The sequence below is a fragment of the Aegilops tauschii genome, chromosome 7 (genome assembly GCF_002575655.3).
Source record: "Aegilops tauschii subsp. strangulata cultivar AL8/78 chromosome 7, Aet v6.0, whole genome shotgun sequence".
NCBI classification, from domain to species: Eukaryota; Viridiplantae; Streptophyta; class Magnoliopsida; order Poales; family Poaceae; genus Aegilops; species Aegilops tauschii.
The window spans coordinates 76,834,093-76,906,181 of NC_053041.3; the positions used below are offsets into that span (position 1 = coordinate 76,834,093).

Consider the following 72,089-nt stretch of genomic DNA (forward strand, 5'->3'; position numbering starts at 1 on the left):
AAGTGGACGTGAAGGGATTGACAACCCCTTTATCGTGTTGGTTGCAAGGTTCTTATTTGTTTGTGTAGGTACGAGGGACTTGAGCGTGGCCTCCTACTGGATTGATTCCTTGGTTCTCAAAAACTGAGGGAAATACTTACGCTACTTTGCTGCATCACCCTTTCCTCTTCAAGGGAAAACCAACGTTGTGCTCAAGAGGTAGCAAGAAGGACTTCTGGCGCCGTTGCCGGGGAGTCTACGCACAAGTTAAGACATACCAAGTACCCATCACAAACTCTTATCCCTCGCATTACATTATTTGCCATTTGCCTCTCGTTTTCCTCTCCCCCACTTCACCCTTGCCGTTTTATTCGCCCTCTCTTCCGTTCGCCTCTTTTTCGCTTGCGTCGTCGTTATGGCTTGTCCTTTATCTACTCCTTTGTCTCCTGAGAATGAAGTTCTTAATTTTAAAAAAAGGGAGGGAGAAAATCTAAAAGATGCTTGGTATAGAATTTGCAATACTCAAAATAGATCTACTAGAAAGCAATCTATTTCCGTTCTTCTCCGCAACTTTTATGTAGGCATCACTCCTTGGTATAGACATATTCTTGATACCATTACCGGAGGGAATTTCTTGGGTAGCCATACTTTTGATTCGTATAATGCTATGATATATTTATTTGGCTCACCACCTCTTTTGGTTAATGGAACTATGTTAACTTTGGAACATGTGATGCAAAGGCTTGAAATTATTGAAAATAAAGTTGCCACTACGGAATTGATTGAGAATTTGTATAAAAAGATCCACAATCAAATTACCCAATATGGATCTAAGGTAGGAGTTACTTTGAAAAGTTTTAAAGAAAAGGAACCCATGGTTAATGAAAAAATAGACCAAGATTCCTCTAGAATCGATAAACTTGAGGGGATTATTACTAATCTAGGGTCCGCTTTTTTCCGTAAGTAATATTCCAAATTCTCCCACTACGAAAACTGCCAAATTTATGTATGTTCCTAAAAATAAGGGTGAATATTCTAGTAAGAATACTGCAGAGCTCAAATCAATAAGTGTTCACCCCAACTTTTTTGCTATCATTAAGGAACCTTTTGCTACAAATGAATTCCTTGATTTCTTGCCTAGGAGTTTGATTATTAATAAAAAGAAGGAAATTCCTAAGGGATACAAATGTTCTATTGAAGAATTGCCCACCAAAGATGGGAATACTTAGATCTATCCCTGTTTTTATGCCTAGCTAGGGGCGTTAAACGATAGCGCTTGTTGGGAGGCAACCCAATTTTATTTTTGTTTCTTTCTTTTTGGTTCTGTTTAGGAATAAATAATTCATCTAGCCTCTGGTTATATTCGTTTTTGTGTTTTAATTAGTGTTTGTGCCAAGTAAAACCGTTAGGAAAACCTATGGTAATAGTTATTTGACCTTGCTGTAAAAATCAGAAACTTTGCGCGCACGAGATTAGTTTTCATAATTCATAGAAACGTGATTTTCAGGTGATTCTTTTTGCAGTAGATCAATAAACAAATTATCTAGGACTTCCTAATTTGGTAGAATTTTTAGGTTCCAGAAGTTTGCGTTAGATATAGATTACTACAGACTGTTCTGTTTTTGACAGATTCTGTTTTTCGTGTGTTGTTTGCTTATTTTGATGAATCTATGGCTAGTAAAAGAGCTTATAAACCATAGAGAAGTCGGAACACAGTAGGTTTAACACCAATATAAATAAAGAATGAGTTCAATACAGTACCTTAAAGTGGTGGTTTGTTTTATTTCGCTAACGGAGCTTATGAGATTTTCTGTTGAGTTTTGTGTTGTGAAGTTTTCAAGTTTTGGGTAAAGATTTGATGGATTATGGAACAAAGAGTGGCAAGAGCCTAATCTTGGGGATGCCCAAGGCACCCCAAGGTAAAATTCAAGGACAACCAAAAGCCTAAGCTTGGGGATGCCCCGGAAGGCATCCCCTCTTTCGTCGTCGTCTATCGGTAACTTTACTTGGAGCTATATTTTTATTCACCACATGATATGTGTTTTGCTTGGAGCGTCTTGTATGATTTGAGTCTTTGCTTTTTAGTTTACCACAATCATCCTTTCTTTACACACCTTTTGAGAGAGACACACATGATTCGGAATTTATTAGAATACTCTATGTGCTTCACTTATATCTTTTGAGCTAGATAATTTTGCTCTAGTACTTCACTTATATCTTTTAGAGCACAGTGGTGGTTTTATTTTATAGAAATTATTGATCTCTCATGCTTCACTTAAATTATTTTGAGAGTCTTCTAGAACAGCATGGTATTTTGCTTTGGTTGAATTTAGTCCTAATATAATAGGCATCCAAGATAGGTATAATAAAAACTATCATAGAAAGTGCATTGAATACTATGAGAAGTTTGATACTTGATGATTGTTTTGAGATATGGAGATAGTGATATTAAATTTGTGATATTTGAGTAATTGTGAAATTAAGAAATACTTGTGTTGAAGTTTGCAAGTCCCGTAGCATGCACGTATGGTAACCGTTGTGTAACAAATTTGAAACATGAAGTGTTCTTTGAGTGTCATCCTTTGTGTGGAGGTCGGGGGCGCGCGATGGTTAACTCCTACCAACCTCCCCCCTAGGAGCATGCGTGTAGTGCTTGGTTTTGATGACTTGTAGATTTTTGCAATAAGTATGTGAGTTCTCTATGACTAATGTTGAGTCCATGGATTATACGCACTCTCACCCTTCCATCATTGCTAGCCTCTTCGGTACCGTGCATTGACCTTTCTCACCTTGAGAGTTGGTGCAAACTTCGCCGGTGCATCCAAACCCCGTGATATGATACACTCTATCACACATAAACCTCCTTATATCTTCCTCAAAACAGCCACCATACCTACCTATCATGGCATTTCCATAGCCATTCCGAGATATATTGCCATGCAACTTTCCACCATTCTGTTTATTATGACACGCTTCATCATTGTCATATTGCCATGCATGATCATGTAGTTGACATCGTATTTGTGGCAAGCCACCATGCATATTATTTCATACATGTCACTCTTGGTTCATTGCCCATCCCGGTACACCGCCGGAGGCATTCATTTAGAGTCATATTTTGTTCTAGTATCGAGTTGTAATCATTGAGTTGTAAATGAATAGAAGTGTGATGATCATCATTCATAGAGCATTGTCCCAAAAAAAGAGGAAAAAAAGAGAAAGGCAAAAAAAGGAAAGGCCCAAAAAAAGAGAAAAGAAATAAAAAGGGGACAATGCTACTATCTTTTTTTCTGCACTTGTGCTTCAAAGTAGCACCATGATCTTTATGATAGAGAGTCTCTTGTTTTGTCACTTTGATATACTAGTGGGAATTTTTCATTATAGAACTTGGCTTGTATATTCCAACAATGGGCTTCCTCAAATGCCCTAGGTCTTCGTGAGCAAGCAAGTTGGATGCACACCCACTTAGTTTCATTTGGTGAGCTTTCATACATTTATAGCTCTAGTGCATCCGTTGCATGGCAATCCCTACTCCTTGCGTTGACATCAATTGATGGGCATCTCCATAGCCCGTTGATTAGCCGTGTCAACATGAGACTTTCTCCTTTTTTGTCTTCTCCATGCAACCCCCATCATCATATTCTATTCCACCCATAGTGCTATGTCCATGGCTCACGCTCATGTATTGAAAGTTGAAAAAGTTTGAAAATTCTTAAGTATGAAACAATTGCTTGGCTGAAACCGAGGTTGTGCATGATTTGAATATTTTGTGTGACGAAGATGGGACATAGCCAAACTATATGATTTTGTAGGGATGAACTTACTTTGTCCATGTTATTTTGAAAATACATAATTGCTTAGTTAGTATGCTTGAAGTATTATTATTTTTATGTCAATATTAAACTTCTATCTTGAATCTTTCGGATCTGAACATTCATGCCACAATAAAGAAAGTTACATTGAGAAATATGCTAGGTAGCATTCCACATAAAAAATTCTGTTTTTATCATTTACCTACTAGAGGACGAGCAGGAATTAAGCTTGGGGATGCTTGATACGTCTCCAACGTATCTATAATTTTTGATTGTTCCATGCTATTATATTATCTGATTTGGATGTTTAATGGGCTTTATCATACACTTTTATATTATTATTGGGACTAACCTATTAACCGGAGGCCCGACCCAAATTGCTGTTTTTTTGTCTATTTCAGTGTTTCGCAGAAAAGGAATATCAAACGGAGTCCAAACGGAACGAAACCTCCGGGAACGTGATTTTTGGAACAAACGTGATCTAGAGGACTTGGCGTGGACGTCAAGCAATCAACGAGGAGGCCACAAGGCAGGGAGGCGCGCCCCCACCCTCGTGGGCCCCTCGTAGCTCCAATGACCTACTTCTTCCTCCTATATATACCTACGTACCCCAAAAACATCCAGGAGCACCACGAAACCCTATTTCCACTGCCGCAACCTTCTATACCCGTGCGATCCCATCTTGGGGCCTTTTTCGGCGCTCCCCCGGAGGAGGCATTGATCACGGAGGGCTTCCACATCAACACCATAGCCTCTCCGATGATGTGTGAGTAGTTTACCTCAGACCTTCGGGTCCATAGTTATTAGCTAGATGGCTTCTTCTCTCTCTTTGGATCTCAATACAAAGTTCTCCTCGATTCTCTTGGAGATCTATTCGATGTAATCTTCTTTTGCGGTGTGTGTGTCGAGATCCGATGAATTGTGGGTTTATGATCAAGATTATCTATGAATAATATTTGAATCTCCTCTGAATTCTTTTATGTATGATTGGTAATCTTTGCAAGTCTCTTCGAATTATCAGTTTGGTTTGGCCTACTAGATTGATCTTTCTTGCAATGGGAGAAGTGCTTAGCTTTGGGTTCAATCTTGTGGTGTTCGATCCCAGTGACAGAAGGGGAACCGATACGTATTGTATTGTTGCCATCGAGGATAAAAAGATGGGGTTTATATCATATTGCTTGAGTTTATCCCTCTACATCATGTCATCTTGCTTAAAGCGTTACTCTATTCTTATGAACTTAATACTCTAGATGCATGCTGGCTAGCGGTCGATGTGTGGAGTAATAGTAGTAGATGCAGGCAGGAGTCGGTCTACTTGTCGCGGACGTGATGCCTATATACATGATCATGCCTAGATATTCTCATAACTATGCTCAATTCTATCAATTGCTCGACAGTAATTTGTTCACCCACCGTAATACTTATGCTATCTTGAGAGTAGCCACTAGTGAAACCTATGGCCCCCGGGTCTATTTTACATCATATAAGTTTCCAATCTACTTTATTTTGCTTTCTTTACTTTTAGTCTTTATCATAAAAATACCAAAAATATTATCTTATCATCTCTATCAGATCTCACTTTTGCAAGTGGCCGTGAAGGGATTGACAACCCCTTTATCGCGTTGGTTGCAAGGTTCTTATTTGTTTGTGTAGGTACGAGGGACTTGAGCGTGGCCTCCTACTGGATTGATACCTTGGTTCTCAAAACCTGAGGGAAATACTTACGCTACTTTTCTGCATCACCCTTTCCTCTTCAAGGGAAAACCAACGCTGTGTTCAAGAGGTAGCAGCCTCCCCCTTGCTCCTTTATATACGGGGGCAGGGGGCACCCTAGGACACACAAGTTGATTGTTCCAAGTCGTGTGCGGTGCACCCTAGGTCATATCGTAGCGGTGCTTAGGCGAAGCCCTGCGTCGGTAGCATCATCATCTGTACCTGCTCCTTTATTGGAAAGTAGTTCATCACAGAAATTTGTTCCTGTGACTCCTACACCAATTAGTGAGGAAGCTAATGATGATGATCACGTAACTTCAGATCAAGTTACTACCGAACCTCGTAGGTAAACCAGAGTGAGATCCACACCAGAGTGGTATGGTAATCATGTTCTGGAGGTCATGTTACTTGACCATGACGAACCTACGAACTATGAGGAAGCGATGATGAGCCCAAATTCCGCGAAACGGCTTGAGGCCATGAAATCTGAGATGAGATCCATGTATGAGAACAAAGTATGGACTTTGATTGACTTGCCCGATGATCGCCGAGCCATTGAGATTAAATGGATCTTCAAGAGGAAGACGGACGCTGATAGTAGTGTTACTATCTACAAAGCTAGAATTGTCGCAAAAAGGTTTTCGACAAGTTCAAGGTGTTGACTACGATGAGAGTTTCTCACTCGTATCTATGCTTAAGTCCGAATCATGTTAGCAATTGCCGCATTTTATGAAATCTGGCAAATGGATAAACAAAACTGCATTCCTTAATGGATTTATTAAAGAAGAGTTGTATATGATGCAACCATAAGGTTTTGTCAATCCTAAAGGTGCTAACAAAATATGCAAGCTCTAGCGATCTATCTATGGACTGGTGCAAGCATCTCGGAGTTGGGATATATGCTTTGATAAGTTGATCAAAGGATATAGTTTTATACAGACTTGCAGTGAAGCCTGTATTTACAAGAAAGTGAGTGGGAGCACTACATCATTTCTGATAAGTATACGTGAATGACATATTGTTGATCGGAAATAATGTAGAATTATTCTGCAAAGCATAAAGGAGTGTTTGAAAGGAGTTTTTCAAAGAAAGACCTCGGTGAAGCTGCTTACATATTGAGCATCAAGATCTATAGAGATAGATCAAGACGCTTGATAAGTTTTTTCAATGAGTACATACCTTAACAAGATTTTTAAGTAGTTCAAAATGGAACAGTCAAAGAAAGAGTTCTTGCCTGTGTTACAAGGTGCGAAATTGAGTAAGACTCAAAGCCCGACCACGGCAGAAGATAGAAAGAGAATGAAAGTCATTCCCTATGCCATAGGTTCTACAAAGTATGCCATGCTGTGTACCAGATCTATTGTATACCCTACCATTGAGTTTGGTAAGGGAGTACAATAGTGATATAGGAGTAGATCACTGGACAGCGGTCAAAATTATCCTTAGTGGAATAAGGATATGTTTCTCGATTATGGAGGTGAAAAAAAAAGGTTCGTCGTAAAGGGTTACGTCGATGCAAGTTTTTTACACTGATCCAGATGACTCTAAGTCTCAATCTGGATACATATTGAAAGTGGGAGCTATTAGCTAGAGTAGCTCCATGCAGAGGATTGTAGACATAGAATTTGCAAAATACTTACGGATCTGAATGTGACAGACCCGTTGACTAAAATTATCTCACAAGCAAAACATGATCACACCTTAGTACTCTTTGGGTGTTAATCACATAGCGATGTGAACTAGATTACTGACTCTAGTAAACCCTTTGGGTGTTGGTCACATATGGATGTGAACTATAGGTGTTAACCACATAAAGATGTGAACTATTGATGTTAAATCACATGGCGATGTGAACTAGATTATTGACTCTAGTGCAAGTGGGAGACTGAAGGAAATATGCCCTAGAGGCAATAATAAAGTTATTATTTATTTCCTTATATCATGATAAATGTTTATTATTCATGCTAGAATTGTATTAACCGAAAACATGATACATGTGTGAATACATATACAAACATAGTGTCACTAGTATGCCTCTACTTGACTAGCTCGTTGATCAAAGATTGTTATGTTTCCTAGCCATAGACATGAGTTGTCATTTGACTAACGGGATCATATCATTAGGAGAATGATGTGATTGACTTGACCCATTCCGTTAGCTTAGCACACGATCGTTTAGTATTCTGCTATTGCTTTCTTCATGACTTATACATGTTCCTATGACTATGAGATTATGCAACTCCCGTTTACCGGAGGAACACTTTGTGTGCTACCAAACGTCACAACGTAACTGAGTGATTATAAAGGTGCTCTACAGGTGTCTCCGAAGGTACTTGTTGGGTTGGCGTATTTCGAGATTAGGATTTGTCACTCCGATTGTCGGAGAGGTATCTCTGGGCCCACTCGGTAATGCACATCACTATAAGCCTTGCAAGCATTGCAACTAATGAGTTAGTTGCGGGATGATGTATTACAGAACGAGTAAAGAGACTTGCCGGTAACGAGATTGAACTAGGTATTGAGATACCGACGATCGAATCTCGGGCAAGTAACATACCGATGACAAAGGGAACAACGTATGTTGTTATGCGGTTTGAGCGATAAAGATCTTCGTAGAATATGTGGGAGCCCATATGAGCATCCAGGTTCCGCTATTGGTTATTGACCGGAGACGTGTCTCGGTCATGTCTACATTGTTCTCGAACCCGTAGGGTCCGCACGCTTAAAGTTCGATGGCGGTTATATTATGAGTTTATGTGTTTTGATGTACCGAAGGTAGTTCGGTGTCCCGGATGAGATCGGATACATGACGAGGAGTCTCAAAATGGTCGAGACGTAATGATCGATATATTGGACGACTATATTCGGACATCGGAAAGGTTCCGAGTGATTCGGGTATTTTTCGGAGTACCGGAGAGTTACGGGAATTCGCCGGGGAGTATATGGGCTTTGCTTTAGGGGAAAGAGAGAGGAGAGGCTGGACGCCCCCCCCAAGGCCTAGTCCGAATTGGACTAGGGGGAGGGGCTGCGCCCCCTCCTTCCTTCTCTTCTCTCTCCGCTTTCCTTGACTCCTACTCCTACTACTTGGAAGGGGGGGAATCCTACTCCCGGTTGGAGTAGGACTCCCCTAGGGCGCGCCATAGAGAGGGCCGGCCCTCCCCCTCCTCCACTCCTTTATATACGGGGAGGGGGGCACCCCTTGGAGACACAACAATTGATCCCTTGGATCTCTTAGCCGTGTGCGGTGCCCCCCTCCACCATAATCCACCTCGGTCATATCGTTGCGGTGCTTAGGCGAAGCCCTGCGTCGGTAGAACATCATCATCATCACCATGCCGTCGTGCTGACGAAACTCTCCCTCAACACTCGGCTGGATCGGAGTTCGAGGGACGTCATCGGGCTGAACGTGTGCCGAACTCGGAGGTGCCGTGCGTTCGGTACTTGATCGGTCGGATCGTGAAGACGTGCGACTACATCAACCGCATTGTGCTAACGCTTCCGCTTTCGGTCTACGAGGGTACGTAGAAAACACTCTCCCCTCTCGTTGCTATGCATCACCATGATCTTGCGTGTGCGTAGGAATTTTTTTGAAATTACTACGTTCCCCAACAGCCTCTTCGAGGAGGTGACCTTGGACTTCGTGGCGGCCCTAGCAGAGGGCGAGGCCTCCTTCACCGGGTGGCCGTTGGCGTCGTCATCATCAGGCAAGGCTCGAAGGAGATCGGCCTTGCGCGGGGGGGAGGTCTCTCCGGTCTCCTCTGAGGTCGCTTCCAAGTCCTCCTCCTCCCCGCCAGAGTCATCGGAGGACAGCACCATCAGAGCTGTCGCCATCGGGGCCTCGGAGGGCGCCGGTGGCACAAGCCCGCGCCCATCGAAGACAGGCCAAGCGGCGGCAACCTTCGCCCCGTCTGTGCGGCGATACAGTGGGACAAGGATGTCCGGCGGATACCCCTGGTTGTCCCCAACCAGGAGCCGGAAAGCCGCAGTTAGGTCCTCCTCTGACAAGACATCCGGGCGCAGGCAAAGATTATCCTCCTCGTCTCCGAGCTTCCACAAGGGCCGTGAGCGCACCTGGAGTGGGGCCATGCGCTGCGCCAAGAATTCCTTGACGATCATGGCCCCCGTCTGCCTCGCCGCCCTTGGGTCGTCAGGCTTCAGGTCGGTGGTCATCTTCTCCAACACCTTCTCCGCCCACGGATCGCTGAGCCTAGCACGGAGCCACCCGTCGTGAGGCATGGGCATCTCCATCGGCAGCGCCAGCCAAGGATGAGAGCACTTGGCGTCCATCAGGACCCACTTGCTCCTGAAGCCCTCGGCCTTCTTCCCGGTCATCGAAGGGAAGATGGCGCGGATCTGAAGTCCTTGGGAGAGAGAGGCGAGAAAAGGGATCTGGAGCAAGACGAAGGCAAGAAATGAAGGCACCGCAGCACGCACCTGCCTTTTGTCAGGGGCAATTGCCGAGGCAACATGGGGAAGCGGAGATGCCCACGTCCAATCAGTCGCCACGCGTCAATTAAGGCCGCAGGCTATTGGGCCTGCGGCGCTCCGCACTTGCCCTTTGGCTTCACCTCGAAGCCAAGTCCGAGCGCGCCTTGGGCCCGGGGGCTACTGTCGGCGTTCTGGGAACGGGGGTCCCCAGACTTGCCTGCCTGCGGCCCAGGGCGTGGCTCGCCCAGCGGCCTGGTATGGCCCATCTTCATCAGCAAACACTCATGACCCTCGCGAGGGGCCGAGCCTCGCGAGGCGGACAACACAAGACCTCCTCAGGGGCAGCCTCGCTAGGCTGGCTCGTGAGGAGCGGAGATATCTATGTAAGGGGCACCTCGTGAGGAGCGCGTGACGTGAGCCTTGACGACCAAGGCCAGGCAGGCGCCAGCGGGCGCAGAGTACTAGTTTCCTCTTTGGTGCTAAAGAGGCAAGCTCAGGCGAGGAGTCCCGAGGCGTCAGGCAAAGGTTTCCATATCGGTGCAACAAGACCAAGACCAGCAGGACGGCAGGACGGAGCTCATCGTGGAGCCCAGGATGACGTCACCACCAGAGCCTTTGGCAGGCGAAGACTACTTTTGTCAGGATAGCTTGTACTAGCTGTCCCCCTTCAAACTTGGCCGTTGTGGGACTCCTTCCCGCCTAATATTTGGGAATAGGACCAGGGCCTCTATAAATAGGACTAGCCACCATCATAGCCGGGGACGGATCATTCGGACCACCCTAGCACCTACCAGCTAGCCGAGCCCAAGAACACCTCTCCTCCTGAGACTATTCTTCCCGTTGTACTTGTTCATCCCCAGCCTACAAGGCAATCCACCACACCACACTCGAGTAGGGTATTACACCACAACGGTGGCCCGAACCAGTATAAACCCTCGTGTCATGTGTTCTTCGAGTTCGTCGAGTTAGGCCGTGGATCGTTGAGCGAGCGAGCTAGTGAGGGAGAGAGATCTTCGTGCGCACCCCAGTGTTCGAACCTCAAGGGTTTGCCGGAACCTGTAATCCGACAGCTTCAGTTTATACACAATAAAAGCAAAAATAAGAAGTGTGTGTTGATGGTTCATATGCAGTTTCTTTCAAAAGAAATATACCTTCTTACCTCGAATGACAACCGTTGGTTCACACCTTGGATCACCATGTATTTTTCCCTGAAGGAAAAGACCAGTTGGTGAAAGAGTTCCAGATTCGTCAGTCTTTCATGATGGCAGCAATCTCACCAGGCTTGAACTGCAGAATCCAGTAGCATAAAACAAGGGAAAATCTCAGGCAGAGCAAGGATAATAAATAGTAATAATAAACACATCATGCACATAAAATTTTGAACTTATGGCACTCTCGAGGCACAGTACATTAGGATTTGATAGTAAAATTGACTACCTTCTTAAACAACAAGATAGTTGTACCAGCACCATGCAATGATACGATACGGCATGATATAACAACCAGTCAGTGCAACCAGTCCAAGTGAACTTGAGGTTACCTGAGGCACAAGTATGCAGGAGTACAACGCCACACACTGCTGCACGTCCTCTCCAGGTAAACCACGCCGATGTCGTAGTTCTTCCATACGCCGGCGGTGAGTAAGGATGTGTGCCCGGTGTGCAGGTGGGCGATAATTACTTTTGATGGTTCAGTACATACCATATGGTCAATAAACAATGCAAAGAAATTACATTTATATTATTAGTTTACAAAAAAAGCATTGTCTTCATCTTCATGATTATACAAACACAAACATATAGATTGGTGCAAATTAAATCCAAACAAGAGAATCAGTGTGTCATGCCTAATTTACAGTACATATTTGTGAGGGTAAACAAGAACTTGTCTCCCCTAATTAATTCTAACTCAAGCTCTTTTTATGACTTCTCAGGTGCAAAATTGGGAAAACATTTTATGATTGTTTCTACACCAATGTAATAGCTTTGAAGATTTCCTACACCAAGCTTGGTCCCATGGAATTCCATACAGACTGTTTAGATGAAGCAAGAGCAACCATGTCCCGTAAAATAAAGATATATCAGCTTCACAAAGGTACTCCTGAATATATGTGAATTAAACATGCACATCTCTCTATGGTTCTACCTTATACATCTTCTAGATATTAGTTTTCTTGATATCAATTCTTTCACACAGAGTTACAAATAAGGAGGCTTCCTTCAACTGCTAGTAGATGTCTCCTTCAAAGCTATTTATATCGCCCTTTCAAAATATGGATGGACTTTGAAGGTGACTATATATCTGACAAAGCAGTGCTATTTACAGGCCATACTGACAGCGTATTCAATAGTTTTCCAAGTTATATAGAAAAGGTGGGCGCCAAAAAACATAATTTCAAAATTGCAAGTTATTTGTATGACATAAAACAGAAGGAGATACCACTCAAGTCACATGAACTTTGGATAACATTGCAGTTAAGCAATGATAACTTGCAATGGATTAGTAACCTCGAAATGTTAGAACTGAATCTTAAACACGTGTAACAAAAATGCCATCGTACTCAAGAATTTAAAGAGAAAGAAATGTTTGCACTTACATTCCTCTGCTTATGTGTTGTGTTGTTTTGTTAGTCCACCGCAGATGGAATACATTTGGTGTTTCGACATATTTCCTGGTAATATGGACAAAAGAAAGATATTACAAATACCAATCATATGCCAGTCAAATGCTGAACAATTACAACTATGAAATACAAAAATATCAGAAGTGATGGAAGATGGTTTCAAAAACACCAATGACATGCACTCTTGGATACCACCAAGACATTGGAATGCATATTCAATTCACATAATCCGTTCTTCTGCTTCCATAATTGAGTTGTTGGCACAGGGCCGATGGAGCCTTGACTCTCCTAGTGGTTTCTGCATGTACAATATACACAACATAGCTGGCTAAATGAGTTGATAGATCGGATCCCGACAAGACTGGCACATACTTAACATTGGCCGCCCCTGCCTTGATTCAATCACATGCTGGCAAGGTTGCACACATAGAGGAAGACTCGATGGATTCTTGCCAGCTAGAAACGAACACAAGCAAGCACGCAGGTGATGCTGATTTGTTCACCAAAGATGTGTGCCGCCTGACGCAGCGGCGAGAGGAGACATAGAAACAAGATGTAATCTGAAAGGCAAGCGAAGAACCATCGGTGAAGAGATCGCCCGGCTACTCGCAACCGGCTTCATCATGGAAGTGTTTCACCCCGAGTGGCTAGCCAACCCAGTCCTTGTCCTGAAGAAAAATGACACCTAGCGCATGTGTATCGACTACACCAGCCTCAACAAGGCGTGCCCCAAGGATCCGTTCGCCCTGCCAGGAAAGATCAAGTGATCGATTCCACGGTTGGCTGCGAGCCGCTGTCCTTTCTGAACGCTTACTCCAGCTACCACCAAATCAAGCTGGACCCGGACGATGCCCTCAAGACATCCTTCATCACGCCGTTCGGATCGTACTACAACATCACAATGTCGTTCGGCTTGAAGAATGTAGGCGCCACGTTCCAGCGCTGCATGCAGAAGTGCCTGCTGCAGCAACTCGGCCACAACATCCATGTCTACATTGATGACATCGTGGTGAAGACCAAGCAGCACCTCACTCTCCTAGCTGACCTCAAGGAAACTATCACCAATCTACGCCGGTACCAGATCAAGCTCATCCCAAAGAAATGCGTACTTGGCGTGCCAGCTGGCCAGCTACTCGGTTTCCTCATCCCGAAGCGCGGCATTGAGGCAAACCCGGAGAAAATCAAGGCCATCGAGCGCATGCGCAAGCTGACCCGGCTGCGGGATGTCCAGAAGTTCATCGGCCGCTTGGCCTCTCTCAGCCGGTTTCTCAGCCGCCTGGGCGAGAGGCCCTTGCCCCTGTATCAGCCGATGAAGAAGACGTCGTCGTTTGAGTGGAATGACCAGGCGGACGAGGCTTTCCGCAACCTCAAGCGCATGCTCTCCACCGCGCCCGTTCTGGCCGCGCCGGCTGACAAGGAGGCGCTCCTGCTCTACAATGCCGGCACCTCGTGGGCGGTCAGCACGACGCTGGTCGTCGAGCGGACGGAAGAGGGCAAGATCCAGTCAGTTCAGCGTCTGGTGTACTATCTAAGTGAGGTGCTCTCTGCCTTCAAGCAGAACTACCCCTACTACCAGAAGATGTGTTACGGCGTGTACCTCACCGCCAAGAAGCTAAAGAAGTATTTCCAAGAGCACGCAATCACCCTGGTGAGCACGGCCCCCATCAACGAGATCATGGGCTGCTGGGATGCCTCCGGCCAGGTAGCCAAGTGGGCCATCGAGTCCCAGGCGCTGGCCGACTTCCTCGTTGACTGGATAGAGACCCAGTACCTGCCTCTGCCGCCCGATTTGATGCACTAGCACATGCACTGCGACGGCTCCAAGATGCACTCCGGCCTGGGAGCCGGCATTGTGATGTCCTCCCCCAAGGGCGACTGGCGCCGATACGCGTTGCAAATACACTTCGCCGCCTCCAACAACGTTGCCGAGTACGAAGCGCTTGTGCACGGCCTCCGGCTGGCCAAAGAGATTGGCATCCGACGCATCCTCTACTATCGCGACTCGGATTTGGTGGTGCAGCAAGCATCCGGCGAGTGGGACGCCCGCGAGGCCAACATGGCCAGCTACCGCTTCCTGGTCCAGCAGCTCGCCGACGGGTTCGACGGATGCGAGTTCCTCCACGTCCCCCGCACGGACAACGAGGTCGCCGACACGCTGGCCAAGATAGGCTCTACCCGGCATGCGATCCCACCCGGCATCTCTCTCGAGCACCTGCGAAAGCTGTCCATCAAGCCGTCTCCAGACTCTTAGTCCATCTTCGTCCCAGACGACCCCGCTGCACCCCCGCCCGACCCTAGAGACACCGGCCCAAGCGCGGGGACTGCCGCCCCGGCCTCGCCAGCCCCCATGCCCAGCCCAGCCCCGGGGGTTGCCGGCTCCGGCCCGGAGTCAGCAGCCCCCGGGCCGGAGCCTGTCGGCTCAGGCCCGGGGACTGCCGCCCCGAATCCCGTCCAAGTGGTCGTCTTCACAGTGGTGACGACACCATCATGGTCGTCTTCTTGCCTTCCTAGAGAGCTGAGTGCTCCCCATGGACGAAACCGAGGCCCGGCAAGTGCAACGCAGGGCATCTACCTAAAACATCATCAACCACAAGCTCGTCAAGCGCAGCGCAACATGTATGTTTCAGCGCTGCGTCGAGCAGGACAAGGGGATAGAGATTCTCCTCGACATCACCAGGGCGAGTGCGGGCACCACGCCACCTTGAGGTCCTTGGAGACCAAGGCTTTCCGCCACGGCTTCTACTGGCCCACGGCACTAAAGGATGCCGAGTCACTGGTCCTCAAGTGTGAGGGCTGCCAACGCTTCAGCAAGTGCAGCCACCAGCCGGCTATGGCCCTCCATGTTTGGTTCTACGGTAGGGTGCGTCGACTACAAATTAAAATTTTCCTGCGCGCAGAACAACCAGGAACATGCTACGGGAGATTGATCACAGATCGTTACCACTAGACGCGCAGTGTCGTGCAGCGGAAGAAGAGTTGGGGCAGCGCGTCTCCGTGGATCGTCTCCTCCTTGTCCGATCTCCCTCGAACAGCCAGTTGTTGGTTCCCACGTACTGGTTCGCCGGAGTGGCGCAAGTGCACCGCCTCTAACGGTATCCACGCGTGTAGGAGGAACACCGTGCGGTGGACTACTAGGTCCGATCACACAGTCGACGGCGAGTGGAGGTGGCTATTCGCAACACATGCAAACCCTAGTGACAACTCCGAAGCGATCAACCAGATAAGTGTGCCGCACCTCCACTATATGAAGGCATCCGTCGCGGGCTCAACACTTCGGCCTCGCACGGATCCTAAAGCCCATAAGTCTACTCGGTCGCAATCCGAATACAGTTCGGATCACATCCGAGCAGTGTCCTCTGATCCGTCCTCGTAGGTTCCTTCCATTAAGCGTGTGACCCGTTAGGTTCAAGCCGGCTTGGTCGCAGTTTGGATCACCTCTGAACTGCACGGTTGGTAGCGGCCTCTAGCAAGGCATGCCGACCACCAAGCAGACAATGAAGCCGGTTGGCGAACCTGTCACTAGTACAACAAGCTGCTAAGCAAACGGTTTTTAACCCCTTTCCGCGACGGCCTTTGGAACCGTTGCCAAGTGAGTGTGGGCGATAGGGGGGTCCTTCCCACACGACCCAGAAACCGTCGGGGATATGCCCTCCTGGCACACACGCTCGGCAAAATGAGGTCGTGTGCGACCGGCGAGCACTCAAATACAGAAATACGTACAGTAGTGCTCAAAAAAATACAATTATACAAGCGAAATCATTTCCGGTCATAAGTACATCCCACACAGTCAGCCAGTGCTAAACGTTTTCGTTCGTATATACATCCCACACACTCGCTCCAAGAAAAATGTTTCTGTTCGCAAGTACATCACAAACAATTTTCCCGGTTAAATCGTTTGTGATAGCGTTTCCATTGCACACGGTATTAACAATTTTATCGTTTGCGTTATTGAATTCATCACACACGATGCCTAGAAAAAACTGTGTGTCAAGGGTTGTCCATCACACACAGTTTTTATGTGGTAAACGTTTGCGCCAGGTGGCCTAACGCAAACAGTTTTCAAGAGGATGTCGTGTGTGATTGTTCATTGGGCCAATTCCATTTTTTCCCCTAACTTTGTCCCGAGCTCATCTTTACCCCTAAAAAAATCAGTGCTCAACTATGCCCCTCTTCCGTTAGATGGCATTATGAAAATACCCCTCCACATTGTTTCCGTCGGGTCAAAGGCCTTTGACCATCTCCGAACCGTTTTCTGTACATTTTCACCCTCAGTCTGTTTGTCACTTAAGGGTGGGACCTGTAACTTGTTTAGAAAAAGCAATCATGTCCCTACAACTTTTAAAACAAAAGCAATCAGGTCCTTGTATTATTTTAGTCAAAGCAATCGGGTCCTTGCAATTTTTTGGAAAAAATCAATCGGGTCCTTGTGGCCAAGGCGGTGCCGGCCATGGTGGTGGCTGGCCGCTCACGGGAGTGAGCAGCAGTGGCGACGGGAACGAGCAGCAGCCGCGCCGGCTGCGCTTGGGCGCGAGTACCGGAGCCAGCCGCGAGCAGTAGCAGCCGCGCCGGCTGCGCATGGGTGAGAGCGGCGGCGTGGGCGCGAGCAGCGGAGCCGGCCGCGAGCAGTAGCAGCCGCGCCGGTCGTGCGTGGGCGTGAGCAGCGACGCCGGGGGCAACAGCAGCGGGGACGAGAACGAGCAGCAGCAGGCGCACCGGCAGCGTGTCGGTGCAAGCAGCGGTGCCGGCGACCAGGCGGCCATGCTCCAGGTGATCTGGTGAATAGTAAATGGTGAACAGTAAATTCAAAAAAAATAGCAAAAAAATTCAAAAAAATCTGAAATTTTGTGGGATCGGAGATACTCAAGGGAGCAAGGCGCGTGCAAATTTTGTCACAGTTTGGACATTCCAGCAGCCCATGTCAAACGAAAAACTTTAAAATGTACGCTGTGAGCAGTGAATTCAAAAAAAATAGCAAGAAAATTCAAAAAAATATGAAATTTTTTGCATCAAAGAGGCTGGGGTGCGCAAGGTGCGTGCAATTTTTTTTGCGTTTCGACACTGTAGGAGCTCGTGGAGAAGAAAAACAAAATTTGGCGCACAAAAAAACTTTGAAAATGCGCTATTTTGTTTTTTTTTTGCTAGAGCACCTCGCATGTCATTTGATCACAAAAATTTGCAAGCGCCTTGCGCACCCAAGCCTCTTTGATGCCAAAAAATCATATTTTTTTAAATTTTCTTGCTATTTTTTTGAATTTACTGTTCACAGCATATAAATTTAAATTTGTTCCTTTCCCACGAGTTCCTGGAATGTCCAAACAACGCGAAAATTTGCACACACCTTGTGCCCTTAAGTATCTTCGATCCCACAAACTTTCAGATTTTTTTGATTTTTTTTGCTATTTTTTTCGAATTTACTGTTCCCCATGTTACTATTCATCAGACGGTCAAACCCCTTTGACCGGACGGCAAGGGCATTTCTGTAAGGTGACTTGACGGAAGAGGGGTATTTTTGAGCATACCTGAAAATTAGGGGCAAATGCCAGGTGGTGGCTCAAGTTAAGGGGATAAATGGAATTGTCCCTTCCTAGAAACTGTGTGCGTTATTTAATGCATCACACATAGTTTTTTCTCAATAACCGTTTGCAATACGAAAACCCAATTAGCAGGCTAATTATCCGATTATTCATAATCCATTTACTAATCTGATTGACATTTCATATTAAGCACACAATATATTTCATTTTCATAATTGAAATACATCAGAGTACAACATCATATAGCTTCAGCACTCAGCTACCCCATTACACAACTACACCAGGACCAAGTTTCATATGCAACATGTATAACCTTTCGAAATTAGCATCATAGACGGTACATAGACAGATGTATCTCAAGTGGAAAACTGCTGAAGCAGAAGGCGAATATTGAGCCTTCATTGATGTTGAAGGTCTTTGTAACTTTAGGCCAGTGCCTGTGGATGATTGACCGTCCATGCTTCGTCCTCTTCAGGAACACTTCAATATTGAACCGTGGGTGTTGTATGAATACCTTCCTCGGCTCCTGACCATACAGGTGGTTTGAGAGGTAATCATCAGTGAACTGCTTTGGAAAGGCCTGAAAACAAGGATGTGCATAAATATCTTCTCTATATTGGAAATGGGGCAAAGGAATAAAAAAGGCAAGGTATAATAGTTAGTACTATCCTGTAGTGAACTCATGTCTTCTTCATTGTGCAGACAAAGATCTTGTTGTTTTTTGTCGCTAATTTCTGTATCCTAACAATCTTTCTGAGTTTCTTGACTTGAATGATATTCATGGACAACTCATTTCCCCATATGCAAAAAGGGTCGACATAGATCCCATGGACAACTCATTTCTGAGCTACATTGACATGCTCCAGTGCATATAAACTGGTTGAAAAATCAAATATGTGTCCTTGGTTGCATGCTTAGGTCCCATGCAAGAAATGGGAATGAATTTCAAACACCCTGCCACCGTCACTCGGCCGCAAACATTGAGATACATGGCTTTTAAATTCTAGTAAATACAACACTCGGCTGAAATTCATGAAACTTGGCATGCTATCATGGAGCGGCATCAACATGTCGTGGTAAAAAATTTGTCCCATTTGGGGCAGGTTTGGGTATATGCTTCTCACAAACCAGAGCTTCTCACAACAAGCGTGATGGTTTCGGTAGGGAACGTGCCACCTTTGGGGACGAAACTATATCCGTTGCCTGTTATTGCTTTCAAAATTTTCCGAATGTCAACATAGAACAAAAGGAGTGTTGTGTTCAATTTTGGAATTTTTCAGGGTTCGTTTGGATATTTTTATACATTAACTGGGTTTCCCAGGCATTTTAAGCGCATAATGCAAATTTGAACTACATGCAGATGCTCCAGTGCATATTAACTGGTTGAAAAAACAAATATGTGTCCTTGGTTGCATGCTTAGGTCCCATGCAAGAAATGGGAATGAATTTCAAGCACCCTGCTACTGGCACGCGGCCGCAAACATTGAGATACCTGGTTTTTAAATTCTAGTAAGTCCAAAACTCGTCTGAAATTCATGAAACTTGGCATGCTATCATGGAGCGGCATCAACATGCCATTGTAAAAAAATTGTCCCATTTGGGGCAGGTATGGGTATAAGCTTCTCACAAACCAGATCTTCTGACAACAAGCGTGATGGTTTCGGTAGGGAACGTACCACCTTTGGGGACGACACGATATCCGTTGCCTCTTATTGCTTTCGAAAATTTCCGAGTGTCAACATAGAACAACAGGAGTGTTGTGTTCAATTTTGGAATTTTTCGGGGTTCGTTTGGACATTTTTTATACATTAACTCGGTTTCCCAGGCATTTTATACACATAATTCAAATTTGAACTACATGCACATGCTCCAGTGCATATAAACTGGTTGAAAAATCAAATATGTGTTCTTGGTTGCATACTTAGGTCCCATGCAAGAAATGTTAATGAATTTCAAACACCCTACCACCGTCACGCGTCCGCAAACATTGAGATACATGGCTTTTAAATTCTAGTAAATCCAAAACTCGTCTGAAATTCATGAAACTTGGCATGCTATCATGGAGCGGCATCAACATGCCGTGGTAAAAAATTTGTCCCATTTGGGGCAGGTTTGGGTATAAGCTTCTCACAAATCAGAGCTTCTCACAACAAGCGTGATGGTTTTGGTAGGGAACGTGCCACCTTTGGGGACGAAACGATATCTGTTGCCTCTTATTGCTTTCGAAAATTTTCGAGTGTCGACATAGATCAACAGGAGTGCTGTGTTCAATTTTGGAATTTTTCATGGTTCGTTTGGACATTTTTATAAATTAACTGGGTTTCCCAGGCTTTTATGCACATAATTCAAATTTGAGCTACATTGACATGCTCCAGTGCATATAAACTGGTTGAAAAATCAAATATGTGTCCTTGGTTGCATGCTTAGGTCCCATGCAAGAAATGGGAATGAATTTCAAACACCCTGCCACCGTCACTCGGCCGCAAACATTGAGATACATGGCTTTTAAATTCTAGTAAATACAACACTCGGCTGAAATTCATGAAACTTGGCATGCTATCATGGAGCGGCATCAACATGCCGTGGTAAATTTTTTGTCCCATTTGGGGCAGGTTTGGGTATAAGCTTCTCACAAACCAGAGCTTCTCACAACAAGCGTGATGGTTTTGGTAGGGAATGTGCCACCTTTGGGGACGAAATGATATCCGTTGCCTCTTATTGCTTTCAAAAATTTTCGAGTGTCGACATAGAACAACAGTAGTGTTGTGTTTAATTTTGTAATTTTTCGGGGTTTGTTTGGACATTTTTATACCTTAACTGGGTTTCCCAGGCATTTCATGTGCATAATTCAAATATGAACTACATGCACAAGCTCCAGCGCATATAAACTGGTTGAAAAATCAATTATGTGTCCTTTGGGGCATGCTTAGGTCCGATGCAAGAAATGGGAATCAATTTCAAACACCAGGGCACTGTTGATTGCCGGCAAAACGTTGAGATACTTTGTTTTTAAATTCTAGTAAATCTAAAACTCGTCAGAAATTCATCGCAAACGTTTCAGTTAGAACACCCGTATGCAAACCGACAGCTTCCCCAGGAAGCCAAGGGAAAATGTGCCGAGCAGGATTTGTGCAGCTCTTGATCGCAAACGTTTTAGATAGAACACATGTATGCAAAGTGAGAGCTATGGTCTTCCCCCTTAAGTCGAGGGAAAATCCACAGCACAGGATTTGTGCATCCCTTCAACGCAAACGGTTGTTTTGGATGACCCGTGTGCAACGATGTACAAACAATTTGGTTAGATTTGCATCTGTCATATTGGGTATGTTGCCATTTGTCAAACTGGAAAGATTTACATTTGTTGATCTAGTAACGCTGCCATTTGTCAATCTTTCTAACACTGCGATTTGTCAAAATATGCAGCTAGAAATCACTAGCACTATCTAATTTTTGCAACTAAAATTCAGTAATTAAGCATAGATTTCATTCATAGATTAAGCAGTCGTTCTTAATTTATACAAACAGTTCAACTCGACGGCTGAACCGACCAAACTTCTCCCCAACTGTTGCCAACCACATACTGAAATAGCTAGTTCAATTATATATACTAGCTAATTTTAAATACGTTATACAGTTCGACCACACATCTATAGTCAGATGAACTGAACAAAATAGCTCCTAAATACTACTGCTACCACGGAGGGGCTTTGTGCTACTTCCGGCAGCCTCTCCTCTGCCGAGCGTGCTTAGTAAGAGGCAGAGAAGGAGGAGGAGCCTACCGACGAGCTGGACAAATGCAATACGGTGCCTGTCGCTGCTGCACGTTCAGCGACGCTCGCCAGCTCGAACGCCCACTGCGGCTCCAGACGATCCCTCTCGAAGCGGCCGGACTGCTCGTAGAGCTCCTGATTCCTCGCCTCTGCGTCGGCGTGTGCTGCGGCCACGGCTGCGGTAAGGCTCTTTGTGTGCTCGACGAGGCGCTCCTCCTTCTCCCGCAGGAACTCGATGTAGCATGCAAGATCGCTGACGCACGTGCGGGCCTCCACCTCCGCCTCCCGCCTTCGGGCCGCGGCAGCGGAGCGGGTGATAATCCCGGCGGTCGACGGTCGGCTGGCGGCCACGGCGGCCGACGATGGGGTGGCGGCCACGACCACCACCTCCCGCCTTCGGGCCGCGGTGGGGGAGCGCGTGATGGCCATGGTGGCCGGCAGTGGGGTGGCTGCCACGACGGCTACCTCCCGCCTTCGAGCCGCTGCGGCGGAGCGGGAGATGGCCCTGGCTTTCGAAGGTGGTGTGGCGGCAACGGCGGCCGGCAACAGCTGCCGACGGGTAGCGGCGGCGGAGCGTGTGGTGGGTGTTCCGCGCACACGCAACAGGGACGCTACGCGCACTACACTACGCCGGGGACTGCGTCGCCGCTGCGGTGTAGCCTCCCAGCTGGAGCTGTCCTCTGATGACGGCGGAGTGGCTGAGCGACGACGACGGACCGGTGCCATTGGCGATTGTGGGAGAAGCAGACGAGATAAGATACAGGGAGGGAGAGGAAAATGCGACGCAGGACTCGCCGGCCGTGAGGGTTTTTTATAGCAGGCCGGTAAGCATTGGGATTTTGGGCGATTTCACCGAGTCGGGCGGGAAGCTTGCGCGGGAATCTGCGAGGTTGCGCGCGAACGGGCATCCGGCTCAACCTGGCCTCCGTCGCGCATACCCAGTCCAACGGCCAGGTCGAGCGGGCAAACGGTCTGATCCTGGCCGGCATCAACCCGCGACTCGTCGAGCCTCTCGTGCGCTCACCCGACAGTTGGCTCGACGAGTTGTCAGCTGTCCTTTGGAGTCTCGGGACCACGCCCAACCGGTCGACCGGGTTCACCCCGTTCTTCCTCGTCTACGGAGCCGAAGCTGTCATCCGCAACGACATCGAGTTTGACTCGCCTCGGGTGAGCATGTATACAGAAGTTGAGGCCAAAGAAGCTCGCGAAGATGGCGTTGACCTGCTCGAGGAGGCGCGCCTTCTGGCCCTCAACGGATCGGCCATTTACCAGCAAAGTTTGCGCCACTACCACAGCAAGAAGATCAATCCCTCCTTGTTCCGCGAGGGTGACCTCATGCTCCGGCTCGTTCAGCGAATAGTCGGCCAGAAGCTGGCCTCCCCTTGAGAGGGCCCCTTCATCATCAGCAAAGCCCTCTGCGACAGAAACGCGTACTACCTCATCGACACGCAGAAGCCGAACAAGCGGAAGAGAGACACAGCCGGCAAGGAGACGAGCCGGCCCTGGAACGCGGAGCTCCTCCGCCCGTTTTACAGTTAGCCCTATGCATGTATGTATCGCTACCTTTTGTGTTAAATGAAAGTAGCAGGTCCCCCGAACGACACTTGGGGGCTACCTTTTCTCTATCAAATACCGTGTCCCGCACACCCTTATGGTTTTCCCCCATCCCTCCGGGTCGGCGCGTCCGGCTCAGGGGCTCGGGGGCTAGCCGGCTCGACCGCGCCCCGCCATCCCCCTTAGTCTAATTTCGGCGTATCCGAGTCGCCACGGCCCTACTCTTCGCCCCAAGCCACAGCCCGGCTTCGGCTGTCCGGCTGGCAAGAGCGCAAGGCCAAATGCGCCGGCATGCGGAGGTTTGCTAAGTGAAAGCGGTCGGATCGGTCTACCCGGCAATTGCCGCACGACCAGCTGCGCGGTGGCCGGCTTCGCTGCCCATCGCCAGCCGGCCCAGTGGGTGTTTCGCTCGCGCTCAACGTCTGGAAAAAAAACTAAGTACTGCGTGTTTCTTCCCAAGGCCGAACTCCTTGTCACAACCCAGTACCCGGCTGTTCGACCAGCGGGAGAGAGGCCCAAAGAGGGAGCAAACAAGAAAAGGTCTAAAGACGGGCAGCAAAAGCATGAACGGCCGCGAAATATTTACATAACAAAAAGCCCACGGCCGGAGTTCATTACATTCCCCTACACCCCAGTGGATGGACCTGCTACTTAACAAAATTCAAAGAAAACGGCAGGTCGGCCTCAAGCGGTGGCCGCGTCAGGTTGTGCGCTTGCCGGCTCCTCTGCACCAGCAACGGTCGCCGCGCCGGCCGCCGGGTCCACCGAGATACCGGTGTTGCCCAGCGCGGCCTCGTCGTCCGCGTAGGCGTCCGTTTCGTCGGAGCTGCCGGCCGGGTCGTCGAGCTTCAGGCCGAAGTCGTCGGGCGGAAGCTCTTCGCCATCCTCCGTCCGCTCCGCGTTGAACTCATCATGCGCGGCGAACGAGGCGAGGTAGCTGGCTCGTCCGGCGATCCGGCGCGCCCGCGCCTCCAAGTCGGCTTCCGCGCCGCCTGCTGGGCCGCCAGTTGGTCCAGGTCCAGGGCCGGGTACCAAGACATGGAGAAGCGAAGAGCTAAGTCCGCGCCGGCACGAGCCGCGGAGACTCGCCACGCGTGGAGCCGAGGCACGCCGGCCTCCAGCCAGCGCGCCAGACGCGTAACGCTATCGGGAGCCACCGCCTCCGGCCAGAGGGCGGCCGTCATGCCCAACCCGGCCGCAAACAGCCTCCGCATCTGCTTGTCGAGGGCCTTCAGACGGGCTTCGGCGGCGAGCATGAGGTTCAGTTGATCTCCAAACAGTAAGGTTCAGTTGATCTCCAAACAGTAAAGTGTATCTATATCTCTAACAGGAAAAAGAATAATTATTAATTCCTTGCTGATCTCCAAACAGTAAGGTTCAGTTGCTTGCTGTTATTTGCACTTTATTCGAATAAGTATGCAGACAAAGCATTCATTCACAAGAAAAACATGCCTGTTCTAAGCTAATCAGGAATACGATCTTAAGTATATTCTCAGTGCAGAGATGTGCATGCATATACTCAGTTAGCAACCACATAAACATACTACAGGTAACAGGTGGCCATCTCAGATGAGACATAGATTGCTAACTCTTGTGAGCAAATCACACCAGTAACAGTTAACTTCGGCGGTAACTGCAAGAAGACGTGCCTTGTTGGCCTGTAACTTAAAACATGAAAAACTCACTGTACCTTTCTCTCTCTGATTGGAAATTACAGAACTAAACATGGTAATTAGTTCCCTGCTTGCTGCTCTGCTGCAGTATGGTTCGGTTATTACTAGACTTTGCACTTTATTCAGACAAACATGCAAGCAAGATATAGGGTGACACTACAGCAGCTCTAGCTTCAGGATAGGTGTCCACTGTATTTTCGAAGATGGACATTCAACAAGTATGTATAAGCTAGCAGGTAGTGTCCTTTGGAAAAGTAATTCCTTGCACCAATCTGTGTGTACAGCTAATCATACATCTCTACAGGACCTATGCTGACTGTCGAGTAACGTGATTATATTAGGAAACAAGGTTAGACTAGGAAATATTCTGGCTTGCCTTGTACTCCAAATAAATTATGTACTCTTATATATATGCCCACGAGGCTCAAGCAATACATCAAACTATTCCACCAATCTCTCTCCCTTCTAACATGGTATCAGCCTAATCACGATCCAAACCCTAGCAGCCGCCGCTTCCGCACCCGCGCGCCGCCCCCGGGAGGGTCGGCCTCCAGGACCGCCGCCGGGGGCCACGCCGCCCGTACCTAGGGTTCGTCCGCCGGCCGTGTTGGCCGGCTGCCCTAGAGAGTCTTTTTCCTGAGCCCTTGCTCCGGGTTTTTTCGCTCTCTAGCCGGTCGTTTTGATCGGCGTTTTTCTTTTTGGTTTTCTGATCTATTCTTGATCGGTTTGCGTCGCCCGCCGCCGCCGTCGACACCCCGCGCCTCTACTCCGACACCGGCGCGCCCGGCTGGCTACTTCATCGACCGGGCGGCCTCGCGCGTCGTCCGCGCGTCTGCCCGGCGGTCGCCCCGACTCGGCGGCCTCGCGCGTCGTACGTGCATCTGCCCGCCGGTCGCCCCGACCCGGCGGCCTCACGTCATGCGGCGGCCCTTCACCGCCGATCTACGTCGACCGTCACCGCCCTGCTCCGACCGGGACTCCTGCATCACCCCGATCCGGCGGCCTCGCACCATCCGGCGGCCAATCATAGCCGCCCTGCCGCCCGCCGTTGCCGGCTTCATCTCGGACTCCGCCGCCACCGCGCCTCCATCGAGCAGCGTCCCCGACCTCGCGCGCGATCGGATTGATCACCCGCCCACCGCCGCGATCCGCCTCATCTACGCCGTGCGACTGACCTGGCCCGTCGGTTCCGCGCGCCTCCGCAGGCCCCGTGAAGACCGTCCCGAGTTCAGCGCGCCCCTCTACCGATCGAGCAACGGGCTGCCGCTGCGTCGCCCTGTCGGGCCGCAGCGCCGCCGCCCCGTGGTTCTTCTCCCGGCTGCACTGACCCGCGTCACCGCTGCGTCGCCCCTTCGGGCCGTAGTGCCGCGGCCCGCGGTCCACCGCCGCCCCGAGGCCGTCCGCTTCAGGTCGTCCCCGTGGCAGCACCGACCCTCGCGCCGCTGCTGTGTCGCCCCATCAGGCCGCAGCAAGCGTGGCACGCGGTCCACGCCACCGTCTCGAGGCCGTCCCCGCGGTTGCACCGACCCGCGCTCCTCCGCCGCGTCGCCCCTTCGGGCTGTCGCGCTGCGGCCCGCGGTCCCTGCCGCCGCCCCGAGGTCTTCCCGCCGTCGCCCCGACCTGCCCGCCGCCGCTACGTCGCCCCTACCTACCCGCCGCCGCTACGTCGCCCCTTTGGGCCGTAGCGCGGCGGCCCGCGGTCCACTTCGCCGTCCCCGCGCGTCGACTTCCCGTGGTATGCGCCCCGCCGCCTCCCTTGGCGCGGGAACGCCACCGTCCGCGCCGGTCTTCGTCATGCTGTCGGGTTCTTCGCCTACTTCGAGCACCGCCGCCGCGCTCCTAACCTAGCCGCCGCCGCTCTTCTTTGGCTGCGGCCGCCGCTACCCACGTAGCCGCTGCCGCCGCCCGTCCACCTCCTTCGTCTTCGTCCAGCACCAGCCCGTCGCCAGCGTCGCCGTCATCTACCCCGACCACTTCGTCTACTCCGACAACCGCGGGCGAAATCGGCCTTGCGCCGATTGGCGCCACAACCGTCGTCGAGTCCTTCTCTGCTGGCCTCTCGAATTCTTCGACATGGCGTACAGCTCGTGCTGGTCCCAGTCTACGCATGCCCGGTGCTGGCAACACCGCCGCATGCCTTCATCCACGACGTGTCCCCGGACCTGGCAAGCCTGCTGCGGCGCTTCGTCAACTTCGTCTTCGTCCGTCTACGCATGCCCGGTGCTGGCAACACCGACGCGTGCCTTCGTTTATGATGTGTCCCCGGGGTTGGCACCCCGGCGCGACGCGTCGCCAACAACGTCTTCTTCCCGGCGCACCACTACTTCGACACTTCTGCGCCTATGACTAACTCGGTGCCCTCTTGCGCCCGCGGCTCCACGACGATTTCCTCGACACCGACCACCCCGACTCGACATCGACCACGGCATTCTTCGCACGGCTACCTCGACCACGGCTCCACCACCCACGCTCTCGGCTACATCGACAAACGGCACAAAGGGCTACCGCCTGCTTGAGCAACCTCGCCGGTTTCCACTCCAGCCACAACTCCGCGATGCGTCAACCGTTACGACTGTGGGGGTGGGGGGTGTCCATCGGCTTGCCTTCGGATTCTTCTCCAGTCTCACCGTCTGCGTCGCTACCGTTGTGACTGCGGGGGGATGTCGAGTAACGTGATTGTATTAGGAAACATAGGTTAGACTAGAAAATATTCTGGCTTGCCTTGTACTCCAAGTAGATCATGTACTCCTATATATATATGCCCACGAGGCTCAAGCAATACATCAAACTATTCCACCAAATCTCTCTCCCTTCTAACACTGACCATAAAAGATGGATTACTGTGGATTTCTAGCTGCATGATCAAGGCTCTGAACCTGATTCTATTTGCATGATAAGGATTAAGGAGGTGTCGCTACATGCATATTATTATGCATATAAAAACTAAACATTGGTTCTTCTCCTGTAAAAGAGATACCATTCTCTTGTTAAGATAGAAACATGCTACTACCTGATGTCTTTGATGCATCCCTTGCTTATTTCTGAAACTACAACCCAACAAGCAGTTTATATGGGCGTACTTTCTGTACTTGTTGACCTACAGCAAAACAAGCAATCTAGTATGAATCATCAGCCTGGCAAAGGGAAAGAACACAAAGGATGACCTACAGGAAAACAATAGGGTTCAAGTCAACTTGAGGACCCCTTTCCCCATTCTAAACCTGTTCCTTTCTGAACCAAGCATCAGCCACACATAGCAGCTTATGCTCCCTCCGACCCGCAGCATGCCTCTGCGCACAGGTTTTGGTAGTTAGCATTCTATATCCATTCAATGCCAAAACAGAGTCTCGACGACCAACAAAAATATTTCGACATGCCGCAACCGATCCGCAGATCCTGCCACTCCATTCAAACCGAGAGCATGTTCAGTAAAAACCCAATCCATGTGGGCAAATGTCACCAGCAGGATCAACAAGACACGAGGGAAACACGTTGGATCCATCTATACAATGCCATCCTTTCCTCCCCAACTTTATATCTCAGATAGATACAAATACTATGTGTTTGCTTTGTATCCCGTGTACAAGCAAATACAAATACTATGATAGGCAGCCCTTAAACGACAAAAGCAAGCTGCTTTTCACAGGAGAAATATAAAAGCCAATCACATCTCTTTACATTGAATAGTCTGAAACTCATTCATGCATTCGCTATAAACTTACCAAGCTACCGTAAATGAATTCATAATCGGCCAGAGAACAGCAAACACATGTGCTCAAGTCGTATCTCAGGCAGAGGTTGCGGATTTGAAGGCCCTCCAATCTGGCCTTCTATATCTGATTACTGGAGGGAGGAAATATTCAGGGATTTACTCTGTTCAGCTTCAGCAATTCTGCATGCATAGAATTTCTGCTAGCAGTAGACGGCAAAAGAAAATCTCGATACAATAAAATACAGATAGTACTGTCTTTTCTTCGGATTCAGAAATAGATTAGTACATCTGAGATAGCATAGATTACTGTATATCTTCAAGCGTATCACTTTTTCAAAAGCTGATTTATCTTTTATCTCTTGGAAAGCTGCAGCAAGTAAATAATCGACATTGGACAGTCTCTTCTAAATATTTGTGTTCGATGTGTATGACCAATACTCCTTGACCAGCTCCCGGAACAGAGATCCTTCAGTTTCCATGAGCTTTGTAGGTTTCTCAAACTCCACTACTTTCCCTGGAAGTATTCATATATGGTTCATTAGTATGCGGAAGATACACAATACATGCTTCAAGTATACTCCATATTAGTTGCTTCAGATCAATAAAACGGCGACTTCTATAATCAGTTCAGTATATTAAGTTAGCAATAAGACAAACATACCATCGCTCATTGCAAGTACCATATCGCAGTCCATAACTGTTGGTATACGGTGTGCAACTGTAATAACGGTGCAATGTTTGAATTCTGTCCGGATTGTTTTCTGAAGGACAGCATCTGTGGCATTGTCTATAGAGGCTGTTGCTTCATCAAGAACTAAGATGCAGCATCTTCTCAAAAGTGCACGTCCCAGACAGAAGAGCTGCCTTTGACCCATACTCCAGTTCGACCCATCTTCCACAACTATTAGGACAGGATCTTGATAAGTACTATGAATGAGATAGTTCCAAACATCTTGCTAGCAAAAGGATATAGCTAATATGTCTAGGACTACTAACATTTTGGCATATTTATTGTCACATGTATTTTCACACCAATTTTCAATTTCTGAAATAATTAATTAGGGCAGAGTTCTCTGTTTAGCCAATTTATTACTTTAAAAAGTGAACCACATAAACAAAAAAATAGATGAAGTGAAGTTTCCTACCATGTGAATCCAATCCCTGTTCCTTCTCCCGGACAGCTTCAATAAGTTGACATTTGTCAAGAACCTGCAGCATAATTAACAAATAGAGTAACTACTTTAGTGACGATAATCCATCTCTGCACCCGAGCTCATCTGCAATGGCGCTGACGAAAAAAATCAAAACAAATACAAGAAAATTTCAAAAAATTCCAATTTTTTTTGTGGCAGACAATTTCATGGGTGAGGTCGATCCGCCCCGATTTTCATATCATTTGGAGATCTGAGGAGCTCTAAAAAAAAGACAAATTGGGGGTCGGTAAAAATGTTTACTGTTTATATACTGTTTTGGCCTGATTTGTCTTTTTTTCTAAGAGCTGCTCAGATGTCCAAATGACTTGAAATTTGGAGCGGGCCTCACGCATCAAATTGTCTACCGCACAAAAAAAATTGTTTTTTCGAATATTTTATGAACTTTTTACGAATTTTTTCTAACCGGGTGCAGATGAGCCTAGGCACCGAAACGCCCTACTCCTTTAGTGATTCCTTTTGAAATGTACATATGACATAAACTCAGAAAGGGGGGCACTAAACCTTTTTTTTCGATAAAGGGCTGTTCATTGAATTGAAATATCGAGTTGATACAACCGCATCAAAGATCACCCGGCCTAGCTTAGCTTCAAAACGTGTGGCCATCACCTTTTTTGGTGCCTATTTTTTCAATCAGTGAAGAGTTGTCTATTCCTCCTAGGCCATCTAGTTTTTCTATGAGAAAGACTACTTGTCATTTCAGATTCCTCTAATTCAATTAATCTGCCCAATTTTGTTAATGTCCTCAACTTTCTGAAACTGTGAGGTATATATCGAAGTAAGTGATCATGATTAAACACCAAGTAAGTGATCTGAATTGCGACATTACATCAGGTTCTTTTGGTGTGATACCTTGTCAGCATAATATTATCTGATCATTGGGAAAGATGACAAAAAGGCACATCATTAGATGTGTAGAATCTTACCTCCCATATTTGTTCATCTGAGAACTGCCCAAGAGGATCTAGATTGTATCTTATTGTACCCTGAAAAAGTGTTGGATCTTGTGGAATGATACCCAAACGCGACCGCAGGTCATGCAAGCCTATCGTACTGATGTCCACAGAGTCTATAATTATTTTCCCTTCGGCAGGTTCAACAAGACGAAACAATGCACCAATTAATGTTGTCTTGCCGCTTCCTGTTCGACCAACTATACCAATCTTATCTCCACCTTCAAACTTGCAAGTGATTCCATGTAGTACAAGGGGAGCATCTATCCTATACCTGATCTGTTGAATGAAAATCAATCGCATACATTTCTTAGAAGTGTTAATAGGATTATTTTGCCTTGTAAGGTGTATGTGTAAACATTTCTATCTGATTACCTTCAAATCCCTAATTTCCACAATGCCATTTTGGGGCCAATCTGGTAACGGTCGATTTTCTTCAACAACTTCTGCTGCTTCACTTTGTATGTCCATGTACTGGTTCACCCGTTCGACCGAGATTATTTGATTTGCAAGGTTGCATTGGAATTGAATAGAGAAAACGAACGAAATATTTAGGGAAAGACCATAGGACAAAGCCATTCCGACAAAACCTGTGCGGGTACAAAAGCAAGGGAGTAACTCTACTATTTGTGATGTTAATATTCATAAACTTTAGAACTGTATAGTACCAAATACTTCATTTAGTTAACTTTGGCACGTGTAATTAGGACTTGAATATATAAAATCATCTGAACAAGTGGTGATTTGAGAAATGTATGGTGTTTTATATTCACCGTATTCTGCCCAGCAGAATGCAGCAAATAACTTTTATTCAAACAATAAACATGATTACCTCAATTGGTAAACACAAGGCATTACAGAAAGCATTCAGTAAAAGAATTGCAACTTTGACTACTACCTTCGTCCTGAATTACTTGTAGCAGAAATGGATGTATCTTGTCTAGATACATCTATTTCTACGACAAGTAATTCAGGACGGAGGGAGTATTATATAAGAAAGTATTTGGACTGTTAGGTCAAAATACTATCATTAGATTCTTCATCAACATTATTTGGATATTATTTTCATACTGTAACTCTCTTCTAGTTTTCTACAACCATATAAACTTATAAAATGTACCATTCAAATGATTTTGTCGGACAACCATGTCATGTTAACACATGACCTATAAGGTGGAGGAGTATCAAGTAAGTTCTCATAACAAAAGTGTGTCAGAAATAAAGCAGAAGCCAAACGTAACTTTGTCCAAATATTTGAAGCAACGTGGCGTTCATATAATTGCTTACCAGGGCTAAATGTTCCTTGAGGAAGAAGGGCCATGACAAAGGCAGAAAAAGAAAGAACTGCGGCACTCATTATCTCCAGACGTTGAATCAACCATTCAGTTGCTGCAAAATTATAGAAATATGGGCTAGCATTCTTGTCGACAAGATCCAAATTTTTAGCAAAGAAACGATCTTCTTCCTGAAAGGCCCTTATTGTTATAGCCCCTGAAATAGATTCACCTAAGTGATTTGCCAGAGCAGACTTGGTAGTACCATTGATCCGCATCAATTCCTTGGCCGACGCTAGATAGTACCTCTGCATGACCAAACATAACAGGTTTCAGTTAATGAGAACAATGAATGCAAAACTATCACGGATACACAGACATGAAGCTTAGCCACAAAAAAACAAAATCATACCAATTACCTGCAACCAAATTGCCAAAACTATCATTGGCACGGATACAAACAGAACTTGCCATGTAATAACAACCAATACACCTAGATTGCTATATGCATTAAAGATGGCACCAAGGCTAAACACAAATGAAAATGGAACATCAAGGTCAACGAGGCTCAAATCTGAAGAGACCTGCATTAGAAAAAAAAGGGAACGAGTTAATCTATCATGAGAAAAATCTTAGTGTAAGACGTAACTGAAACTTGTTTTACCATTCGTTTAAGAACTCTTACCCGGCTAAAAACCCTTCCTAGAGGGGTAGAATCAAAAAAGGACATTGGTGCACGGAACAATGAATTGAGTAGCTGGGAAAATAAGGATCTTGATGACTGGATCCCAAGAACAACGACTAGTAAAAATCTTGATAGCAAGAAGAATATCGTGCAAACTCCGATAATAATGTACACATAAACTAACTTCAGCGTGCTAACATGAGGATTTTGGACATTAGCAGCCATCCATGAGTTCTGTGATATTTGCCCAGCTATGAAAATTATGTGAAAAAACATACACAAAGAGAAATAGAGGAAGCCTTTGTGTTGGCGCAGGTAAATCATATAAGGCTTGAAACCTGCATCCCCTGTTTCTCTTTCCTCTTTCTTGATCAGTTGGTTTTCCTGTGATGGCTTCACAGACTCTGTATTTCTGCTTCCATGAATATCATCTGTCACCTTTTTTGACACTTCCTTAGAGCTTTGCGGAGGTATGTTTTTATTAAGATCCGCAGCACCAATAGTATCCTTATGGGAATTTACAAGGCCTATAAATTTTTCACAATCTGTCAATAGATCTTGATAAGGTGCAGACCGAATAATCTCTCCATCTGACATTAACTGCCAAAAATCATCACTAGTTTTAGATGACATCAAAAAATATGTAAAATAATTACAGATCAAAATACATCAGAGACACAAATATCATCAGATGGTGACATTTTCGAAGGGGGGACAGTTACCAAAATGGAGTCAAATACGGGTAAAAAATCCACTTGGTGCGTCACCAACAGGACAGTCTTGTCTGATAGAGCACTCATGACATATTCCTGTTACAAAGAGCTTTGTAAAAATGTCATAATCAAAAAGTAATACTACATGCATATGCTGATATGATCCTTACATTGAAGAGACTTGTGGCTGTATGTGCATCAACAGCACTGAAAGGGTCATCAAGAAGATAGATATCTGCATTTTGGTATAGTGCACGAGCAAGCTGGACTCGCTGCTTCTGACCACCACTAAGATGTACTCCTCTCTCCCCAATTTGAGTACAATCTCCATATGGCAACATTTCAATGTCCTTGACCAACGAGCACCTCATGAGTGTGTTGTGGTATCTTTCCCCGTCCATCGACGATCCAAAGAGAATATTGTCTTGCACAGTCCCAGATTGGATCCATGCATTCTGAGAAACATATGCTATTTTCCCGTAGACTTGGATCTAAAAATTTTATGCAAAGATCAGGAATTTTCTATAAAGTTTTTATGAAAAATGAATTGAATAACGTAGTTCATGTGAACAAATATTGTCAAGCATAATTTTCATACACAAATTCGCAAACTGAACAGATGAATAACGTAGTTCATGTCTTTTAATCATGTCTAAATTCTTAATATGGCAGCTATTGCATTAACAGATGATGTTAGTAAAAAATCATACCATGCCTTCAGTTTTGGGGACCTCTCCGAGTACAGCAGCCAAAAGCGTCGATTTTCCCGATCCTACCTCTCCACAAATCGCAATCTTTTCTCCACCTTTCACTACCAGATTTATATTCTTTAGAGTTGGGTTTGATGTATTCTCATCCCACGAGAAGCTACACGAATTCATTGCTATAGGTACAGGGTAATCAATGCCAACGTAGGATTTTTTCCTAACCTGTCCGTTTAGCTCAGGTGCATCAAGGAAGTTCGATATCCGAGTGAACGCAACCTTAGCTTGTATCACAAAGCCAATAGCATCTGGTATTAACCTTACTGGCTCTTGCACAAGACTTAGAGCTGCCACAAAAGTGAAGACATTGCTAGCATCAAGAGGGATTTTCAGAAGATAGCATGTCAGAAAGGTCGCTGCCGAAGCCCAAGTCGGTAAAGACCAGAACAGGAAAGCGTTGTATGCCCTCCTAAACTGGAATGCTGACAACCACTTGTACTCAACCTCTCTCAACCCCTCAATGACCTTCTTGAAGTGAGCTTCCCATGCATAAAGTTTCAACACCTTCATATGAACAAATGACTCACACATGGCCTTCAATCTCACATCTTGTGCTTCCATAAGTTTACTCTTAAATTTGTGTTGCAGTCTGGCAAATGGAACGTTACACAGTACGATCATAATGATGATAACCAAAGATGAAATCATTGCAGCACCCACTGCATAGTATAGAATAGCCAGAGCAATGCAAAGCTGAACACTTGTTGACCATGTTTGATGGAAACAGTATGGGAATTCCCCAATCTGGTACGCATCGACCGTCACATAGTTCATAATATTTCCAGAAGAGTGCTTCATTTTTGCTGCATTTGATAGCTTCTGTTGTTTCTTATAAATAGCTGCTGACAGGAATGACCTCACCTGCAATCCTAATCTCCGAGTGCGGAAATACCACTGTCTCTGTGACAATGATTCGCAACATTTGCAGATGAACATTAACCCAGCAAGCACACAGCCTTCGTATTTAAAGGTCCCTTTCCCAAGTGACACATTGATGAATTCCTTGAGAATTATTGGGCCTGTTGATACGGCAAGAACCTTGAGCAAAGCAAAGAAACCCGAGACTAGGATCGCACGCTTGTGACAAGAAACAATAGTCCATAAGAAAGATGGCGCGGCATGTGACTGCGACTGCTTCTTGCCGTTCAGCTCCTCCATGAACATCAAGTACTGGTTATGTGCTCGATCTGTGGCGCCTAGAAGTGGCATGTCTTTGTCTTCAAGGGGTTTCTTGTAGCCCACCTTTATTAGAGGATTCAGCCACCAAAATGACATCTTGCTGAAAAACCCAGCTTTAGCAAAGGGAGTCACCTGACGCTCAGAATCAGCTACCTCGTCGTCTGAAAAAAAACAGCTTTAGCAAAGGTAGCAGAAGTGATGCGGCTAGCTATGTAACATGAGGAAGTTGAGAGAATTTACTTGCGAGGGAACCCATCTGCGCACGCAACCTCTATTGCTTCCAAATGGATCAGATCCTGTTGCATCACTGCGCCAATCATGAACATGAAACTAGTTAGGACAAAGAACAGATACTCTTTTTCTTTATGAAGGAGCAGACAAAGAACAGATACTACAAATATTGGTACTGGAGCAACATCAGAGAGTCCAAACTACATGAAATTATCCAGAAATTTGAATGCTTGCTAGGAGTACAAAAATCACAGTGCCGCATAAAAATAAAGGAAATCAATAACTGAAGACGGAAACTGTACTCGTCAGTGATCATCAACTACCTTGTTAATCCAGGGGAGAAGAAGCAACTGCAAGAACTTTGTTTTTTGGGTCTAGAAAAGATCAACGGAGAAAGCAACAAAGATGCCAGTGCTGAGCTCTCTAGGCTGCTGCGAGCTGGTGATTAGTAGCGTCCTCCTCCTCCTCATACAAGGTCCGTCAACGATCCATCCAAGGTCTTTTTCTTACTATAAGAACAGCAATGTTAACGTGCCATATTTTCCGGAATCTCAGTCGTATGCTGAGAATCAGATCTTATTTAACCGATTCCGGTGGTAGCCACCAGCCTTATAATAATATAGACCGAGTGGCTCCATATTTTCGACTAGAGACGACTAGCAAGATGTTGCTTACCGAATTTAGTTGTCTTCTAGCAGTTATATAAATGCTCACTAGTAGACTTGTTAACTGTGGGTCTTGAATATATTGTGCAAACGGAATCCCTCCAGTGCCACATTTTGTAGATCAAAAGGATTTTCGCCCTGTTTCATTTCGTAGAAGCCGAGCAACATCCAAGTCCACTCTTACATGCCTTTGACAGGAAACTATCAGATCTATCAAAGCAAAACCAGCTAAAGAAGCACCCTTCAACTTCGAAGAAATAGCAAATCCTGCAGCCGAGGTGACACACAGCAAGCAGAGATAAATCTGAGCATAACAATGCGCCTCGCTGCCGTGATCACCGGCGTCCCCGGCCCCAGCTGAAGTGTAGTTTCTTCGTTCCTTCATCGTCACCCGAGCTGCGAAGCTTCCACTATCTTTGCTCCCATAAGGAGCAGGCACTTGTCAAGGATCTGCAAGTTCGGTTTGGGACACTCATGCAGTGGTCCTGCGTTTGAGTAATCTCAACAGTCGCTGACACATCACCTGTAAACCAGACCATGATAACCGCTCGGAAAAATATTTCATTACGCAAACAACGTATCAGCAGTAGTCATATTCAAAGCAGCATTCTTGGTAATACTGAGCCAAAATCTAGCCACCTATTCAAAATTAGCAAATTCAGAGCATTGACAATTTCTTTCCACACCACCTGCTCCACATGACAACTAACAAATAGAGGTTGGAAGGTCTCTTTCTCACAACACAACAAGCAAGATTCGTCATCAATTTGCTGTTTTTTGTATCAGGGTATATCACGGGTCAGGAGTTGTTATGGGATAAAAGCGACAACAATACATGTATCCTATAGATTCGAAACAGCCGGGGACAAAAACTGACATAACTCCCCCAAATTTATTAACCACACAAAGGGAGGAAGCATTGTACACGCCAGAACGGGCAAATAGCTCCCATGCGACGTCGTTGGTGTGAATTGTCTCTCATGCGACGTCGTTGGTTGTAATAGCTCTCATGCGACATCTGCGTTGGAAAAAATAGCTCCCATGCGACACTGCTGCCTAATCCAAAGACACATGTTTAAAACTCGAATCAGGTGAGCGGGACCCACAGCGTGGGACCCACTAACTTATCCAACTCAGCATTGGTCAGGTGAGCGGGACCCACAGCATGGGACCCACTAACTTATCCAGGTCAGCATTGGTACAAGAGGACACTGAGCCGTGCCCCGAGCCGTGCAGCACCCGAGCCCATCCACCCCCCCCCCCCCCCCCCCCCCCGTTGTTGTTCTTCTTCTCCGGCGACGACGCGCAGCAACGCCATTCCGGGCCGCGACCTAGCGATGTCGAGCTCCGCTTCAGCCTCCCGCCGCTCATGGCCGCGCTATGGCGCAGTGCCCATGACAAGGTGCCCTGCATGCCCACGTATCGCACCCCTGAAGCGGCTAGTCACAACCACCGACAAGAATGGCAACCTTGGGCGGGAATTCGTGAAATGCGAGAGCAAACCAGAGCAGGGAAAGGTGAGATTTTACTTCTCAATATGCCAATTTTGGTTTTTGTCTCCCAATTTCATATTTGCCCTTTTTCATCGGATTTGGGATTTAGGGTTCATCTTTCCGATTTCAGAAATTGAAGCAATGCACCCATTTTGAGTGGCTAGATGAGTACATAGAGCGGATTCAACTGGAGGGTGCATCAGGGGAGCTCGATTTACCGTTGGAGGCGGAGAAGTTGGGCAAGTTTGGATCGGGCGCGTCTAGATCTGGGGCCCCTGGATCCGCCCATTCCATTGGTGCTACTGTGGGGGATGCAGGAGTGACGGCAGAGCTGAAGAAGCTGAACAAGCAGATGAAGAAACTCATCGAGTTGCAGAAGCAGGGCAATTTGATGGGGCGGCTGATGGCCAGACTTTTTTATGTCTGTGTAATTGCTCTCGCATTTGTTTATGTGATGATAATTAGTCGTAAGTGAATAGATTGGGTATCATTTGTAATCGTAATGATATGGATATTTGAATAAAAGTGTTGCACTGTACGAATTCGGCATGTCTTCTCCACTCTGTTTCGGCCCCTTTTTTCAGTTCTTCAGTTCGTCGTCAGTTTCAGTTTCAGTGGTAGAGGGAGAAAAGAAAAAAAAAGGTCCGTCCACAGTTGCCCGAAAAGGCCAGGCCCATATAGAAGTTAGGCAGGACCGAATAGAACATATCCAGGCCCATTGATAATTGAAGTGTAGCTAGTGCAAAAAAAAGTGCACACGGTCATTGACATCGATATATCTTTTCGGCTTTAGGTTATTTCACAAATTTTAAATTTTCTGCAGTCACCTTTTTTGAGACAACTCATCTGATAATTATTTGAGCTATTTTTATGCATAAGCTATCATGTCCGATGGTAGGGTCCCGTGTTGTTTCGGCTAAAACAAAAGGTTGGTTCTAGTTAGCAGTTTAACTTGCAGTCTTTGTGAACCAAAAAAGTTGCAACTGTTTGGTTCTAGTTTATTTCAACCAAGCATCATTTTTAATTTTTTTTTTGATTTGTGCTATGGTGTTTTCAAAGTTTTTACTCGTGTGTTTCAACCGAAAAAGGTTGTGCCCCTCTCAAAAAAAGAAGACATCTAGTGTGCCCCTAGTAGCATCTCCTTACAACATAGAGGGGCATCCCCTTACAACATATAGTGCATAAAACATAAAAGGAAGATAATTAACATAGAGGGCCACATAAATAAAATGCAATGGAGAAACTTTAGGCCCGAAAAAACATTAATAGATAGCACAATAGAGGGGCATCGGGTACCATAGTAGCATAGATAGATAGAACATATAGAGGGGCATCACCTTACAACATGTAGTTCATAAAACATGAAAGGAAATTAATTAAAACTAGATAGATAGAAGACACGGGCACACACGCCCGAACCAACACAAACACAAGCTAGTTAGATAGAAAGACTCGCACTCGAACAACTCCTTGGCCCCTCCTCCTTAGCCGGCGCCCCTCACTCGTCGTTCTCCGGCATCTGGTAGGGGAGGGTGTGCATGCCGTTGGGGTGAGGGAAGATGTGGTGGAAGTTGGTGAAGATGTTGTAGGTCGTGAACGCGATAAACTCGCATCCACACCAGAACACCTCGCCGAGGAGGTGGTGAGCGTCGTAGGGGTTGGTGAAGGTGACGTAGAGGCCGATGACGAAGCCGTTGGCGTTGCCATCATACTGGTCGTGGAGGTGGAACATGGGCGGAGTGCCCGGAGGGAGGTGGCAGTAGCCAGCTTGGAGGAAGAAGCGAGCCAGCTCTCTAGGGCCCCTCCACCTTGAGATGGCCCACATCCTCAGGCTATTCTCGACGATGACTCCGGCCGGGTACTCCCTCTCCGGCACGGTGCGCGGACGACGGTAGGTAGGGCCGTTGAACTGCATGGTGGCTCGAGTGGTGGATTTGGCTCGAAAAGAAGAAGCGGAGGAGGCTTGAGAGATGAGTGTGAGAGGGATGAGGAAATGGTGCCCTTTTATAGCCGCGTTGCAGCCGTGATCAATGTGTACACGGTGCCTTCTCGATCATTTTCTCTTCTCCGTTCGTACTGGCATAAGTAATTGCGGGCATTAATTCAAAAACGGCGGGCAGAGCATCCAAAGAGGCACGGGCGGCACAGGCGAGATGCATCGTTTCGTGCACTTGCATCGGCGGTGACGCCACGTGGGAAACAAGCCCGTTCATCCGCGCGTGACACTGAAAAAGGAGCTGCACCACCGACGCGTTCGTCTCAGGTTCAAACATGCATTTGTTAAAATGGCTTAGATGCGACGTACCTATACGTTGCGCCCCTGCCGCTGCCCGATTTACTGCGTCGATGCGTGCATGCAAGCCCGCATGCAAATGGCTAGGCTGTGTCACAGCGTTCACGAGCACAGAATAGTTAGGCTGCGACGTTGCATGGCATGCATGGGACACGAATGGCCCACATGTCATTGACCCTCTCGCATGCAGCCCATCCCCCCTCTCCACGGCCGTGCGTTCACGAGCACAGAATAGCTAGGCTGTGACGTTGCATGGCATGCATGGGACAGGGATGGCCCACATGTCATTGACCCTCTCGCATGCAGCCCATCCCCCCCTCTCGACGGCCGTGCGCACGCACGCCAGGCTCTGCCGGGCCCGATCCGCTCGGCCCAACGGTCACTGAGATGCTCCCCCGCTCAACCTTATCTGTTCGAACAGAGAGAAAAAACGGTGGCCAATCAGATTGGAGAATCAGGGCTCCCACGGATCGCCCCCGCGGAATCCTTCTAGAAGGCCTATCTGATGGCCGCAGTTTGGTGTTAGGGTTAGATCGACGGTGGACGTTTGGCGCTAGGGTTACGGGGTTTTGGAGGCAGTCAACGGGGTTTTGAAAGGTTTGACCGAACATTCAAATGTGTATAACTAATTCAAAAAAATCTAAAAAATGAAAAACCTGCGCATATAGTCTTGTTATGTTACATAGTTATGATATAAAATGATAAACTTGATTTAATGATCTTTGCATGAAAAAACCTTCACAAATTGGACTATCTCGACAGAGGTTGCATAGAGTTCAAAGGAGTGAGAAGAGGGTTTGAGGTTTTGAAAATGCAAAAAATCAAAAACCTCACCTTAGCTTCATTTTGGAGTGACTAAGGAGGATCTGAAGTTATTTTTGCATTTAAAATTTTTAAACTTGTTTTATTGCTGACTTTGTATTAAAGGGTGTTTTTTCAAAAATAAATTAATAATATGAATACTTATTCAAAAAAAAGGTGAGCCTTTGTATTGATCCTATATAGGTATAATATAAGCTAAGAAAATCTTTTTTTGTGATTTTGAGAAGGTCGAAAAAAACTTGCTTAGAAATGGGGTCGTTTTCCCTTACTTTGGAGCCTGTTTGGACAACATTTTCAGTAACTATGAGTTGGACTTCACAAAAAGGGTTGGATTTATGAACTAAAGTGCATAGTAGTACATAAAACAATGCAACATCACAGAACAAACAAATGAACTCCAAAAATATTGGAGATAGGTTCAAATTTGAATGTCGGTTAAAATTTGAATTTTATTTCAAGTCAAATCAACATCATAGAACATAAGTTTTCACATGAAAGAACATAAGTTTTCACATCAAATGACAACAAACATAAGTTTTCACATCAAATTTGAATGATTTCGACTCTATTTCTTTTGCTTCTTTCTACCATTCGATTTCTTCTCCTTTTTCCACCGTTTGGTTCCACGGCGCATAGTTTGTTGATGCTGATGGTTTTGTTGCCAACTCCACTAGGCCCCCTCAACTTTTGCCCCTCACCATGTCCCACTTCTTCAGTTTGCACTTCTGCAGCTTGAGTAGATGGCACACATTGTTCATCTACTTCAGTTTGCAACTCAACACTTGGCAGCACAACCTCCAAACATGGCAACACAGCTGTCAAAGCAGATTTGCATGGCAGCACAACAGTTGCTTCATCTGCAACAGTTTCAGATTGCCCTAGCGCCTGCAAAACAGATTCAGTATGCATCACATCGTCCAAAACAGAAACACTTAGCTCATGTTCAGCAGTAACAGTTTCAATTTGCTCCATATCTTTGTCACCAAACATTATCTGCTTAGTGCTCTTCCTTCTAAAGCCATTGAGTCTTGCTTTTTTCACTGGCCAGCACTGTTCAACAACAAGAGGTGGGGCTTTTTCTGCACGCTTCCTCCTAAAAAGTAAAGCATTTCACTTGGTTAGATACTAGAACAAGTAGCAAAATCAAAAACTTGCAAAAACAGTAACATAAACATACTTTGGCCTCTGAGGAGTGTAGATGCATTTGGATGAACCAACTCTGTGCCCAAGTACCTCACACAACTTGCACCTATTTTTGTTACCTTTTTGAGCCCTTTTGGGCTTATCATTCTTTTCCTTTTCCTTTTTCCCCTTCTTACTACAACCACCTTTCTCAAACCAAGCTTTGAATCTGCTCTGTTTTGGCCTCCCAGCCTTTCTTCTAGTGACAGGGAGACACAAGGTAAATTCTATTTCCACCTCAGGCCACTGAGATTGGTCAGTCAGTGCAGGAATTGGACTTGCATATGCAGCTTTGAATTTTTGTACTGAATAATACTCATGCAAATATGGGTGCATATTTAACCTGGGTTTAGATGCCAAAAAAAGTATGGAATGCTCACATGGTTTTCCAGTGTGTTGCCACTCTTGGCAAGTGCACTCATGCAACTCAGTATTTACCACATGCCTCTTGCCACTCTTTGTATCGCTAACTTCAGCACCCCACAAGGAAGATTTCTCAACAGATAGATGTGAAAGATTTCTACTCCTGTTGACCACCTGTTGTAACACTGCTGGAAGCTTGTCCCCTTCCAAAATATTAGCAATTTTTCCTCTCAACTCCCACAAACGCATGATCATGATCCTTATTTGGTCCACCATGTCATGCACAGGCAAGTCTTTCAAATCCTTCACTTTGTTGTTAAACTGCCAAGTTGTTATTGATATGATCACATTTTATGGCAGTATTAAAACCTGATCTATACCACAACAGAGAATGGTGTGTGTTCAACCATGAAGCAAATTCATTATCACTACATGATGCCAATATCTTACCAAGGTGATAGGAATGTGTCTGTCTGGTGTAGGATCTTGCTGCTGGCCACATGCGCCCAAATTCATCTCCTCTGAATTTTTTTATCAGATTCATCCACATATGTCCAAAGCACTCCCTCTGCTCAGCATGGGGGAAAATATTTTTTACTGCATTTTCCAACCCTTTACATGCATCTGTGTGGATGGCCAAAGGAGAAACTGGCCCTATGCATCTTTTCAGTTGCATCATGAACCATATCCATGATGCCTCTGTCTTTGATTGAAACATTCCTATTGCAATTGGGAACATCCAGTTGTGTCCATCTAGAGCATTGCATGCAGCCAACTGACCATTCCACTTTCCAGTCAAAAAAGATGAGTCTATGCTCAAATATGGACGACAACCTGCTTTGAATCCATCTATGCAAGGCTTCAAACACATAAAAAACTTGCTGAAAAAAACCTTGCCATCCTCTGTTACCTCTGTATCTATCTCCACCACACTTCCAGGTGACCTCTTCTCCACCTCTGCTTTAAAACTATACAACATCCTAAATGTATTTGCCCAGTCACCATACAGTGATTTCATGGCCCTTTGTTTTGCTTTCCACACTGTGGTATATTGCAGCTGGATGGGGTACAGCTTCTCCAAGTCAACTTTAAGCCTCTTTGCAGTAGTGTTTGGAGTCTTGGCTAAAATAGGAGTAATCTTCTCTGTAACCCAAAGCTGTGATGTCATCTTTGAAACTCTCTGTGAAGTGGTCATACATGTATGATGGTGTGGTATTTGATTTACCCTTACTGTACTTCCATCAGGTTGTAGTCTGGCAGACAAGTACCATTTGCAAGGATTGCCACCACCATCATAACCTTTGCACCGAGCATAAAATTTCTTTCGATCAGTCCACATAGTCTTGGCATCAAATTCTTTTTTCACTGCATAGGTCCTGAAAGACATCCTAAACTCCTTCATGCTTGGCCACAACTTTCCCACCTCAATAACTGGGTTCTCTTTGTCATACAAACAAACCAACTCATTATCATCTGCATCATCCACATCATCTGCAGCCTCTCTCATCAGCTCTTCTTCATCCTCATTTGCATTTCTAGGGCATGTGTTACCATCAGCAGGCAAAGAACTGTCATCCTTCTCCTTATCTTTGTCATCAACTTGAATGCCAAACATTTCGGCCATATCAATGTCAGATATTGGTGTAATGACCAAATCTGTTTTTTCATTCAACTCTACTACATTCCAGTCAACAACAATCTTCCTAGCACCATGGGTTCCCTCCTCTCCATCTACATCAATCCCTGTATCTTCAGCTACTACAGTCGGTTCAGTCAACAATGCCAACATCTTTTTTTGTGAAACCCACTCATTATCTTCCACCTGTGCAGCCATCTTTGATGGCACATAACCAACTCTGGAATGAGTTTGCAGATCAATTAGCTCAGCATAAAATGTTACTTGTTTGCTTGCCCACCCTTCTTGCTGATCAATTTCAGCAACCATGGATTCTCCATCTTCAATTCTCACATATTCACCATTATAGTTATCGAAACGTTGCAGAGATACCTCTTGTTCTGGACCCCAAACAATACTCTCCCCAATTCTCTCCACCAAATTGCCCACGGCCTTCTCCTTCATGCTCTCCAATTCCTGGGGATCAACATCTGCAAATTCGACATCCAACCTCACGGTGGTATCTCTACCAATGTCTTGGACACTGCCATCACTGAGCTTGGCTTTACAGGGAAAAAATTCCACTATAATTGCGAATGTGGTGGCAGAACCTGAACCTCCCCTGTTTTGTCAATGGCAGGCAGCGGCAGCAGTGTAAGCGACAGTCACTACCAAATCGAGTTTGATAACAACTAAAATAGAAAAGAGGGCGACATTACCGATTTGAAGCACTGTCTCCTCGCTCCATCTGATTCAGCCCCCGCGCTCCTATCCAATCGAGATTCTAAAACGCCAAGAAACAGGGGCAGCATGAGGCCACAGATTTATCCAAAATTCTGGGGAATGGGACTAGAGTTTGGAAAATACTCACTCGCAATAGCCGCTACCGTGAAAGGCGCTCCACCACCGGGTGGGCCGCGGAGAAGAAACAGCCCCCGGATCCAATCAAGATTCTAAATGGGCGCCCATTCTAAATCGCCAAGAAACGGGCACAGAGGGGCAGCATCAGGCCACAGATCCCCCAAAATTCTGGGAAGTGGGACTAGGGTTTCGGGCTCACTCGCAATAGCTCTGCCGCTACCGAGAAATGCGCTCCACCACCGCGGAGAAGAAACTGCTGCCGGAGAAGATGCTTACGGCGGCGCTGCTCGCTCAGTCCAGCACGGGCACGGTCACACAGTCACCGGTCGAGTCGTGGACGGTTGACTCTTGACTACGTGGCTCTAGGTGGACCCCACCAGTCAGAGTACATAACCCCCGGTGTCCTAACCAAACCTCAGCCTAACTAACAGCCAACTAGCCGCATAAACGGGTTGTCTTGCTTGAGCTATTTCTGCGCTGGGAGACGTCGCATGAGAGCCATTACAACCAACGACGTCGCATGAGAGACAATTCACACCAACGACGTCGCATGGGAGCTATTTGCCCCGCCAGAACTGTGCATCTTCCGAAATGTCTGATCTGGTTCAGGAGAGGTGTGATTCTGGACCGTGGTCCACCCGCACCCACGCTCGGTGCCGTCCGATTAATACTACTTCCATGGGGATACGAGCCAACTTATCACTCAAACTTTAAAGATTAAGCTAATTCTAGAACAGTACGGGGGACCATGGATATGCCATTTCTTTTCTGAATCTACGTGGGCCCAAGCAGTACCCCAATGCTGATTTCCCTCCTGGTTGTCCCATGCAAATAAACCAATTAGTATATTTTTGGATATTTATTTTTAGAATAGCTACAGTGCACGTATGGTACATCGATGTTTGTATGTGTGTTCATGTTATTTTTTCATGCAAAAAGGATACTTTTGTGTTCTTAGAAGAAAAACCTCTTGTGCTTTAAAAAAAAGAAAGATTTCACGTGCTTTCACATAACTATCTCTATCATGTTGTTGCTATGATTTTATTTTTCAAGAAATTACTCAAAAGATATAGATGACCCAAATAACCATGTTGATGTACAGACATGTAAAAAATGAATAACAATGATGTTGCGCATAACGAGGCAATACAAAATGTTGAACAGTGAGAAAACTAGTACATGCACCGATGCAAAGTTTCTATTTTATTCCCTATGGCACTTGCCATGCAGTAGGTTTATTAGCAACACTAGGGCTGTTAAACCGTAGTTGATGATTCTTGCCATAAAATATGATAGACGTTAGGCTCAAATCCCTAAAAAATGATGTACGGCATCGAGTATAGGTGCGGCCGAACCATGGTCCCAAGCAACATTACTGTCTGGTTCAGTGTCAGGGTTTAAGCCGCTGGCATTCATTAACACAATACAACACAGAATTGCATCGCTGGACACAGGAATTTGCCACTTATGGGGTGGAGAACAGGACTAAGGTCATGGTGAGACTCATATAGGTCAGCTCAAAGCAACAAATTGGACTGAACATCGCAGATTTACGAAGTTGATTTTCGAATAGTTTTGTGGATGGATACAGTTTCATGCGATCTCCGCTGGTTAATTTCTGATGATTTAGATCAGATGCAACTGATAAGACTGATTCCTTTGACGTTGAACTGCAACTTTAGCTCTAACTGACATATATACGATTGAAGAAAGAAGAGGATGAAAGGACAATGGAACACATGCTGATAAAAGTTGGGCATGTAAACAGACCATACAATCACTACAAAATTGGGCATGAAATTCATCTACCCTACCGCTACTTGCTGATAGCCTGGCTGAGGCAAACGCTTATAAATCGGTGGAAAAACTTTGTCAGTCGGCTATGTGTGCGACTAAAAACCATCCCGTACAGTTGAGTTGGGCTTGCCAGTATCAGAGGAGCCCGCCGCTGTTGTGCTCTTATACGGCGTGGGGCGCGACGGAGATGCGCCGGTGCGCGAACCCCGTGCTCCTCCTCCTTTCACGGTGGCCGCCTCCTCTCCATTATTGCCCACCGACCCCGAACCGAGCCTACACTCCAGCGGGGTGGCGCGACCGAAATCCATCCAGTGAGAGATCGAAGGGGGAGAGAGGAAAGCGGCTACATTTCTTGGAGGTCCTGGGCCCGGCGGCGGAGGGAGTCTCCCGCCGGCACGGGGAGTGGCGCGGCTGTGTGCCGCCCGCAGCGACGCCGATGCACACGGCTCACCTGAGCCCAAACTGGGCCGGCTCAGTAACAGCCTGCGGCGTCACGCCGACGTCGTGCGTTTTTTTTATTGGACGTGGATATCCACCACACGTGTGGTATATTAGACATCCGCCCACATACCGTGTATGGCGTGAGCACGAGGCAGCCCACACGGGCTGTGTGTGGGCGGACATTAGAATTGCCCACACGTGTGGGCGCAGCTATTTCGTGCCACACGCCCAACAAGTACTACTCATTTTCATCTCGCGCGTGTGGCACGAAGCAAGAATGCCCACACATCCTGGCGTTAGGTACTCGCGGGATGACGATTTAGTTGCCATCCGGGATGGCAGAGTTATCCGGGATGGCAAGTGTAGTTGTAAAAGCATGGCAACTCTATCTGTTTTGGTTAAATATAGTTGTCATGTCTAATTTGTGATAGTTGCCGCGTGTAATCAAACCGTAGTTGCCCTATGTGATTAACTACTTGTCAGATATGGTCAAACAGTAGTTGCCATATGTGTTTACCTAGTTGTCACGTGTGGTCCAACCATAATTGTCATTTATAGTTAATCATAGTTGCCATGTATGTTTATCTGGTTGCCACGTACACGTAACTGCAGTTGTCGTCTAGCAACGAATTATAGTTGCCATGTGTGTTTACCTAGTTGTCACGTTCGCGTAACTGCAGTTGCCATCCATAACGTAGGAGTGCCGTGTGGGCGAAAAACAGCTCGCCCACACGCGCATGGACTAGGTGGTGGCTGTGTGGGCAGAAACCAGTTCGCCCACACACGCAGCTAGCAAACAGCATGGTGCGGGCGTGTGGGCAAATTCTCCATCGCCCACACACCAGCCCCGTCCTACGTGGCACACCAAATTCACCTTTTCGTGTCAAGATTCATGGAAACTGCACTGGACGACGATCCAGGCGTGTGGGCGAGTTGGAGAAGTGCCACACGTGTGGGCCGTTAGTGTTTCCGTTTTTATTTTGGTTTTTCGTTTTTCCTTCACATTTTCTTTTACTTTTGTTTATATTCGAAATATTCTAATATTATATATATATATATATATATATATATATATATATATATATATAATCATATTTTTTGTAAAATGTTAATTTTGCATTTGAAAAATGTTAAACATGTACGGAAAATGTTTTTAATGTATACAAAAAATGTATGACGTGAATGGAAAAAAATAGAAATGTTTATCATGCATATGAAGAAAAATATTAATCTTGTGTACACAAAATGTTAATTATGTCTACGGAAAATGTTAATCATGTGTACAAAAAATGTTTGTGACAATTAAACAATGTCACACATTTAAAAGAATGTACGTGAATTTTTTAAAAAATTATAGAATGTAGAAAAACTATTTCTAAAATCTATCTATTATATACATAAAACAAAAGTAAAACAAGCCATCACGTTCGTCCACATAAATTAAATTATCTTGACCATTAATTATAGATACAAACGGTTGAGATTTAAAGTTGTAAACGTTACATACAAATATTGTGTAAAGCACTATTTGGCACGGCTGAAATCTGACACGTACATGTAGCTACGATGGAAAAAGTCCAACCACCGTCACGTGTACGAGGACATCTACAATGCCTAAACTGTGTACGTGGAGTAAAGGAATTATTCATCTCCTAATCGGATTCTAATTTCAACTAGAAGAAAGAGTTTAAAAAGGGGCGCACTACATTGGCCCACCTGCCTGTTTCTGGGCCACTGCATAGGCGCACCAGGTTTTTTTTTTTTTTTTGAGAACAAGGCACACCAGGTAAGCCAGACTATGGCCAGAAGCGGACAGCAAAAAAAGAAGGGACCTCCCAGGCTCGCAAAAGGTTAACAAGCTGGATCACATGCCCCTCCGATCAGTATATGGCTCTTACCAGATAAATAAATTTTATTAAAAACCAGATAAATAAATTTTACAGTATTAAAAATCAGATGAATAAATAATACAACGATGTTACATAAGAAATTCAGAATATACACATCGATTATATTACTAAAACAAGAGATAAAAAAAGTCACCGTGATTTATCCACATAGGTTAAAATATATGGTCCATTTATTTTGATTTTGCTGGACGAGATTAAATAAAATCTAAAAGTTATGCCGAACTTTAACATGTACACATATTCCACACTGTGCTCGATGCAGAGGTCAGGGTTACCCTCCTTTTCAAAAAAAAAAATCATCCAACACGTAAATTATTCTGCTGCTAACATGGCCCATTATTATTCTATAAAAAGGAAAAATTGTGCCAAATTTAGATTCTATGCGTGCGGGAAGTTAAAGAAAAAATATGAGACGTACGCCTTTCTATCACATGTAAAGTTCAATCACATGTACATGTACGGGACAGTAGCGCTTTTCTATCATCCAACATGTAAAGTTCCACTGCTAACATGGCCCATTATTATACTATAAAAAGGAAAATTGGTGCCAAATTTAGATTCAACCCGTGCCACAAGTTCAATTTTTTTTTAGACGTACGCCATAAGGATTCATCAATCACATGTACATGTACGGGAAGGTAGCACCTTTCTATTGTCAAAAGAAGAACTAGCAAGTCTTTATAGAAAAAATCAAGCAAATAGGACACACAATGTTGGGCATACATGGATAATTTAAGATAAAGGTGAGACGTGCAGCTTTTGTACATACATGGCCTACAAAAGAATTGTAACTCAAATTGGCCGGTAGTAAACCTAAAATCGCTACCCCACAAAGTATATAATATAAGTGGAATATATTTTGGACAATGAATACATGTTTAAATTTTGCAATAATAAATTATTAAAGAGGCATTTTTTATCTCGGAGCAACCTGCCTTAAGTATATGAATATCTAAAACTATAATTTTGTTGTCCAACAAACTCCATTTGAAATCCTTAATATCCAAGTGATGAATAAAATATAGCTTTTTAATATCACATTATGAGTACAAAAAATATGACTCTTTATGGTTATGAATTTTCAGTAAGAACTACAATCAATAAGCTATTTTCATGAGCACTCACCCGTGTGAAATAATTAAGCAGCAGATGTCAGCGTATTATTTATATATGTAAGTCTTGAGATTAAATAATTAATATTATATGCATGAAATTTTAAATGAGAAATACATGAAATTTATTTATATGTTTTTCATAGATTTCTATAGAAAATCCATAATTTCTAAAATCTTGAATACTTTTATCCGGAAATCTTGATTTCCGTTCCTTAACAACAAATACATAGGGACGGATGCAAAAACCTCAACGCCCTCAAAGGTATGCTAAAGCATTTGTTGGTTCTATCCACGAGAATTCATATAACACATACTTGATGTTTGTCAACATGATAACGCTTTTTTAGCAGACGAATTATTGTCATATCAAAGAGGGGACATGAGTAGATTAGAGACGAGCATAAGCATTTATGAATTATTGTCATACTTTTTTTAGTAGATGAATTATTGTCATACCTGGAGCTCGAAGGACTTAGTGAGGCCGAGAGGAGCTACTCTGAGAAGAACTAAATAGTATATGCATGTGCAAATTCAAATACAACATGTGTAAGAAGAATATGTTATGTATAAGAGTATCACATGGTCGTAAAAAATATGGTCTTACAATAGCAATAAATGTAGAAACAACAAATCATGTTGAGTACGTAACTGATTATTTATGTCGTGTTAAATGCTATAGGTTTATGGAAACACCATTAGCATTAGCGGATAAACTTAATAGATTATGAATTGAGTGAGGGAGAATGTTTATAAAAGCTAATTTTCTTTTCATGATTTTTTGCCAATACATGTGAAAATGTACATAGATTCTAGCCGCGCAAATGCGCGGGTCACATACATTCAGAAAAAATGTACATCACATTTAAAAAAAATCTTCACAAGTTTCGAAAAATGTGTTCATGACATTTTCAAATGTTTGCATAGTTAAAAAAAATGTTGGAAGAGTAGTGACACTATCTCCAATCCAATTCCAAGTGGCAATGTAGAGCTTAAATGTTGAATCCATCCGGGGCAGGTGAACCTCTCATTTTCATTTCATGCAAAGATTGCCAAAATTCTTGTTTATTTGGAATGGTGTAAGCGAATCCTGGTCCTCAGGTGTGAGTTGAATTCCAATGAAGGGTCTGCCATTGTGAGGGTTTGAAGAAGAGAAAATATGCATGGAATAGTCAACAAAAGTTTGAGAAAATTTCTCAGGTTTGAAATGAGTAACATCATTTTCACCCTTGAAAGAGATTGATGTTTTTCGTTCTCCTTTTAAGAACAACCTAGTGGCACTCCCCACCCTCTCCCCCCTCCTGGCGACTCCATTGGCGACTCGGCCGGCGATCCATGGCGCTCCCTGAGGGAGTCCTGGATTAGGGGTTCCCCGGGCATCCGGGCTATGTGACGTGGGCCGGACTGGTGGGCCGTGAAGATACAAGATAGAAGGCCTTCCCCCATGTCCGGATGTGACTCTCCTTTGCGTGGATGGCAAGCTTGGTGTTCGGATGTATATTTTACTTTCTCTGTAAACCGACTTTGTACAACCCTAGGCCCCACCGGTGTCTATATAAACCGGAGGGTTTAGTCCGTAGAGGCTAAGACAAATCATACAGGCTAGACATCTAGGGTTTAGCCATTACGATCTCGAGGTAGATCAACTCTTGTAACCCCTATACTCATCAAAGTCAATCAAGCAGGAAGTAGGGTATTACCTCCATTAAGAGGGCCCGAACCTGGGTAAACATCGTGTCCCTTGCCTCCTGTTACCTTCGATCCTCAGACGCACAGTTCGAGACCCCCTACCCGAGATCGGCTGGTTTTGACACCGACATCGATGCTTTCATTGAGAGTTCCACTGTGGCATCGACAGAAGGTTCGTTGGCTCGATCGATCATCTACAACGATGTCGTTTCGGGAGAGACTTTCCTCCCCGACCAAATTTTCGTATTCGGTGGCTTCACACTGCGCGCCAACTCAATTGGCCACCTTGAGCAGATCGACAGCTACGCCCCTGGTCATCAGATCAGTTTTGGAAATCTGAACTATGTCGCTGATATCCGAGGAGACTTGATCTTCGAAGGGTTCGCGACCCCAACCACCGCTCTGGCCCTAGATCCAGAGCAGACTACCAGGTCCGAAGATGGGAGTTTAGAGCACGCCGGACTATCTGCAATTATGGAGCTCACTACCGAAGATCCGGAGGGGACTGCTTCATCGGCGAAGCCGGACTCGCCCCTGATAATCCCCAAGTGCAGGGAATCATTGTAGCAATTCCCAAAGGTGGAAGTGATAAGTATGGAGTGTCGAACCCACAAGGAGCTAAAGGTAATATCAATATTCTCTCAAGTCCTATCTTCCACTGATACGACTCTACGTACACCGAACGTTTGCTTCCAACTAGAAACGAGAAATAAAACTACGTTGTGGGTATGAAGAGGATAACTTTGCATGAGATCGGAGAGCTAAAATATAAAAGTAGGTGTTGTTATCATAAAGTTAGAATATATTACTAAATATTATAAATAGCGAGTGTGGAATAATGATGGGTCGGTGTGCGGAATTATCCTAGGCAATCATTAACAAGACCGGTAGTCGTCATCGCAATTTCATATGAGGGAGAGGCATAAGCTAACATACTTTCTCTTCTTGGATCATATGCACTTATGATTGGAACTCTAGCTAGCATCCGCAACTACTAAAGATCATTAAGGTAAAACCCAACCATAGCATTAACATATCAAGTCCCCTTTATCCCATACGCCACAACCCCCTTACTCGGGTTTATGCTTCTGTCACTCAAGCAACCCACTATAAGCAAATCATGAACGTATTGCAACACCCTACAGCGGGAATCCCTCACGCTTGCGCGACACGGAGGGCATAATAGGACAGCACCAAAATAAAACATACAACTCGTACCAATCTAGATCATCACTCAACCCAAAGACAAAGGATATCTACTCAAAACATCATAGGATGGCAACACATCATTGGATCATAATATGTGGCATAAAGCACCATGTTCAAGTAGGGATTACAGCGGGGGTGCGGGAGAGTGGACCGCGTAAAAGAGATGAGGATGGTGATGATGATGGTGATGTTGATGAAGACAATCACCGCGGTGATGATTCCCCTCCCGATGGCACTCCGGCGCCACCGAGAGAGAGGAGGAGAGGTTCTCCCCCTTGTGCTTCCTCCTCCATGGCCTCCCCCTAGATGGGGAGAGGTTCTCCCTCTGGTCCTTGGCCTTCATGGCGATGATGGCCCCTCCTCCATGGCCTCCGGTGATGATGGCCCCCTCCGGCAGTGTGCCAGAGAGGGCCTAGATTGATTTCTCGTGGCTACAGAGGCTTGCGGTGGCGGAACTTCCGATCTAGGTTATTTTCTGGGGGTTTCTGCATTTATAGGAATTTTTGGCGTCGGTTTCACGTCAGGGGGTCTCCGAGTCGTCCACAAGATAGGGGCCCATGCCCAGGGGGGTGGGCGCGCCCCCCACCCTCGTGGACAGCCCGGGACTCTTCTGGCCCAACTCTTTTACTCCAGGGGCTTCTTTTTGTCCATAAAAATCATCAAAAATTGGCACGTCAATTGGACTCCGTTTGGTATTCCTTTTCTGTAAAACTCAAAAACAAGGAAAAAACAGAAACTGACACTGGGCTCTAGGTTAATAGGTTAGTCCCAAAAATCATATAAAATATCATATAAATGCATATAAAACATCTAAGATCGATAATATAATAGCATGAATACTTCATAAATTATAGATACGTTGGAGACGTATCAGCATCCCCAAGCTTAATTCCTGCTCGTCCTCGAGTAGGTAAATGATAAAAGAAATAATTTATGAAGTGTGAATGCTAGTAGGTGCACAAGTTTGATCAATGATAATTTCAATCACCTTTTCTAGCATCATTATATGTCATAACAGTAGCTCATCTCATAAAACTTTTCATGATCAAGTAACAAGCTATTCACATGTTAAAGTATAGATCATAAACTTTCTTGAAACTAACAAACTATATTCTCAGTCATCAAACAATTGCAATTCATCTTATTTTCAGGAAGGGTCCATGTCAGAGATTTGATTTAGCAAACTCCACATACTCAACTATCATTTAAGCTTTCACAATTGCTAACAATCACGTGATATTTATGGGTTCAAAGTTTTAATCGGACACAGAGAAAGATAGGGGCTTATAGTTTCGCCTCCCAACCTTTTACCTCAAGGGTAATGTCAACAATAATACTTTATGAAAACCTACATCCAAGGGGATATATATATCCGGATCACTCCAACACAAAGTGCTTGCCAAAGGAAAAAGTGTAAAAAGGAAAGGTGATGATCACCATGACTCTTGTATAAGGGTAGAAGATAAAAGTAAAAGATAGGCCCTTCGCAGAGGGAAGCAGAGGTTGTCATGCGCTTTTATGGTTGGATGCACAAAATCTTAATGCAAAAGAACGTCACTTTATATTGCCGCTTGTGATAAAGACCTTTATTATGCAGTCTGTCGCTTTTATTTCTTCCCTATCACAAGTTCGTATAAAGCTTATTTTCTTCGCACTAATATATCATACATATTTAAGGAGCAATTTTTTATTGCATGCACCGATGACAACTTACTTGAAGGATCTTACTCAATCCATAGGTAGGTATCGTGGACTCTCATGGCAAAACTGGGTTAAGGAATGTTTGGAAGCACAAGTAGTATCTCTACTTGGTGCAAAGAATTTGGCTAGCATGAGAGGGAAAGGCAAGCTCAACATGTTGGATGATCCAAGACAATATAACGTTTCGGATATAGGAAAACATAACCCATTAAGTTGTCTTCCTTGTCCAACATCAACTTTTTAGCACGTCATATTTTAATGAGTGCTCACAATTACAAAAGATGTCCAAGATAGTATATTTATATGTGAAATCTCTCTTCAATATTCTTTCATGAATTGTTCAACTGACCAATTCTGCGTTTGCTAACTTTCAATAAGTTTACTACCTATACTTATTATGTGTGAAGTCATTACTCCCCATGTTATAAGCATATGAAACGTATATAAATTCAGATTTATGATATTCAATTCATTCAACCATTTACTCATAGGATATACTTGAAGCACGTGAGTAAATGACAAACTACTCCAAAAAGATATAAGTGAAGAACATTGAGTAGTCAAATAATTAACTAGCCATGAGAGGATTATTTTTCATTCAAGATTTCAGATCCAATGATTTTATTCAAACATCAAGTAAAATTGAAAATACGCTCCAAGAAAAACACATATCATGTGACGAATAAAAATATAGCTCCGAGTAAGGTATACCGATAGTTTTGAAGATGAAAGAGGGGATGCCTTCCGGGGCATCCCCAAGCTTAGGCTCTTGAGTCTTCCTTGAATATTTCCTTGGGGTGCCTTGGGAATCCCCAAGCTTAGGGTCTTTCCACTCCTTATTCTCCTCATATCGATATCTCACCCAAAGCTTGAAAACTTCAATCACACAAAACTTAACGGAACTTCGTGAGATAGGTTAGTATGATAAAGAGTAAACCATTCACTTTGGTACTGTCAAAGACAAGGTTCATAATTGTTCTCACACAATGCCTACTGTACCATACCATTTCTACAATTTATATTGAGAAATATAAACCATAGAAACTAGAAAACAAGCAAACTATGCAATGAAAACAGAATCTGTCAGAAACAGAACAGTCTGTAATGATCTGAACAGCAACATACTTCTGCTAATCCAAAAATTATGAGATAGATTGGTGGACGTGAGTAATTTGTCTATTAATCTTCTGCAAAAAGAATCAACTCAAAAGCACTCTTCTGTAAAAAATGGTAGCTAATCCCGTGAGCACAAAGTTTCTGTTTTTTACAGCAAGATCACATTAACTCTCACCCAAGTCTTCCCAAAGGTCTTACTTGGCACTTTATTGAAACAAAAAGCTATAAAACATGATTACTGCAGTAGCTTAATCATGTAAACACACAAAAACAGTAAGGGTAAATATTGGGTTGTCTCCCAAAAAGCGCTTTTCTTTAATGCCTTTTAGCTAGGCATGATGATTTCAATGATGCTCACATAAAAGAAAAGAATTGAAACATAAAGAGAGCATCATGAAGAATATGACTAGCACATTTGAATCTAGCCCACTTCCTATGCCTAGGGATTTTGTGAACACATAATTTATAGGAACAAGAATCAACTAGCATAGGAAGGCAAAACAAGTATAACTTCAAAACTTTAAGCACATAGAGAGGAAACTTGATATTATTGCAACTCCTACAAGCATATATTCCTCCCTCATAATAACTTTCAGTAGCATCGTGAATGAATTCAACAATATAACCATCACATAAAGCATTCTTTTCATGATCTACAAGCATAGAAATTTTTCTACTCTCCACATAAGCAAAGTTCTTCTCATTCGGAATAGTGGGATCACTAATTCCTAAAGTTGACACTCTTCCAAACCCGCTTTAGATGATAGTATTATTCAGACTCCAAAAGATATAATTGAAGTTCATGGGTCATTCTACAATTAATATAGACTAACCAATATCCAAGCTCAAAATATATAAGTGAAGCACACGAAGCATTCTATAAAACCGTACTCAAAAGATTTAAGTGAAGCACAAAGAGCATTCTATAAGGTCATACTCAAAAGATATAAGTGAAGAACATGAATCATTCTATAAATTGATGAAGGTAAATCTCATACTAGCATGGTTCTTAAAGAAAAAGAGAAACACAAAGGACACAAATCATGTGAAGAAAACAAAAACCGAGGTATACCGATAATTGTTGAAGAAGAAAGATGGGATGCCAACCGGGGCACCCCCAAGCTTAGATGCTTGAGTATCCTTGGAATATTTACTTGGGGTGCCTTGGGCATCTACAATCTTGAACTCTTGACTCTCTTTGTTCTTCTCACATCGGTAACTCCTCGTTCTTCGAACACTTCATCCACAAAAACTTAACAAAAACTTTGTGAGATCCGTTAGTATACTAAAGCAAATCACTACCTTTAGGTACTGTTGCAAACTCATTCCAATTTCATATTAGCACTTTATCTACTGTATTCCAACTTCACCATGGTTCATACCCCCCAATACTACCCATAGATTCATCAAAATAAGCGAACAACACATAGAAAACAGAATCTGTCAAAAACAGGACAGTCTGTAGTAATCTGTATCAAACGAATACTTCTGCAACTCCAAAAATTCTAAAACAAATATGAAAATTTAAAAAAATTGTACTGAAGTAATGTGCAAAAAGTTTCAGAACCATTTGACTTTCCGGTAAAAAATGTAAATTCACGCACTACAGCCAAAGTTTCTGTTTTTGTACTGCACATATTAAACAAGCAATCTAATCATCCTAAAACCAAAGCTTGGCACATTATTTTTATAATACAATGGATATATAAAAGGGGATAATTATTTTCAGAGAAGCTTCCATGAAATTTTTTACATTGTTTCCATGAGCATGAACACAAGTGTTCAAGGTCGACCCTCACTTCTCCAATGCATAACCTTCCAATCACTTCTCTTATTGAAAAACTTTTTAGGCATGAGAGGCAAGTAATTTATTTTTGTATTTTCGTTCTTTTAAAAAAATGTATGTTTCACCCACAACTAAACAGGAACAAAAAGGAAAAACAAAATCTACTTAGTGAAGAAAGCAAACAAGCACACACGAGAATATCAACCCCACGCTATTGCTCCCCGGCAACGGCGCCAGAAAAGAACTTGATAATCCCCAAGTACAGGGAATCATCATAGCAATTCCCAAAGGTGGAAGTGATAAGTATGGAGTGTCGAACCCACAAGGAGCTAAAGGTAAGATCAATATTCTCTCAAGTCCTATGTGCCACTGATACGACTCTACGTACACCGAACGTTTGCTTCCAACTAGAAACGAGAAATAAAACTACGTTGTGGGTATGAAGAGGATAACTTTGCATGAGATCGGAGAGCTAAAATATAAAAGTAGGTGCTGTTATCATAAAGTTAGAATATATTACTAAATATTATAAATAGCGAGTGTGGAATAATGATGGGTCGGTGTGCGGAATTATCCTAGGCAATCGTTAACAAGACCGGTAGTCGTCATTGCAATTTCATATGAGTGAGAGGCATAAGCTAACATACTTTCTCTTCTTGGATCATATGCACTTATGACTGGAACTCTAGCTAGGATCCGCAACTACTAAAGATCATTAAGGTAAAACCCAACCATAGCATTAACATATCAAGTCCCCTTTATCCCATACGCCACAACCCCCTTACTCGGGTTTATGCTTCTGTCACTCAAGAAACCCACTATAAGCGAATCATGAACGTATTGCAACACCCTACAGCGGGAATCCCTCACGCTTGCGCGACACGGAGGGCATAATAGGACAGCACCAAAATAAAACATACAACTCGTGCGTTAAATTTGACATGCAAGCTCAAGAACAGGGTCACCTAAGCAGCAAAAAATTGCAATAAATAAAGCACTAGAACAAAAACTAATTGGACCATTGGAGGAGTCACATACCAAAGAACAATCCCCCTAAGCAGTTTTGTGAGTGGAGCTTTGAGCAAGGAGATAAAAAATCGCAGCAAAATGAGCTAGAACTCGTGCTTGAGCTGGTTGGTGATTTTTTTGGGAGGAAGAAGGAGTGTGTGGTGGCTGGAATAAGTGGAGGGGAGCCACCATGGGCCCACGAGGCAGGGGGCGCGCCCAGGGGGGTGGGCGCGCCCTGGACCCTCGTGGCCAGGTGCTTGCTCCCCCTGCTGTGTTCTCAGTGCCAGATATTCTCAAATATTCTAGAAAAAAATCATATTTTAATTTCGGGGCATTTGGAGAACTTTTATTTTCGGGGTATTTTTTTATTGCACGGATAATTCAGAAAACGGATGGAAAATACTAATTTTACTTTATTTCAACTAAATAACAGAAAGTAAAAAGAGGGTACAGAAGGTTGTGCTTTCTAATTTCATCCATCTCATGCTCATCAAAAGGAATCCACTAACAAGGTTGATCAGGTCTTGTTAACAAACTCATTCCGAATAACATGGAACCGGAGAAATTTTGAATAGCACTAGGTTACCTCAACGGGGATATGCACATCCCCAATAATAAGAATATCATATTTATTCTTGACAGTAGGTAGAGGAAATTCAAAACCTCCAAAAATAATTGATGGAATTTTTCCAATAGAGTTGATACTATGAACTTGAGGTTGTTTCCTCGGAAAGTGTACCGTATGCACATTACCATTAACATGAAAAGTGACATTGCCTTTGTTGCAATCAATAACAGCCCCTGCAGTATTCAAAAAGGGTCTTCCAAGAATAATAGACATACTATCGTCCTTGGGAATATCAAGAATAACAAAGTCCGTTAAAATAGTAACGTTTGCAACCACAACAGGCACATCCTCGCAAATACCGACATGTATAGCAGTTGATTTATCAGCCATTTGCAAAGATATTTCAGTAGGTGTCAACTTATTCAAATCAAGTCTACGATACAAAGATAAAGGCATAACACTAAGACCGGCTCCAAGATCACATAAAGCAGTTCTAACATAGTTTCTTTTAATGGAGCATGGTATAGTTGGTACTCCCGGATCTTCAAGTTTCTTTGGTATTCCACCTTTAAAAGTATAATTAGCAAGCATGGTAGAAATTTCAGCTTCCGGTATCTTTCTTTTATTAGTAACAGTATCTTTCATTTACTTGGCATAAGGATTCATTTTAATCATATCAGTAAAATGCATACGCAAAAAGATAGGTCTAATCATTTCAGCAAAGCGCTCAAAATCCTCATCATCCTTTTTCTTGGATGGTTTGGGAGGAAAAGGCATGGGTTTCTGAACCCATGGTTCTCTTTCCTTACCGTGCTTCCTAGCAAGAAAGTTTCTCTTATCATAACATTGATTCTTTGATTGTGGGTTATCAAGATCAACAGCAGGTTCAATTTCTACATCATTATCATTGCTAGGTTGAGCATCAACATGAACATCATCATTAACATTATCACTAGGTTCATGTTCATTACCAGATTGCGTTTCTCTCGTACACGCACGCACGTGGGTGCGAGGCGTTGGGCTCTAACTGAACCCGAGCGAGGCGTTGGGCTCTAACTGAACCCGAGCGAGGCGTTGGGCTCTAACTGAACCCGAGGGACTGCACTGTAGGCTACGCGTTACTGAACCCGAGCGATCGATCGATGGCTGTTAACTGAACCCGATCGAGCGATTCCTTCGCTACTGCTGCTAATTGAAGCCGATCGATGCTGCCTCTGGATGAACAGTGAGCGTTGCTGGGGGGGGGGGGTTGGATGAACAGTTCCCGGTGGGGGTGGATGAATAGGACCCCGTGGTGTTGCCTCTGGATGAACATGACCCAGATCGATCGAGCCGGTTGTGGCTGGATGAACAGGACCCCGTGGAGGGCTGGATCCACAGGACCACCCCGTGGAGGGCAGGATGAACAGTAGATGGTGGAGGGCTGGATGAACAATAGCCCATGGAGGGGTGGTTGAACAGGAGCCCGTGGAGAGGGCTGGTTGAACAGTAGGCGGTGGAGTAGCGCGCGGTGGAGGCTGGATGAACAGGAGCCCGTGGATGAACAGTCGCAGGTGGAGGCTGGAGGAGGTCGACGGTGGATGAACAGTAGCCCGTGGAGGCTGGAGGGGGTCGACGGTGGAGATGAACAGTATCCCGTGGAGTCCCGTTTTGCGGTACGCCACACCCCTCCCGATGAACAGGACCCCCGTTTCGACCGTAGCGCTCCAACACAAGTCCGTTTTCTCCGTTATGCGGTACGCCACACCCCTCGCAATCAACAGGACCCCCGTTTCGACCGTAGGAGGTTCGTTTCCTCCGTTTTGCGGTACTCCAGACCCCTCCCGATGAACAGATCCCATTTCGAACGTGGCCGGTCGAACACAAGGCCGTTTCCTCCATTCTGCGGTACGCCAGGCCTCATTTCCATCGGCTGTTCCGTCCAAGCCCTCCCGATGAACACGACGACGCATTCCGTTCCGACCCAGCCGGTTGGCTCCCCATGAACACGACGACGACGCAGTTTCTCCGTTCCGACCCAACCATGTACACGAGCCCTGGCCGTACGTATGCGCGAGTAGGCGTTCGAGACCCTGCCCGTATGTACGTACGTGGCTGTATTTTCTTTCTTGCACACTGGTCGCTGTACGTACGTGTACATGCTACGTGCGCGCCTCTACTACGACACGTGCGCGCCTCTACATCGACCAGTATGTACGTACACGTTCGCGACCGGAATAACAACGCTACGTACGCTTCGACCGGGTGGATCCCGACTGTCAGGCACTTCCTTGCCTGCGAAGATGTAGCTGCTGGGTCCCAGCAGTCAGGGGGGCAAATCGTTTTTTTGCCTGGACGCACTTCCTTGCGTGCGAAGATGTAGCTGGTAGGTCCCAGCAATCAGGGGGAAATGTTTTTTCGCGAAATACAGTTGCCTGTCTGGTGGGTCCCTGCTGGCAGGTGGAGGAATAATTATTTTGCGCGTAATAAGGGGGCACTTCCTTGCGGCCGCCGTGGACCCAGTTGTCAGCCTCTCCACGTACAGTACTCTTCCGATGGAAGTCATTCCTTGACCACGTTGACCATGCCGCGCCGAGAGCACCAGGGCGGTGGACGACGGCGAGGCCTAGGAAGGGGACGACGCGGAGCCGGGGAAGACGCGGCAGTGGAAGCCCGCGCGGAGAGGAGTACGAGGGTTTACTGGTTCGGCTGCCGTCGCCGCAGGGCCTGGCCAGCGGTGGGAATAGTAGGGGGCGGTGAGGCCTCTGCGGCAACACAGCCGGCCACGGGAGACAGGAGCATGCAGCATGACCGGCGCTGCTTTGGGCGGCTGGAGCAAGAAGACAAGAGGTTGAAGAAGTACTACGGCCGTTGGATGGACATCGTACGGTCACTGGAGCTAAAATCGTTCATATTGACTAAGTTGACAAAGCACTTCGTCCCCGTCAACTTAGTAGACCCACAAGTCAGCCTCCCACCAAGGTGGGTCCCAACTAGCAGGGGGGGTATTCATTTTTTTGTGCGTAATAAGGTGGCACCTCCGGTGGGTCCGAGCTGATCGCGGGGGGAACGTTTTTTCGCGAAATACGTTGGCCCGTCCGGCGGGTCCCAGCAGTCAGGGGGAAACGTTTTTTCGCCAAATATGGTGGCCCGTCCGGTGGGTCCCTGCTGTCTGGTGGAGGAATAATTATTTTCCACGTAATAAGGAGGCACTTCCTTGCGGCTGCCGTGGACCCAGCTGTCAGCCTCTCCACGTACAGTACTCTTCCGATGGAAGTCGTTCCTTGACCACGTTAACCACGCCGCACCGAGAGCACCAGGGCGGTGGACGACGGCGAGGCCTAGGAAGGGGACGACGCGGAGCCGGGGAAGACGCGGCAGTGGATGCCCACGCGGAGAGGAGTACGAGGGTTCACTGGTTCGGCTGCGGTGTGAGGCTGTCGTCGCCGCAGAATAATAGGGGGTGTGGGTGAGTGGAGGGATGCCCTGGCCAGCGGTGGGAGTAGTAGGGGGCGGTGAGGCCTGCGCGGCAGCACAGCCGGCCACGGGAGGCAGGAGCAGGCGGCACGACCGGCGCTGCTTTGGGCGGCTGGAGCAAGAAGACCAGAGGTTGAAGAAGCACGACGGCCGTTGGATGGACATCATACGATCACTGCAGCTAGAATCGTTTATATTGACTAAGTTGACAAAGCCCTTGGTACGCGTCAACTTAGTAGGCCCACAGGTCAGCTTACGAAACGGTGTGCCCCAGATGTCAGGGGGAGGAATCATTTTTTGGGCGGGTGAAGCTAGAATATTCGAGATTGAAGAAGAAGCACGGCATCCGTTGGATGGACATCCAACGGCCACTGCTGCTAGAACCGTGTGTTGACTATAAGTTGACAAAGCCTTGCATACGCGTCAACTCTTTTTTTTTGAGGGGACGCGTCAACTTACTAAGGCCACAAGTGTGTGGCAGAGAACTTATAGCCCATTTGAGATTTGTAAGAATGTGCAGCCAATTTTTGAATTCTAATGGAATTTACTACAGCCCATTTACAGTTCGTTAAAAGTACATCCCATTTCAACTAACCGTTCAAAACAGAATTCAATAAAATTTCCCACATTTTGATCGGATCTGAAATATTTTTATCCCAAAATTTCTAGTCAGATTAAATACAATTTCAATATAAATTTATATTACGTAAAAGTCCAATGAAACATTACGCCCGCAACAATTAATGAAATTAAAATTTTCAATATCCAAAAATAATATTTAATAAAGTAATTACGTGTTTGGTGCTTTATAGTTACTGCCCAGTTTTTATAATTACATCCCATTTATTATTTCTTAAAGCCCATTTTCTTGTTAAGCCTAATGCATCCCTCCTAAGAAAGAGTTGCAGCCCAGCGGGGCGGAGAATAACAACTTGACCTTGCCTGGGTATTCCTAAAAAAAGTATAGCTGGGCTAGCCATTTTGAGCTTGAAAAAAATTAATATCTGGGCTGGATATCTGGCCTGGGCTAGACGGGCCATAGCCCGCCCAGTTAATAGCTGCAGCGATGTTTTCGTTGTTGTTTCAGAGGAGAAAAATTAATATCTGGGCTAAACATCACTCAAGAAAAACTCTTCAGTGCTCACACCTCAAAAACATAAATACTGCTCGAGCTACTTGGTCCCAGCTGTCAGCCGCTTCTTGTGCAATTCTCTCATTTATTGACTACATAGGTTGACAATGGTGTGGGACCGTGATGTCAGGAAACCAGGAGGAAGCAAAAAAAATTATAGTTTTATATACTAATAAGGAGGCACTTGCGTACGTGCGGCTATGGCCCTGGTGGGTCCCCACTGTCATCCTCTCCAAGTAAAGTCATCTCCTCATCCTCATGTCTGTTGACCATGTTGACAACGCGAGATGGCGGCGCCACGGCGAGCGCAACAACTCGAAGGACGACGGAGAGGGCCTCGCGGGCCCTACGGATGGTTTGATACAGCGCCCGCTGCTTATTCGGGAAGCCAGGATCATAGGGCCACATGTCCGCGACGGCATTGTCGTTCGCTTGTTCACCGGTGCTCGTTGAGGAGACGGAGGTTGCAGTACAGGTCCTCCTGCGCTGGTAGCTCTTCTGCCATTAGGGCGTCGAAGTGTGGCCGCACCTGCTCTATTGTGAGCACGACATGAACCGGCTTGGACAGTGGCACCGGCTCCTGGTCGGAAGCTACGTCCATCGTCTGATTGTCGTCGCTCAGCTCGGCGAGGTAGCTGGCGAGCCAGCATGTCCGGCTGCTGGACCGACCCGCTGCCAAGCATGAGTCTGACTGCCCTGGCCCACCCAGACCGCCTCCCTCGCTCGCGCGCTCTTTCAGCCCGAAACGGTCAGCGCCGCCCGCCCCGCTTCGCGGTGCATGCGATTGCTCCCCCTTCAAACGACACAAGTGCCGTCCATCCGCCCTTCTGCCGCCCACATTAATGATACGTGGTTGCCGAGGCGGCTACTCCGGTGCCACACGTCCGTCCCTCCGCCACCCACCATTGCTATATAAATTGCTGCGCCGGCCATAGCCGCAGTCATCCGCATCCGTTCCTATTCTCCTGTCCACACCACTACTGCCCACCATGCATGGCTTCCTCGCGCTCCAGCGCTCTTCGGGACGAGCAGACGACAGACCACAAGGAGATGGCAGCCATTGCTGCCGACTGGCTGGCTGGCAGGCAGCCGGAGGACGACGACGATGTCCCAATGGAGAACATGGTAGTCGACGACCCGGCGCCAAGCCCCTCCTCCGCGCCATCCTCGCCGGTGCATTGCACAGTGACCATCGGCGAGGCCCGTGCCTAATATATGGACACGGTGAGGCAGAAGCGTGAGGAGCAGTTCCGGGAGGCGCAGGCCGACACCGCCTACAACCACCATCTCCTCCAGGAGCACCTGCAGGTGGAGGGGCAGATTGCCGCGGAGCGGGCGGAGCAGGAGGCGCTGCTCGACTCATACCGCTCTGCCGGCGACGGCCACCTCGAGTGCTGGCGGTACCGCATGCGAGTGGCGGAGGCTGCGGCCGCCTACAAAGAGGGCGATGAAGCGGGCGAGGTGCTGTTTGGCGATACCGAGGACGAGGCAGAGGACAATGCCGGCTCCGACGAGTCCCCGTGTGACGCCCCCGATTTGACCGTACACTAATCATGCACGCAAATGTGTACGATCAAGATCAGGGACTCAGGGGAAGATATCACAACACAACTCTACAACATAAATAAGTCATACAAGCATCATAATACAAGCCAGGGGCCTCGAGGGCTCGAATACAAGTGCTCGATCATAGACGAGTCAGCGGAAGCAACAATATATGAGTATAGACATAAGTTAAACAAGTTTGCCTTAAGAAGGCTAGCACAAAAGTAGCAACGATCGAAAAGGCAAGGCCTCCTGCCTGGGACCTCCTAACTACTTCTCGAAGCGGAACTCCATGTAGTATCATCCTCGGGATCTCTAGCTCCTGGACTTCAGCATCTGGTTGCGACAATCAGGTATAGAAATGGGAAAAGAGGGAGAAAAGCAACCGTGAGTACTCATCCAAAGTACTCGCAAGCAAGGAGCTACACTACATATGCATGGGTATATGTGTAAAGGGCCATATCAGTGGACTGAACTGCAGAATGCCAGAATAAGAGGGGGATAGCTAATCCTGTCGAAGACTACGCTTCTGGCAGCCTCCATCTTGCAGCATGTAGAAGAGAGTAGATTGAAGTCCTCCAAGTAGCATCGTATAGCATAATCCTACCCGGCGATCCCCTCCTTGTCGCCCTGTTAGAGAGCGATCACCGGGTTATATCTGGCACTTGGAAGGGTGTGTTTTTATTAAGTATCCAGTTCTAGTTGTCATAAGGTCAAGGTACAACTCCGGGTCGTCCTTTTACCGAGGGACACGGCTATTCGAATAGATAAACTTCCCTGCAGGGGTGCACCACATAACCCAACACGCTCGATCCCATTTGGCTGGACACACTTTTCTGGGTCATGCCCGGCCTCGTAAGATCAACACGTCGCAGCCCTACCTAGGCACAACAGAGAGGTCAGCACGCCGGTCTAAACCCTATGTGCGCAGGGGTCTGGGCCCATCGCCCATTGCACACCTGCACGTTGCGTACGCGGCCGGAAGCAGACCTAGCCCCCTTAATACAAGCGCGAGCTTACGGTCCAATGCGGCGCGCGCCACTCAGTCACTGACGTCACGAAGGCTTCGGCTGATACCACGACACCGGGATACCCATAACTACTCCCGCGTAGATGGTTAGTGCGTATAGACCAAATGGCCAGACTCAGATCAAATACCCAGAACTCTTTAAGCGTGTTATTTGAAGTAACCGCGAACGCCGACCAGGGCCAGGCCCACCTCTCTCCTGGGTGGTCTCAACCCGCCCTGTCGCTCCGCCATAAAGTAACAGTCGGGGGCCGTCAGGAACCCAGGCCCAACTCTACCGGGATGGAGCCACCTGTCCTTTCAGCCCCCCTCATCAGAATCACTTGCAGGTACTCCTCGAGCCGACCCGACTTTAGTCACCACATGTATCATGTATAAAGTATAAAGTATATACCCGTGATCACCTCCCGCAGTGATCACGGCCCAGTAGTATAGCATGGCAGACGGACAAGAATGTAGGGCCACTGATGGAAAAACTAGCATCCTATTGTAAGCAGTAGGATAGCAGGTAAGGGGTAACAACTGTAGCAACAATGAGAGGCTATGCAACAGAATAGGATTAACCGAAAGCAGTAACATGCTACACTACTCTAATGCAAGCAGTATAGAGAAGAATAGGCAATATCTGGTGATCAGGGGGGGGGGGCTTGCCTGATTGCTCTGGCAAGAAGGAGGGGCCGTCAACAGCGTAGTCGGTCGGGGCACCAGCAGCGGCGCCGGTCTCGTAGTCTACCGGAGAAGAGGGGGAAGAAACAATAAATATAATGCAAACATAAGCATGACGATGGAGGACATGTCAATGCGCGGTGCTACGTGTGCCCTAACGCGGTAGTAGGTGATACCGACGAAGGGGGGAAACATCCGGGAAGGTATTCCCGGTGTTTCCCGTTTTCGGACAAATGAACCGGAGGTGAAATGTTACAGGTTCACTATGCTAGGGACGCATGGCGGACGAACGGGCTACGTATTTGGATTCGTCTCGTCGTTCTGAGCAACTTTCATGTACAAAGTATTTTCATCCGAGCTACGGTTTATTTTATATGCATTTTAAAATATTTAAATTAATTTTAGCATTTATTTAATTAATTTAATACAACATTATCCAGAACAGTGCATGCTGACGTCATCATGACGTCAGCAGTCAACAGGGCATTGACTGGGTCAAACTGACGTGTGGTCCCATTCGTCATGGACTGTTTAGTCTAATTAGGATTTAACTAATCTAATTAATATTTAATTAAACTAACTAGTTAATTAGATTAATTAAACATGATTAATTAACTTAATTAATTCATTCATTCATTAGTTAGTTAATTAATTAATTATTTTAATTATTATTTATTTATTTATATTTTTTTAATTTCCTTTTTTTTACAAAAACGTTCTGGGGGCTGGGCCCCGTTGTCCAGTGGCCCAGGGCCTTAACAGGCACAGGGAAAGCGGGCGCTGCGGGTGCGGGCACCCGAACTGGACGTGGCCAGTCGGGGTCACGGCGAGGGGGAAAACGCCGGCGCGGCGCCGGCCTGGCAGCGGCGACGCCACGGCGGGGCAAGAGGGGCACGGCGGGCGCTGGAGCGCCGGAGGTGGCCGCGGGAGTGAGGCGCGGCGCGGCCGAGCGCGGAGCACGCCGGGGCGGACGACGGTGCGGACAACAGGCGAGGCTAGCGCGCGGGTGCACGCGTGCTCACCGCGAGCACGAGCACCGGGCGGCGCGTGAACGACAGCGGGACGGCGCGAGTAATAGAGGGGAAGGGAGGCCGGGGGCCTCACCGGCGTTTGCAGGGGCACAAGGGCGTCGAGGCTCGGGGGCGACCCGTGGGGAGGAGGACGGGGACGATTGACGACGGAGTGGAGAAGAGAACGACGGGGGCGAGGCTCGTGGAGCTCCGGGGTGGTCGTGGTGGCGTGGATCGAGGGCGACGCAGGGGAGGAGCGGCGATGGCGTCCGGCGTGGTCGTCCCGGTCGGCGTGGCTTGCCGTAGGCCGACGAGGGAGAGGCGGGGACGGAGGAGCGAGGCGTCGGGGGCGGCGGCCGATGACAAGGCTCGAGGCGGGGAGGTCCGATGACATCGGGGGCGGCTTCAGGCAATGGCGAGGTCTGGCGACGGCGGTGGGCGTCGAGGCGCCGACGAGCTACGACGGGGTCGGGGTCGGTGACGAGGCGAGGCCGCGGCGTCAGGCGGGCGCCGCGCGAGGGAGAGGAGGGGCGTAGAGGAGGCCCTGGGGGGGCGGCAAGAAGCGACGACGGGGTCGTCCTCGGGCGCTGGGGACGGCGGGATCGGCGATGGGGGTCGGGTCGCCGTTGCCCCGATCCAGAAAGATGGGGGGAGTGGGGAACGAGAGGAGGAGTGGGGGTGCGGTAAGTTAGGGTTCTGGTAGGTGGGGGGGATAAGGGAGCGGGGGTGGGCTGGCCTGTTGGCCTGGTGGCCTGCTGGGCCGTGGCCGAGTGGGTCAGGGGGTTTGTTTTTTTGACTTCGTCTTATTTCCTTTCTTTTTATTTATTCTTTCCTATTTTATTTTAGTTACATTATATTTTAGTTTTAGTAAAAATTATCACTAGCACCTAAATTTGTATTTGTAAATATACTACTGCCACATTAACTTTGGCACCTAAATAAAATAGTTTTGTAATTATTTATTACTTAAAAGTATTTATTAAATAACAGTTTTGCCGCTGTTTTAATTACTATGGTGCATTTAAATACTTTAGAGGAGTGTGGTTTCTACACCAATTTTTAGTATGGATTATTTGGCTCACCCCGAACATTTTAGTTTTAATATTTGAAAACTTTTATTGTTTGCTTGATTTTGAATGTGAATTTGAATCAGTTTCGAACTAACGTGAGATTAGCAACAGTAATCGAGGTGACGTGGCATCATTAGTAGAAAGTTACTGTAGCTTAATTATCCGGGCGTCACAATTCTCCTCCACTACAAGAAATCTCGTCCCGAGATTTAAGAGGGGAGTAAGGGGGAAAGTTCTGGTTACGATATTCTAACGGATCTTCTCGAAGAAGTTAATCATTTTTGTTGATGTCTTCAATTCCTTATTCCAATGCATCATGATAAAGTTGTCGTCCTTTCTTCGGGAACTCCACCGTACTTACGAAAGGTTAAGAGGGGGAAACTCTATAAGGACGGATTCTAACAGGATTGAGCATCAGACGGTTAACTCGGGGGAAGAAGCATAAGTATCTCTCGAATTGAAACTTAAGAAGATATCGAGAGCAAAGTAAGAAGGTACCAGGAGAAGTTTCAAATGGATAGGTAATGGTTCGATGTCTGAAACCAAGTGCGAAAGGGGTCCAGAGCAACGAGATTAAGTATTGCGTCTGTTACGAAAATAGATCACTAGGAAGGTGGCCCGTGAATTACATACGAAGCCAAGCGTGAGGAATAACCTTGGGAACAGGGGGTGTACAAGAGAGTCAGGTTTCGATCCTGTGGAACTGTGGGTTATGGGCCCACCATGTGGGTTTTTTTATAGGAGCAGTGACATCTTGCACGGCCATGATAGCAAGGCATGTCAGAGAGTACCCTATCAGTTATGTCGGCAACACGTTGGTACCAAGGGCGAGGGACAAAGAGAACCATTTTCCTGCTCGTTGAAACGAGGCGGACCAATAGGCAAAGTTCTCATCCATCGGTGGTTACCGGAATGTCACCAACAATAGTAACAGGGTCTTACTGACAGAGTTGTACACCAAGGTGTTTACATAAGTAGGAGAATATTACTGCTTAGATCATATAGATCACAAGAATGGTTAATCCAAACAAGGGAAAGGAAAAATATGGTTATCAGATTAAACAGAAGAATGGAAAGGAAAATGTGTTTAAACACATATTTCAAGGGTATATCCTTCCCAAGGACAAGCAGAGCATGATATCCATGACATGATATAATGTAGAAAACTCTTTAGGTACAGGAGAGAATTTTCATGACATTACCCATACAACGGTGTTTGGATAATTGAGCAGGAAACATTTAGCATTGGGGGTTTAAATGTTCCTGTTGAAAATTGGAGTACCATAGACATGTTTCGAGATAGCCTTGACATGGTCAACAGGTGAAGATCAGACTTTGGAAACAAAAAGGATCCATGAGGAACAACTTATAGAATAAGTCTTACAATTTCCTCACGGAAGAATGACTAACCTTGCCAAAAAGGAAACTATAACAATAGGTCCTCCGGCCAGGTGTGTTAGGAATGACATCACCTTACCGGGTCATAAATAGGCCAATGTTATAACTCTTGGAAATATGTTCCAACCATCATGTCTGACCGAGATTCAGATCTGATTGGTGTCAGGATAACTCAGACTCAGGATGCCTGAGAAGAAAAGCTGCAACACAAATTGTCAAAACGACATCGAAGATTCTTGGGAGATGAACTATGGAAGCGAGTTCCGAACAAGGGTTCATCATTAAATTAAGGAGAGGTGAGGAGGTGACTGATTGACGCAGCGACAATCGATTGAGATTTCCAAAAGATGGATTTCCACAACTATGTGAACAAGGAAATAACATTAGCTAGATCGAATGACTTAATTATGTATGCTCGAGGAAAACATACACAGTTAAACATTGGTTGAAATGTGCACCCGAAATATGGGCTAGGTAGCACGATCAATGTTCGAATGATGATTGATTAAGCCATAGATGTAGAATGCAACTATGGACCCATAACTTCAAAGCAATAGGGTTGCTGGAAGTTTAGAAGTTACACATCACAGACCATTTGTCGGTATTTCGTTTAGAAACAACACGGGGACCAAGGAATGAACGGATATGGCAAAAGGTATCACCTGCATCAAGAATTCTTAAGAGGTGGTGAAATTCTCACGACATTCTTGACATAAAAGATGGTAATACTCCAAGGTAAAGAAGAACAAATGCTGGATAGCAAGGATCTCAAGGTATAACACAAAAAACGAACAAGTTTTGTGTTGAACGGAAGGCAATCGAGTGGTCGATGATAACACAAATCATCGAGGGGCAAGGATGGTATTTCTCATCCTGAATTTCGACACACAACTTGGAAGAAGTCAAACTGTTGACAATGATCACGACAAATTTGTCGAGAGGTTTTCAAGAAGATGTAACTGATTGACAATGACATCAAGTCAAAGGAATGATGAAAGCGGAAGGTTATTGGAACCACGAGTATGACACAAACTCGAAATCAAGCTTGCTGTTCAAGGCGAAATGATATGACGAGGAAAATCGACGTAAGCTTAGCTCATCATCGAAAGGGGTGCCTCGGGAATGAGGACCAGGTAGCACAGTTAAAATCATGACGACAACGACATAGCCAAACAGGCTAGGAATGACGTGATCGGGTACAAACTCATACGTAAGGAAGATTAGTAAGTGTTGTTGAACCGTAGTGCGGACTCGGTTCAGTTATAGGTGTCTTTGAGTGTTTAATAACTCAGAGCCCATGAAAATTTTGGAATCGGTGAGAATGTAGTACTAGACGAAGAACTCAT

The 72,089-nt window shown here is 45.9% G+C and overlaps 2 protein-coding genes across 2 annotated transcripts; one reads left to right on the forward strand and one right to left on the reverse strand.

The window, feature by feature from the left end:
• The first annotated feature begins 14,359 nt into the window (after nt 1-14,359).
• LOC141026856 (uncharacterized) lies at nt 14,360-14,806 on the forward strand. Its single transcript, XM_073503716.1, has one exon. The coding sequence runs from the start codon at nt 14,360-14,362 to the stop codon at nt 14,804-14,806; it is 447 nt and encodes a 148-aa protein (XP_073359817.1).
• A 14,396-nt stretch (nt 14,807-29,202) lies between these two features.
• Nucleotides 29,203-35,833, reverse strand: LOC109752986 (ABC transporter C family member 10-like). Its single transcript, XM_073503717.1, has 12 exons — nt 35,818-35,833; nt 34,345-35,738; nt 33,805-34,125; nt 33,644-33,730; nt 32,922-33,521; nt 32,656-32,820; nt 32,250-32,544; nt 31,338-31,552; nt 30,936-31,241; nt 29,944-30,007; nt 29,460-29,699; nt 29,203-29,312 (listed from the first exon to the last, which is right to left on the reverse strand). The coding sequence occupies exons 1-12, from the start codon at nt 35,831-35,833 to the stop codon at nt 29,203-29,205; spliced, it is 3,813 nt and encodes a 1,270-aa protein (XP_073359818.1).
• Between the last annotated feature and the right edge of the window lie 36,256 nt (nt 35,834-72,089).

Coding starts and splice junctions, on each gene's coding strand:
- LOC141026856 (XM_073503716.1), top strand. CDS start 14,360: ATGCACTGCGACGGCTCCAAGATGCACTCCGGCCTGGGAGCCGGCATT.
- LOC109752986 (XM_073503717.1), bottom strand. Junction 33,731..33,804: donor CAGCCACAAGTCTCTTCAAT/GTAAGGATCATA, acceptor TCTTTGTAACAG/GAATATGTCATGAGTGCTCT. Junction 31,242..31,337: donor TGGAAATTAGGGATTTGAAG/GTAATCAGATAG, acceptor TTCATTCAACAG/ATCAGGTATAGGATAGATGC.